Below are 72,089 nucleotides of genomic sequence, written 5' to 3'. Positions count from 1 at the left end.
TCTAATTTATTGGACGGTGTTTTCCGGTGGTTAAAAAGGCTCTTCTATCATATTGTTAGAATCAATCGTTAGTCATTGTAATATCTTCTTTCTATTGGGGTAATCCGTGGTGGTAGTGGTTGAACAAATTGTACCATGCGTGGCTTTCTTTTATTTTTTTCTCTTTTCTCTTTTCTTTAGTCAAAAATTGTTTGTCATTCTAAATTTTATGGTTGTCCTCTTCATTATTAACATTTCAATTTTGATCTTTATTTTTTTAATTTTTATTATTATTTTATAAAAAATTTATTTGTTATCAATTTCATCATTTAATTCTAATTTGTGATGTATTATTCTTTTTTAGTTTGATTCTTAGTTTCTTGATCTCTATTTTTTTCTTGATTTTTTTGTACACACACTAGTGCATGTCTAATGGGTGAAGTCTCGTGTACACTAAGAACCTATTTTATTTAGTGGAATGGTTTTATTTTTATAAAAAATAATGTTTTGCTTGTGTTTCAAATAAATTTTATATAATATTTTTAAATTATTTTAATGTATTAGTATAAAAAAATATTATTTTAATTTATTTTCAACAAAAAAAATACTTTAAAAACCGTAGCAACATGAATGCACTTCTGCTTCAAAGAAATATATAAATGCACTTATGACTTTGGTGCTTTTTAGGTGTAATAATTGTGCAAGAAAATGTAAGGTATCCTAATAATACGGAGGTATTCATTTCACAAAGCCATGCTTATAAAAATAGCAACAGCCACAGTAGGAAACAAGATGCACTTTATACACGGCTTTACATGCAGGCCAAAAAAAAAGAGAGTGAATTTTCTAGGCTGTTTGCACGAAACTTCTCTGTCATGATCCCTTGCAGTCACATGCTTTCACTCTCATGGCATCATCATCTCTCACTGTCTTCAACTCTCTCCACAAGTTTACTGGCTACCCTCCTAGGTTACTGTAGAGAAAATCCTGATAGTTTACTCCTCATGGCACGTCAAAGAAAATCCTTTTTTGTGTTTTAAGAAAGAAATTTGGTGATGAAAACCAGCTCAAATCTGTTAGGTATAAAGCTGTGCTCTGAGGAGTTGGGAATGGGCCCGAGAGGTTTAAATCCCTAGGGGTCATTTTTCCTTGTGAGATCTTGACATAAGATGCTAGCTATGGCTGAGCTATACCATGCAACTTTAATAATTCAAATTCAATTGGTCAGTTGTAGGATTGCTCCTGAAATTTTGATTCCTGCATGGTGAATAACTTAAAATTAGTTGAGATTTGACCCAAATATTTATATTAATAAATAATAATAATAATGATAATAATAATTTAATTTCTTGTAATTATAAGAGGTAGCTTAATAGATCAAGTCTTGGATTTACTCTTTAATAATCATGAGTGCAGGTCTTTTCAGGACTACTATAAGTTTACATGGTTATTAATTTCAGAATCCGTGAGATTAGTCGAGATATACGCAAACTGACTCAGACACTTATGTTAATATAATAATAATAATAATAATTCAATTTCTTATGGGATAAAAAAAATATATACATGTATTTTTACCTTTTCATATATATATATATATATATATATATATATATATATATATATATATATGTATGCTAGAAGGATTAGACCTAAAAACAAATCAACCACACTTCACCATGTCTCATTCCCAAGCACACTCAAGCCGTTGAAAATCTAGCCCATCTAGACTGTGATTCAATCTTTTCAACTTTTGGAACCATGGGTCCTAGCTTACCTTTGTTAATTAGACATTTTAACTAACCTGTGTTGAGTCTCGTTACTCACCCCTGTTTTCTTCTTTGACTTATTTGTAGAATTCACTATTTATAGGTTCATTAGTCTTAATAGATGTGAGGCTCAAGTCCTAATCACTTTGAAATCTACTTTTAAGGCTATAAATTATTACTACAAATATCTCACTCTTAATTTGGCAGAATCTGCTGTCTGGTAAATGGTCAAGTATATGTAAAGAATTAGGTGTAGAGTCTCCACCTGTCAATACAAGAATAGTCTGAAACCAAATAGAGCTTGTCAATTATTAAAGATTACTTTAAAAGTAGTGATTTTTTTTTTACTGTTTAAGGTTTCCATTACTTATCATTTAATGTATTATTCTAGATGGGCTGTATAAAATTTTATATTTTTTTAATTTAATTTTTAATTTTTTATGATTTAGTGAGATATTGATTTTTTTATGAAAATATAAGATTAAAAGAAGAGGGACCAAAATAAAAAAAAACACTAAATATGAGTGGCATGCTATAAGTTTTGTAAAAAAATGCACTTTGGTCCTTAAATTTTAAAATTCACGCAAATTATACAATTTCAGTACTTCAATATTTTTCTAATTCAGTTTTGGTATAAAAGTTTATTTTTAGTTCTTGGTTGATAGAGGAGAGAGAGAGGTCGTCAGATTCCGGCATTAGAGAAAGAAAAGTGTCGTTGACACTGATTTAGACTACCAAAACAAACTATATATGTGTTAAATGGTTCCATTTGATGAAAGGATTTCATATTAGGTGTTTTGTGCCTTTAAAGTTCATAAAAAAACAGATATGAACTCGTGATGATTTTTTAATTCAGGTTGATTTCGGTTTTTTGAAGTCGTAGATAGATTTATCACGGTTTCTACAGTGTTTTATAGGTATTTTGGGTAAAAATTATGTTGAAAACAAGTTTTATATATATATATATATAAACTTAAACCTTGATTTTTCGACTATCACAATGACTGAAATAAACAAATTTAGAAAACACTGCAGGGTAAATAACATATCTTTTGAGATTAAATATCTTGATTTATACTTGTCTCTTGATTTTTAAATGTTTTATTTTTAGGTATCATTAATAACTTTTTATTTATTTATTTGCACACATAATTTTTAATTTATTTGATTATGTATATGCATAAAGTGTTTTACTTGAACTTAGATTTTTTAAACTACAAAAATACGTTAAAAAAACTTACATATCTAATTTTTTTATAGTAAATAAAAATATTTGACCCATAACAAAGTACAAGTCACGTAACTTGTATATAGCAATCCGTGCACGTACACAAATTTATAGCACTTGACAAGAATAGCATATGAATTATCTAGGTTTATAATTGGCATCATAACATTGTTTGTCTTGTGGTCAGATTTTTGTGGGACTTTTCCCTAAATTTATCTTCCAACTGAGTTTTGGATAAAATTCTATTATTGGATCAATTATTGTAAAATCGGAGGATCATATTATTATTATTATGTTTTTAATGCAGACGAGGGTTGGTCCAATTCTTGGCAATGACGAATCATAATCTTTTTAATGGAAAAAGGTTCCTGCACTGGCCTTCATTTCATCACATCAAAGTTCATAAATAACGTCCCCCACACCCCACCATCATCTATCAGACATCGTTTTCTTGAACAAGCTTCCTTCCACTGACGTGGTTTCTTCCTTCATATCCACGATTTCTTCTTGTTTCTCTTTAAGGTGGTGGGGATGGACTTCAAAATTGAATGGATGGATCACCCAAAAATGCATAGTACTACCATCCTATGGCGGATATCCACACATGTCTTGTCGGCATATGGCCAATGGCCAGTTCTTGCTTGCGTTCATGGCCTGACTCTGAATTTTGATGTTACATTTGAATACGTCGGAGGGTTTTTTTTTTGAAAAAAAAAAATCTAGCATAGAAAAAAAAATGATAAAATAACATAACATAAAAAATACCAAGAAAATACACCCGTTTAGAGAATAGCAAGTGTTATCTATAACTCTTTTAAATTGCAAAATTATTAGACATGTGATTCAATAAAAAAAAAGGAGAAAGCAAAAAGATAAAATAAAATCAGAAGTACATCAAAACTTCGATGATGACACCGTCGATATCGTTGGAAAGATTTCAACGACATAAATCCGTTATTTTTCAAAACAACCCTTCAAAATTTTTAAAAACACTGCCATCACCTAGCTAAACATCTTTTTTTATGTTTTGAAAAAAATTGACATGACTAATAGTATAACGCATGTCACTTATCTAGTTATGCTCTATACTAAAAAAGTTGGGGTTCACCTCCCTTTTTTTCATTTTCACTTCGTTTTTTCTTTCATTAATTTTTGTCCTTATACTATTTTTACCAGTTATCTAGATTACCTTTAAATTGATCAAGTTGATTGAATCACATTTGAACAACTCCTACATGGTTTGGTTTTAAACCTTGGCTAAGCAAGAAGTTGGATCGATAGGTTTCAAGATTCACGGGTTAATCCGAGTTTAATAACAATATAAATAATTCTTTATGACCTAAATATTTTTTATTATGTTAAAAAAAAATTAATTTGAATTGCAGCGTAGCGTGGTTCTATAAACTAGTATTCTTTAAATGTATCAAATAAATATAAGATAACGTTTTTTAAATCATTAAAAAAATATATTCAATTATATAAAGTAATTATAAAATATCTCTTAAGTTAAAAAAAAATAGAGAAACTAGCATGAATTTTATGATTAACAAAAACATCATGGAGCACAACATCTTAAATTTCAAAATTAATTTGTTGTGATTCATTGCTTCTTTTTTTTTTTTAGTTTAACGTGGGTGTCCGGGCCAGCTTTCGCGCACCTCGACTAATCCCACGGGCCCTGAAGTTAACGATTATGTAAACCTCCAGTGGCCATCATATAAGCAACTACAGGGCTTGAACCTGAGACCACCAAGGTGTTTTATTTTATTATTTTATTATAAGCAATGAAGCACAACAAATTAACGATTTTCAAGTTTTGGGGCTTTCTCTATTGTGTTCTCCCGTGGCAGCCCCCTCTCTTTCTCAACCAAGTTTATTTATCTACCTCTGCTCTAACCTTCTCTAGTTTTATTTCCTAAAATAATTTGTAGGCTGTGTTCTACCCTTAGGGTTGGTGTAGTTTATCCCTTACTTTCTCTTCATCTTAATAGAAAAGTTTCTTGCTTAATGGAGTTTAATTAATTCAGGCTTCATTTGTTATTGTGTCCAAACCGCGTAGTTGGCCACAATAACAAACAGCTCAAGCTAGATTTTTGTCCCGGTCTACTTGATGAACAAATCAATCCCCTCGTGATTATGATATTTATGCCTAGATTAATGAAATATTTAAATATGTTTAGAAATGTAGTGAAAATTATATTCTCAAAAAATTCAATTTTTTTTTTAAAATTTAATATGTTTTATATGTTTTATATCGTTTTGATATGCTGATGTCAAAAAATAATTTTTAAAAAATAAAAAATATCATTAGCATGCATTTCAGCACGAAAAATTATTTTAAAAACAACCGCAACCATACTGTCAAATACTCTCTTAAAGCAGCACTTTCCACGGCTGCTAGAAAGAAGATGGATTTGAATCTCTTGATCGGAAATATTAATCGAGAAGTAGGCTTCTCCAAACTTTTTGAATTTTTACATAAAAATATATTAAATTTTTAAATATTTTTTTGTTTTCATATGAATACATCAAAATCATCAGAAAATACTAAAAAAATTAATTTAATACATTTTCAAATAAAAACACTCTTAAAAGTACTTAAAAACAAAAACTAAAGCTAAACCAAACACCCTAATTAAATAACAATATGATTTTACTGTCTATTAGAGTTGATGGTTTCAAAATTTGAATATCTTTTATGTTTTTTGTTTTTACTGCGTTTTTCTACGTGAGTTGTTATGCTTTAAATATTTTTGTATTGGGTTTTTACCCCACAACTAGATTCATTGACCCGTGACGTGATGTTGTTTTATGCTCAATGAAACCTATTTCTGTTCAAAAGAAAATGAATGTTTCTGGCCACCAATGGAGAAATAAAGGTGATGAAACGTAATGTTTATTTATTTATTATTATTATTATAAAGCATCACCTCGAGGAGTAAAGAAAACATGGAAGCATGCAAATGCAAATGCAAATGCAAATGCAATTAGAAGAAAGAGAAGGAGCTTATTGTGGTGCACAGCTGAGATTCTAGGCCCACATCATAAGACAAAAGCATGGCCATCTCACGACCGTACAATCAAAAATGGGTGGCGTGTGATGCCTTGACAAAAAGGAAAGGTGGCTATAATATATATATTGTTTTTGTTAGAATATTATAAGCGGGTGATCATAGTTTTAAGAGTAAATAAAAGCTGGGGATTTTTTTTTAAAAAAAAGATGAAATAAATCGCAATAAAAAAGACGAGAAAAAAGAAAAATAGTGAGAAGGACAAAAAGGGTTTTGGGGCCAAAGTATGGAAGAAGAAAAGTGGTCACTCTTAATTAAGCATATGATCACTAACATGTACACATGGGAGATGAACCAACTTCCACTACGAAACATGCATAATCATTCATCATTTTAAACCACAGCGCACCCTTTTTGTCACTTGCCACTTCGAAGGTCAACTTTCATCGAACCCTAGCTTGATGGGTCCTTTCTTTTCTCACAACGTACAAGGACTCTTTGGAGACATAGAACATGGATTACTATTAGTTCATAGTACCCTCGCTTTCTTAAACTAACGATAAATCTTGACACCTCGCCTGTAGTGATGCGTTGTTCGACCCTTTGCTGTATTGGTAGCTTATTTTTTTTGATAATTTGAGATTGATTCTTCACTTTGAACTAATTCCTCACTTTTGAGGACGCAAATTCCTCTTGGTTAAAAGGCCAGATTTGGCACTTCGTTTTCTTTTTCAAGACTTATCTTGGCCACAAACCTCCTGTAATGGTGTTGATGCGTTCACCTTGGAGATGGGAGTTTATTGATAGTGGTTATCAACGCTAAAATAACATGTGAGAGATCGATCGGGGATCAAAATCCAAGATATAAAAAGGTCTTGGGAGTTGTTTTGGTTCATCAAAACGAGTCTTAAGGTTGAAAACGAGTGTTTTAAAGATAGTTTATGTGAAAAAAATTTGGATCTTGATGGTCAAATCTAGTGACCACAACCAAATAGTCACCAAAAGTAGTAGAGGCAATTACTCGTTCACCCCCCTAAAAAATACTAAATTTTAATTTCTTTTCATCAAAATTATTTATTGTATAATTTTTTATTTTAAAAAGTATAATTTTAGGTGTTGAGAATCTCACATTCAGCGCATCAATCAAACTATTTTTTAATTTGGTTTGTTTTGATTTAGTGCATGAATCAAACTGGTTTTTTTTTAATTAGATATGTTTGAGAGATTTCATAGAATACCGTCCAAAAATGTGTGAATATATCAATTCTAGGTTGAATCTAATATGAATGACTTAGAAAATTGTTATATATATTCATCATTTATTATATATATTAGGTTATTTTCATCATCTATTTTTCTTTCTTGATTTATTTAGTATCAAACATAAAATATGCACGTATGAGCGATATTAAATGGTATCAAAAGAAAACCCACACAAAACCACATAAAAAAGAGCGAACGTCATTTCTTTTTCTCCCAAACAAAAGTACACACTACTCAGCTTTCAAAAAAGAAGTTCTTAGCAACCCATCTGTATAGTTTCTTGTTAAAAGAGAAGTGATGAAAAACCACTCATCAACTTTCGTTTTTTCCATAGAAAAGTGACAGTGACAGTGACAGTTACGATGACAGGCAATTGCATGTGCAGATGCCGATTTATTTCTCACCAAATCAATGGAAACTGCATCCACTGAGTTGAATCCTTGAGATATAGCCAGAGAGATGTATGCTTGAGCAGGAAGATGATTAATTAAAAGCATGTCGATTGTACCTTTCTTTTCCTCTTAAAATATTGGTTAGGCATGGGGAGAAACGAAGTGGAAACCCACTTGAAAAGATTCAGGGGAACAGTACACCGATTTCTTTTTCTTAACTAATTTAGAGAACTAGCTACACATATTGTTTTGGTGTTTGCTGCCGTCAAGGATACCTGTTTTGCAAAAGGAAAAGACTTGTATCTTGATACTCCCCATTTGGATTTCCACTACACCAGACTAACTAGGAATCGATAAAGCTGAATGCCCATAGAATAATCTCTACTTTTTAGATCAAAAGCCTAACAACAAGGAAGGAGGCGACGTACATTGCATTATTGGTTTAGCTGGACTTTAGTTTGCTTGTTTTTGCAACATGTACAAATCCACTCAGGGGATGAGCTAGCTTCAAAAGATTCGAACTTTAATTTGAGAAGTGTGGATCTGCAAATCCTGACTAACGGATCGAAATGAGTTGGTAATAATGTATGTGGAGCTTTTTGTTGAGGCTTTTTTTAACTCTAATTTGCATTATTTTTTATTTATTTTTTTTTTTATTTACGTAATGTGCGGGTGATGGATGCGAACGCGATAGAAGCACAGATCTTCCTGTTCTATATGTTAATATATTTTCATCGTGGGCTTGGGCAGATTCCTTTTGCTTGATTGCTTTCTTGGATGCCGAAGAATCAGATCCTTTTGGAAGCAACTGCAAACAAGAATTCTTTCTAGTAAATAATGAATAGTAGTGTACTAAAGTGACGAAGTTTCATGAAAATTCAAAAAAAATCAAGTTCTTTTTAATGTTGATGGATGAACTAGGAGATCTATACTATCCAACTTAGACTTCACGAGAACCTACTAAACAAGTCTTGTGTTGAGTTCAAAGGTATTAAATAATATTTATATAGTCTTATTTATTAAGGGTAGAATAGTACTTTCAGTTTGACCTATATATACTTTATAATTTAAGCATTCATAATATACAGATTATTTAGAATTATAGCCTCCTTTCTCTATTTGATCTCAATTAATTTAACAAAAGGAACCTTCTATGCTTAAATTAGCAATGTTATAGGAGGAATGAAGTCTTAAAGAAGGTGTTATGTGTTTGCAGGGAAGACATTAGAGATAGATAATCAAAGGTTGGAAAATATAACATTAACTCTGAGATTAGAACCCTCTCTGATGACTGATGAGTCATGCATGTTTATATATCAATGAGCCATACAAACTTACATGGAAATATAGTTGGCAGTTCAATGTTGAATGGAAAAAAAATGACATCACAAGGGTCATATCATGGATATGAACATGCCATAACACCATTTTGTTTGTTGGCTCTATTATAGTAGAAGGGTGTGTGAACATTTAATGTTAAGTGCTTTTTGTCTCTATAGTTGGTGGTGACTAAACCAAGTTTAACCAAAGATTGTACACTCAAGGTATAATAGTTGGGTTCATGGGTATAATTCTTATCCCAAAGGATGTTTAGCCAATCCATTAAGGGGGGACACAAAGTCAATCTAAGATGACACGTGGTCAGTTTGTCAAATGAGGGCGCAGAGTCATTCTAGGGAGACACGTGTCCAATCCAATAAGAAGGGATGCAAAATCAGTTTGAAAGGACATTTGAATAGTCTAGTAAAGGGGGTGCACGACCATTTCCTATTGAGAATGGTACATGGTTGATTCGCTAAGAAAGGGGATGTAAAGTCAATATAAAAAGACGTATGGTTAAACAACTAATAAAGGATGCAAATTCAGTCTAGGGGGAAGCATGATCATTCAATCTAAAGAGGGATGCAAAGTTAGTCCAGAGGACGCTTGGTCAGTCTATCAAAGAGGTATACAAAGTTAATCTAAAGGGAAGCATGGTCATTTGGTCTAAAAAGGGATGCAAAGTTAGTTGAGAAAACGCTTGGCTAGTCGATCAAAGAGGGATGCAAAGTCAATCCAATTGGACGCGTGGCTAGTCTAGATAGAGGGAACAAGTGCCCAGTCTACTAACAAGAGGAAACGAGTGATCAATCCACCGAAAGGGTATAAAAAGTCAATTAGAGGGGACGTGTAGCTAGTCCATTAAAAAGGGATGCAAAGTTCTTAGGGGAAGATGTGTGGTCAGTCCATTGAGTAAGGATGCAAAGTCAATTAAGGGGATTATGACTATTCCACCAATAAAGAATGCATAATTAAGTCCCGTTAAGGAAAGACGTGTAGCTAGTCCATAAAAAAAAGGACCTATGGTTTGTCCTATTTTGGAGGATGTGCAGTTTTATGGACAACTAGGTCTAATATAGTAGGCTTTGTAAAGGAATCCATATCTTATCCCTCATCAATTGCTCTTTATCTCAAATCGAGGTTCACTTACTTTACGATAAAATAATTTTCTTGTACATATGATTTGAGTGGACCAGGAATTTGAAGATGCGAGTCATCAAGTCTAAACTATTTTTCTATCTTGTTTGATCAACACTGATGTTTTTTTAAAGGGCTAATAAGCTATTCAGGATGAATCCAAAATTTTCTTGTGATATCCTTTGTACTAAGTGGTGTGATACCCTTATACCTGGGCATAGTTTAACCACACACTTATGAAGGATCATTACTTTTGTACTTGGACAAGGTGGATGCTTTTATACTTAAATAAGGTGGGTTTTTGTATTGGAGGGTAAAAGCCTTTAAACATGAATAAAATGGTTGATTTGAATAACTTATGAAAAACAATTCATGGAGAAGAATATATGAAGAAGCAGTCTTATATTCGAAGAGAAGAAAGTCTTTGTATTTGAGAAAAGTTATACCTTATACCTGGGTTGGAGAATGCCTTTATACTCATGCAAAGTTTGCATGTTGCACCAGGGCTCAATAGTGATTGTTTCTAGAATGTTTCCTACCTTCAACATCTTTTTATTAGATCTCTTTATATAGGTCTTGGTACCCTCATTTTTCCCTTGTTAGTGGTAAGAAGTTTTATGGAGCTTTACTTTATTGAGATACTAGTGTTATAGTGAGTAATGAGCTTTATAATAACAGATTTAAAAACCAAATAGAGATATCATATCTAGGTTAACCCATGAAATATGACCAGGAAAAATTTTACACATACCTTATCTATCTGGCATGATTAATTCTAGATTCTTATGCATATTTTGCATATTCTTTGTTAGGTTTGTAAGCTTATCATAGCTATCTAAACTCATTTTTATGGTGATTAAATCCCTTAGAAAAAGAGTGTTCAACATTTATATGGTCAATGAAGAGCCTCTCACCTAGTATGGGTTATACACATTCACATCAAAAACCCGTATAACCACATATCTAACTTGCTTTGAGGCTCATTTTCTCTTATGATTGTGACTACATACTAGTTTGTCTATTAGCTTTTCCTGGTAGCTCTTGGAGTGTCCACCTGGATAACATTTGTTATGATGGCAATAATAGCTTTTGCGTGGCTTTAAGAGTGGTGATGATCTCTCCTACTCTCTTACACTTAATTATGGCATGCCTTTTTTAAAAACTAAAATTGTCTGCATATAATAGAAGGTGTAAAATGTGGTTTTGATGAAGGATCCATTTATTATGGAATATTTAAGGCTCTTAATTGTTTGTATATAAACAAGAGTGCCTCTATGAGAATTATTACTTGTTAGGTTAGCTAGTAGAGATTTAAAGAAGTTGATAAAGCACTTGTGGTGTGAAGGTCTATAACCTTTTCATGTCTTAGAGTTTCTAGGTTATCAATCATGGAAAAAGATAGAAAATATATGAAAAGAAAAGAAATTAAACTTGTATTTTTCAGGATATCCCATAAACAATGCTATTAACGAGGTTTGATTAAAACATTAAAAGATTAAGGTCTTTTCAAGGCTAATAGATGAACTAGAGAATAAAAACTGACATACATGGATTTTATAAGCACCTATAAAACAAGTTTTTTATTAGGCTTAGAGGACCATATAATGCAAAAGTTAGCACTAATATAGGAGTAATGAAGCCTTAAAGACTGTGTTGTATATATTTTTAGAAAATATATAAGAGATGGTTAGAGGTTGAAAAAAAAGAATATAAGCTTCAAGATTGGAACCCTCTACTTAATGGCTCATGGTTGTTTATATGTCTATTATTCTTATCAATTTGTATGGAGATAAGGTTAGTAGTTCACTATTAAGTGTAAATAATGATATCATGAGGGTCTTCTCATAGGTACGGGGATGTTCTAATTCCATTTTATGGCTTTATTATTGTAAAAGGATGTGTGAACATTTAATATATGTACATACATTTTGTCAGTATAGTTTATAGCAAATAGATCAGGGTTGACTATGAGGAATTGCCTCTGAGGTGTAGCAGTTACATTAGTAGGTATAAGATCTTTCTAGAGGGACACATAACCAATCCATCAAGGAGAGACACACGACCAAGTCCTATTGATAAAGGATGTATGACCGATCTACCAAGAAGGGGGATGCAAGGTTTATTTAGGGAAACATGTGAGTATTTTCTATGAAGGGGCATAAAATCAATTCGAAATGACGTGTGGTCAGTCCACTAAAAAGGGATATAAATTCAGTTTAGAGAGACACATGGTTGGTCAACTAAGAAAGGACTCAAAGTTAATAAGAGAGGACATGTGGTCAATCCACCAAAGATGGACACGAAGTTAGTACAGGGTATGCTTGATCGGTCTATCAAGAAAGGAAACAAAGTCATTCTAAAAAGGTGCATGACTAGTTTGCAGAGGGGATATGCGTGCGTGACCAAGTCTTGTTGAGGGGGGATGCATTGTTATTTTATCAATGAGGTGGAATGTCAAGTTAATTCAGAGAAATGCATGGTCATTCGATTAAAAGGAGATGTAATGTTAGTTTTGGAGGATGGTTGGCCAAGCCCCGTAAAGGTCGGGTGTGTTGTTGGTCTACCAAGGAAAATGCATGACCAGGTTAGGGGTGGCACATGGTCGGTTCATCAAAGAGGGGGTGTGTGTATGGTCAATCAGTCCAAAACATTGTGTAGTCAATCCTGATGCGTGGGGATGCATGACTGGTTTCATTGAGGAGGGCATACAATCTTATAAATACTTTAAGTCCAATCTATGCTTTATAAAAATAAAATAAAAAACCCAAATCTTATCTCTCATTCGAAATTAGAAATTAGAAATTATTAAGCATTTTGTTGAAACATGAGTTTTTTTTTTTTACATAATAGAACCGAAAGTTGAATATGTAACTTAAAATACCAGTAACTGCAATAGTAACTTTGAAGAAATTGTATAGTTAATTTACTATTTGTGACACTGAAGGGGTTCAATTTCCAGTTTTTTTTTGTTGTATATATATGGCCATTGGATGTTAGTGGAAAAAAAAAGTTCCATGTTTGCCTTTATTTTCCCCCCTTGTTACCATTATCTTTGATGATCAGTAATACATTGTTTACCCTTTCACTTATTGTTTTCATATCAAATATATTTCAATAAATAAATAAATAAAATCAAAGAAAAATGAAAAAAAAAGAATAATTAGTGAAATGATAATCATGCAATGAAAGAGAGACCAAAATAAACATAAATTTTTGCCCCCCTTTCTAAGCAATTAAGCGATAAAGATATAAAAAAAGAATTAAAGAAAAAAAAACAAAGAGAGGAAAGTGGAAGGTGGGAAAAAAATTGAGAAGATAAAAAGAGAAAAATAAAGGGGAATATAAATAGAGAAGTCCCATAATAAAAGGAGGGGGTGCAAAAAAATGTATTGGGAGAGATTTTTAGAGAGAAAAAATGAAGAAAAATATAGAAAAAAAAGGTGAGAGAAATAAAAATGAGAGAAATTTTTTTTTTTTAGAAAATCAAGAGAGGAAAACTTATATGCAAGTACAAGGAAAGAAAGAGAGAAAGGTAAAGAGAAGAAAAATTAATGGAGAAATAAGATTTGTTTAGAAAAAAACAGAGAGAAAGAAGAAGAAAAATTGATAGCCTCTTTTTTTTTTCATCTCTCCACCATCAATGTCATTCATAACCACACGTTATAACCTCTGATAGCATCATGTCCATCGTTAGAAACTTTTTTTTTTCACGAAACAACTTGTCGTCGATCAGCCCTTCTCCCCTTCATTGAAACATCCCACATTTCCCCTAAAATTAGTTGTATCTACATCATCTCTCCTCCACATCAATGAGAAACCCATCACTACAAGCCTTCATAGCTATAACGACCAACAATAATAGCCACCCCCCAAATAAGAATGACAACAACCAAGCTTTTTTAAAGATAAAAGTCTAACAAGAAGGAGAATATAAAGGAATAAGAAAAGTCAAGCCTTTTTAAGGTTCAATCTCCTTCCTTGGGTGGAGATTTTTCTCACCTTCGACATGAAAATGAATTGGAGAGGGTGGTGTTGCCAATACAATAAAAGATGTGCAACAACAACAATGACAATGCATGGGTCCATACGCCAACCCAATAGTGACACGACAACAGTAACAATGCATAGGTCGACGCACCACCACTATTTTGAGCCATTCTCTAACAACTTTGTAACTATTCCAACGACTCTTGAAGGTCGATTTCAAACTTCAAACAAATATTTTATTGTTCTCAAATGACTTTGATGTATTATTGATTTATTATACATGTTTGTGTTAGGATATTTGAAGTATTGGGGTCCACATCAATGTGTGGTAACCCTAAAGGTATGTGTTTGGATTTATTCATGTGTTACTTTTTTGAAACACCTTTCTTTGATGGTGCAAGCAAATTTGGATTGGATCGGTGAGATTTCATATAGCCTCTTTGATAATGAATAGAGGCCTTCAAACTCATTTCAATCTTTGAGCATACTTATACTTATTATTAATTGTTCATATTTTTTTGTAGATCTAATACTTGTATTTTAAAAGTAAGGATCGGATCTTAATATTAGATCAAGGTCTTAAATCACATTATCTTAGATCATAGTGATATTTTATTTTTAATAACAAATATACATATACTAGTTTAAACAAACTCTAAATATATAATCACATTACATGTTTTTATCTTTAAAAACAAACACGAAGGAGATTATTTGAGGTATAATAGACAAGATGCTCTTTTACATAATCAGCCAAATCTTTTATCTATTAAATAATAAATAGAATATAAATATAGTAAAATCCATATCATGAATATCCCCTGCCATCGGTGTTGGCTTGTCATGCAAGATCATCCTCTTCGTTATCAGCGATACGCGAGTCCTGCCTGCTTCTCATTCTCCAACAAGATTATGCGGCAAAAGACGAATAGGCTGTAGAATAGGGACCATGACCATGAGCCTATGAAATTTGTGTGAGCCAAGAATTTTAGCCTCGTCACAGAGTGAGGGCATGTAGGGCACAATACTAGTTTTTAGTCTTTGTGTGTAGAAAGCTGCTCGTCATGCTTGGGATTTGATCATGGTGTAACAAAAAAAAAAGTGGACCCAAAGCCAATTTTTTATCTAACACTTTTTTTTTTTTTTACCTCGTTTTCTCGATCATATTTTAAGAGAAAAATGATAACGGTTTGACTTTTGGAGCACATGTCTAGCGAGTGCCCAACCCTATCTCTAATCATCCCTTGTTTTTGTTTATGTTCGTCGCTCGAGAGAAGGAAACTTCATGAGAACGACTTCTTTGATTTTATTTTTTTATTATAGTTTCATTGATTTATAAGGAAACGTGCTTCATTTTTTTAAAAAAAAAAACATTAGGGTAAGCTTGAAGATGAAGTAACAAGACTCATGGCAATTTTTGGATCTCAAAACGTGAGTTTCCCATGGAAAAAGTCTTGAATTGAAGGGTGAATGGGAAAATTTAAAGTTAAGGGACTAAAATGTAAGGTTTCTAAAATGAGTGTACCTTGGCTTCCTCGTGCTAAAGCATGGTTCTTTTCTTATCAGCAGACAATTCTTGGTTTGAAAGAGTAATTATTGAGCATAACGTGACGAGCTAATTAAAGAATTAAATAGATCAACAACACTAGGAAAATCCCAAATGCTCGAATTATATTTTTTATTTGCATCATTATGATGAATGTCATAAATGTGAAAGCATTTTTTTTTAATAAGGAATTACTGACATTTAAATATTTTACGAGAAATTATAATTGCTAGTGTGTTTTGGGAATATAATTACTAGTATTTTGAAACTGATACGGTTATATATATGCATGAGAAAGCTAATTTATTCTTTTTCAGAAGAAATGGTCGAAAATGTGGTTTTCTTTTTTAAAAAAAAATTATTTTTAATATTAATACATTAAAATAATTTAAAATCACAAAAATATATTTAAAAATATTTTTTAAACGCAAAAAAAAAACCCATCAGTACATAACCCTGGCTAACAATTAAGATTAACAGAAAAATAAGGCAACTTAGGCACAGTGAAGACAATGGAATGGCATAATGAGTGCCACATGCACCACTTTTAATGAGTAAATTGTTCGAGTGGGCATTTGAGTGTTTGTCATTTGATTAGGGTTTGTTTTTTTATATATATACTCTGTTGATTTGCCCCCTCAGCCCTCTCGTTGGAACAGAGAGTGAAGGTGGGACGAAAATGGACCACCAACTTTATAATAGCAATAATTACAGCCTCTCCACAGGGAAGAGAGGGAGGAGATTTCTCCCCCTCCTTTTGACTTCTTCAAGGCCACTCGCTCCATGGCAAATTACTTGCCTCCTAATATATGTATTCAATTCATTTCTTTAATGGAAGATCGACCACCGCCCCCTCCTAACTTTGCACCTAATGTCCAACGACCTTATTATTTACATGTTTAATTATAATTGATTTTTATTATTATTATTTCTGGATATCTCTTTTCTTTGTCCTCTTCTAATCCCAGTCCGAAGGAATCTTCACTTTATATACTAATGGGTCAAACTGTACTGTACAATCCTCGAGCTAGGATCCAATGGTTCATGCATGAGCAAGCAATCGTCACACTTTGTTAGGGACCATGACTTCTCCACTAGGTAGTTAAGAGTGTTTTTTTTTTGGTGTTTGAAAAAATAGTCTTGATTTTTTATATATTTTTTCTTACTTTTTTAAAAATAAAATCATCACCTGAAAAAAAAAGTTAAAAAAATTTGATATAACATGCTATGTAACGTGAACCACCTATTTAGTATTTTTTATGACATGTTGAGCATGAGAGTTTCCCTAATGATTATATATGTTTAGGTTAAATATCATATTTATCTATCTGTATTTTATTTTTACAAGAATAATTACCTTTTTGTTATAGAATTTGATTGATATTAACATCTTAGCGTAAACAATGTATTTATATTTCTTAGTTAAAAGAATCAAGATACATTTAAATGCACTTATAATATTGTCCTATTTCTCTACCACTTTAAAAAATAAATTGAGATCCTACATACGGTGTTGTGTTCATAACGTTTTTTGTATTATTAATGCATGTTATCCTCATTTTATTTTATTATATGTGAGTATCGAATTTTTGATTCATAATTATATTTTTTTTCTTGATATTAAAAATCATGTTAACAATACCTACAAATTCATCCTTTTGTTTTATAAAAAAAATTATTTGACCCGCGGCGAAGCAAATTGAATAGACTTTTTAACTTTGTATTTATTGGTACAAATAGTTCTTGATATATATAATTAAATGCATGTATAAGCTTTTTTTTTGTCAAAACAAATACGTTGAAAAAACCTGTATATTTATTTATTTATCCTTCTAAAAAACATTATTCAACTTGCAAAGTGAGTGTCAAATAGCTAGTTTATACAAAACCTTATGAGTCTTAGTTAGGGTGCAGCAAGGAAGCTGATTAGTAAGAGGCTAGTTTTTACCCATGCTAATGCATGAGTCAAATAAATATTTTTCAAACTTAAAATATAAAGGCATTATGAAATCAAAACTTTAATGCATAGTGGACAAAAAAAAACTTTTTAATATATTGAAATATTAACATATTGGATTGCATATTATTTTTAAAAAAATATTAAAATGATGACATATTAGATCAACTCAGACTAACCATGATTAAACTATAAAATCTGTAATTTAGGGCATGAGATTGTGACAACTCTATGAAACCTATACCAATACAAATCAATAAGGTCAATCATGATGAACCAAATATTGAAAGTCAAAAATGAAAAAAAAAAACTAAATCTAAAATAAGACCAAAAAAACAACTTAAGTAAATCTATATTGGTGGCTGGAGCCACATTGCAGGAAAAAAAAATTTTAAACATACATTAAAAAAATAGTTAAGGTGACGTAAGTGTTTTTAGAAAAGTAAAAAAAAATCCAAAACTCGAGTAATTGGTTCGCTTAGGTTTCATAAGATCATTTAATTTAATAATATGAGAAAAAAAAAACAACCCTAATTATATAATATGAAAAACCAAGCAAACCTTACAAGCATGAGTTAGACTTGAGTTCAATAAAGAAGCCCAACTCCCAACCAATGTAACATTAAAGGATGAAATAGAGAGAAAAATCTAGACTCGGGTCATTAAGTCAACATGTTTAATAAGCTCGGTTATTTTAATAATATGAAAAAAAAACAAATCTAATTCAATAATATAAAAATACAAGCGAATCCGAGTGAACCTTTTATACAGAGGTTAAAATTCTAAGTTTACAACTTGTGAAATCGCATATCGGGTTCAATAAAGAAGCCCAATTCCTAATAAATTTAATATTAAGGGATGAGATTGTAATATATATATATATATATATATATATATATATATATAAAATTTTCCAAACAAAAAACACAACAATCAAACAAATGAGGATCAAACTTGATAGGGAACAAAATTATGAAGGGTGAAATTGCAACAAAAAATCAATTTGGAAACCCATCTCAAACAAAAAGAAAAGAATATAAATAACAGGGACCAAATTTAAGAGATGAAAAAAATTGAAGGAGGGTGAGTTTGAAAACAATTTCCAATTTGAAATAATTAATTGATATAAAAGAAGAGCAATTAAAAATAAGGGGGGCTAAATCTCAAGAAAAGATAAATTGAATGATTGTTGTGATTTCTTTTTAAGTGCAACATGCCAATTGAGATGTGGAGAGAGGTGGGGAAATCAAATTGGTGTTAAACCAACAAGAATGACAATACATGTGCTGCCTAAACAAGTAATCATCGCTAAGAGAGATCGAAAAACACCCTGGAAGGTTATTTTTTGGCCACTATAAACTGTTACACATACCACTTGAATGTGGTGGAGCGGCTTACATGTTGAAGCACGCGCTAGTCATTTTTTTTTATTTGTAATTCAATAAAAATACCAAATATACCTTTAATACCATATTATAACCACACAAAAAATTAAGAGGAAAGTATCAATAAGCTCTAAGCTCTCAGAGAGAAGGCTATTTTAAAAAAAATAATTCTAAGAGCTATATAAATTAAAAACTAAAAAAAAATTCAATGAGCTTCTAAATTCAAGTTAATAAATTTTTTATTTTTAAAACATTTAAATAATTTTACTATGCCATCCAATCCAAGATACCCCAAGGTAAATCAATAATAACCTACAGACCTCGACAAAAGATATAATTACTCCTCATAAAAAGCCTTTTGTTTTTCGATCTGAAGAGAAAAATTATACCTTCACTATTCCAATAAATAATAATTTCTTTCTTGATTTACAAGACTTTTTACTTACAAAATTTAATTATAGTTAATGCCTCTTTCAATCAATAAGATTTTTATTAGTAATCACAATCTAATCCATAATACATATAACATTAATTTCATGTCAAAGTTCTTAAATCTTAAGAATCATCACATGCATTAATAGAAATTTTAATAGTAAATATCAATTATATTATTTTACCCTAATAAAATTTTACATGCTAAAACAAAAACAAAACAAAAAATTTATACTCGCCTAGACAGTAGAAGTTTCTCCGACACAACACATGGTACGTGACAAAACTATCATGTGTCGATACAAGTAATTACTTGGCGAACAAAATAGGTTGTCTGTCATGATTAGAAAAAACGAAAACTTTGTAATGAAAAGGAAAAAATAAATAAAGAAGGAAACATACATGATATTTAATTATTTTCTTAATAATGATATTTCTAACATCTTTTGTTGGAGAAACTCATGTTATCTTATTAAAAAAGACTTGTATTTTGTACAAGAGAAAGATATCATTTCAAATATCTTAGACTTATTTTTCCTCGTTTTAAATAAAATCATGATTTCTAACAAAACCACAATTAGTTTAAGTAAAATGACGAGAAAAATGATAAAAAAAATTAAATAATATTACCTCTCTATTGGAACAAGTTGCGGTACAAAAATTGTAGTTATATTGTTCAAAATAAAAAATAAATATTAGAGGATCTAAATGCGAAAGAATAACAATTAAACTAAAACCGATTTTAAATTATAAAAGCAGGCACCAATGATGCGTACTCTGATTTAAGAAATGATCGTTGCATCAATTGAACTTATTTTTATTTTTTTGGCAAAAATTAACTATTTTTTTATTCTTAGAAATCTCTCATTTGAAAATAAATGTTAGACTTTAGTTTTTTTTTGGCATAAAAACAACAGATGAAATAAAAAAAATAGAACTAAAATTAACTAAATAAAAAAATCGAGGACAAAATGAAGAAATGGGCTTGAAAAAAAGAAAAGAAAAATTGCATGGCAATTAAGTGATAAGCATAACGATGGTTGGGGAATAAACATAAACGTTTTAAATAAGCAAAGCAAGTACTTTGCACCTTGCAGGGTGCAGCAGCAGAGAATTGCCCTGGGTTGAGTTATTAATCCCAATTTAAGAGTTAACTTGAATTAATATCCGGTTATAAATTGAGCAGATTTATCTGAATTAATTAATTTTTTTAAAAAAATAAAATAATTTTGTTTTAATTTTTTTTTTAAAAAATTTATAAATTTAACTGGATATCGAGTTAACTCAGAGTGAAATTGAATTTAACTAAAACCCTATTTATTTACTGGAAAGTAGTTTCTTTATAAAAAGTGAATTTCAGAAAAATGAATTTTAGGAAAGTGAATTATTTTTTAATGTTTGGCAGTGTAATGAAAAATAAGTTGAAAAACATTTTCCAGTATTTGGTTATGTCATGAAAAATGAGCTGAAAAATAACTTATTAATGTTTTATTTTTCTCAAGTTTCTTAAAATAATGAGGAACAAATCTTACAAATTAAAAGGTTGAATGAGAATGAAATTGAAAAAAAATATAATTTCATAAATTATCTCAAATAAAATAAATAATAATCAAAATAATAGAGATCAAATCTAAAAAATAAAAAAATGAAAGATGAAGAAATTAAAATAATAATAATTAATATTTCATAAATTATTTCAAAAAAATAAGTAACAATAAAAAGAATGAGGATCAAATTTGATAAATAAAAAATTTCAATAAAAAAATGATAAGGAAGAAGAAAATAACAATTATAAAAATAAGGACCAAAGTTAATATAAAAATTAAATTTTAAGAGATGAAACTGAAAAATAAATATTTAAAATAAAATATATATTGCAATTAAAAGTTTGAAGACCAAATTTGATATAATCAGCAAATAATATAATATTTTTAAATTTTTTACAATTTTCAGAAAGTGTTTTCCGCCCAAATTTTTCAGGAAAACACTTTCTTAGAAACCAAGTTAAATTTTTTTTACTGAAAAGTATTTTTCATTAATCAATTTTTTTAATATCAAATAAATATAAAAAAATTTAAAAATTAATTTTCTAACAAATAATTCCAGAAAACAAACAAATTCTAAATGATTTTTTAGACATGATATAGGCTATGAGGGGAGTAGGATAGGTATTGCGTGGACCGTTGACCGGGTAGATTAGAGTGGGTGTAATAACAGTGTTTCAGAGCAAAGGATAGAGACCCTTTGGTCACCAAAGATGTCTTTGCAAAGCAAAAAAACAGAGTACAGTATGCCTGAAAGGAGAGAAAAACATCAAACCACTCTCTCTCGTTTCTCTTGACATTTCCCTTTCGTAACTCATAAATAAACTCAAATTTCCACAGTTTTTAGCTCAATCCCACCAAGAAGGAATAAAAAACGAAAAAAACTGTATTGCTTAAAGAAATCCACAGTGTCAGATATGGCAGTTACGTTTATTGTATTCTAAGTCTGAAAAAGAAAAAATAAAAAAGAAGAAGAGCTGAGTCACTGAGTTATAAAAACCACACAGGCATGAGTAGAGCAACATCTCTCACCCTGTTCTCTGAGAACAGGCTTATTTTAGTTCAGCTTTGACAGTGTGGAATAGTACTGTGACCTACAAAAAAATTCAGAGCATCTCAATTTTGAGAAGAGAAAATGGGTGCATATGGCTAATTTGCTGTCATGTTCACCATTAAATAAATAAATAAAACAATCAAATTCACAAAATCCAAAGATTTTTCCAAGATTTCCTGGCAATTTCTTGTTTCTTGAAGTGGTATCCGCTGCAACATATTTTTTTAATATTACTATTGAAAATCAGGTTTGTTTGTTAGTGAACTAGAGTATTAAAAAATAATTGATTTTTTGATTTTAAATTATTCTTTTAGTATTTTTATATTGTTTTGATGTAATAATATTAAAAATAAATTTTAATTAAAAAAATATTATTTTAATATATTTTTAAATAAAAAAATATTTTAAAAACCATCTACCATATAAACATTATATATATATATATATATATATAAGAAATACACTGCGCATAAGCAAACGCGCTCGAACTATTTAACACCTGTGCTAAGTTTGAAAGTTTCCAGGCCTAGAATGGTTGGTCTGACTGACACAATCATGAAATTAACGTTGGGATTTTATTTTATTTTTAATGCTGTAGGAAAAAAAAAAAAAAACCTAGATAGCTAGAGTTTGACTAGAGTTTACAGGGTCCATTTTTACCAAATTTCACAGATGGCATAAATACCTGCTTCTGTGTAATTAATGTTAAGTACAGTTTGCCGGAGTAAAGATTTTTTTATTTTGTGTAATAAAAGTATTTTTTAAAAAAATTTAAATATTATTTTTATTTTAAATTAATATTTATTTTTAATGTTTTAAAATTATTTTAAGATGTTGATATTAAAAATAATTTTTAAAAATTAAAAAAAATATTATTTTAATATATTTTTAAATAAAAATATCTTAAAAAACAACCCAATCACGCTTCTAGAAAATAATTTTTACAGGAGGGATTTACTGCTGAATTTTGTTTGTTTACCATGAAAAAAATTAAAAAAATAAATCGCCGCCCTTTGAAAAGCATTCGCGGCAGAACACTACTTTAATCCTACGAAACTGTTGCAAAAAATCGCTCAATCGAACAAACAAACGATTATACCTCCCTAACAAAATCTATTGCAGGGAACGTCTTATAAACCTCTGCAGATTGCAGGGAAGGACGCCGGATTTAAAGGCAAGAGACAAGACAGAGAGGTAAAGGGACGGCCAGAGAGAAGAAATTTTTTTATCTTTCACGCTTTACAGTCCTAACCTAACTTGCAGAAGAAGCCAAAATTAAAGAATTGAACAATCGGTTCTTCTGCATATTATTATACTAACAAACAAGGATAACACTAATAACGAAACTACATAAAGATTGGAGGAGTATAATAAATTTAGAGTGGAAGGTCTCTTGCTGGTTTTCCACCACGAGCGTAGTAAAAACTAAAAAACCCCATCTCCAGCTTTCACACAGTGTTGATTGTCGGGTGGGAAAGCCCTCTCTCTAATCTCAGCATCTGTCCCTTTCTGTGTGTTTTTTACACCAGAAGCAAAGCTTAAGGAAACCTCATGCTGTTTCCCTCTACTTCCTCTGTGGTTACACGGATGTACTTCCTTTATTTTCAGTATCAGATTGTCTCTCTCTAATTGGATTTGGAGGATGGATTTAGAATATGCTCGTACATGTTAATAATTGCAGCTTTTATTATTAAAAATGTTTAATTATATATTATATGCTGTTAAGATATTTCATATTACCATATATTAAAAAAAGAAGAAAATCTAAGTATCTTCATTTTATAGCTCCTTGTTTTTAACTCCTGAACAGTTTTGGAATTAGATTTCAAACTGTAGCATGAAAAAAAAGCAAAAAGCAAAAAGCAAAGAGTAGAAGAATGTCTTTGGCCATAAGACTGGAGAACGAGAAGAGAGAGAAAAGAACAGTGAGGATGAAGTAAGAAACATGAGACTTGACTAAAAGAGAGGGTAAAAGGATAAATATTAATTAAAAAAAAGGGGGAAAATAAAAGAACATAAGCACAAAAGCCAGATAAAGTGCGATAAGAAAGGAGAGAGGAGGAGGTGGGTTTGTTTGTTCAATAAAGCTAGGTAGCTACCAAGAGAGAATTTTTGCAAATGTCACAAGAGTCTCTAGAGATAAAGACGATTGAACAATGGAAATGGTCAGAAATGCAAGGCCTTGAACTCGTGTCCGAGCCTCCTCCTGATCCCTCCTCTCACTCCCATCCCTTTAAAACCACACCAACTCGAACATTAAACACAAACTCCACATACCAACAACAAGAAAGTGTAGTTGAGAGAAGAGAAATGGAAAGTACAGAGCCAAAGAAAGATGGGACTTCTAGTAACAGTGGTGGTGGAGGTAACGGAGAGAAGCCGGGTGATGTGGCTGTAGCTGGGTTTGGAGAGCTGTTTAGATTTGCTGATGGGTTAGATTATGTGTTGATGGGAATTGGGTCAATGGGTGCATTTGTACATGGATGTTCGTTACCTCTCTTTCTTCGGTTCTTTGCCGATCTTGTTAACTCTTTTGGTTCTAATGCCAATAACATGGATAAGATGATGCAAGAAGTTTTGAAGGTACTTAATTTAAACAAAAAGAAAATCATAAAAAGAAAAAGAAAGCAGTATCCTTTTTTTTATGTTAACATATTGACAAACAAGAATAATAATGTAACTTTGTGGTTTTGAATTTTGCAGTACGCATTTTACTTTCTTATTGTTGGTGCTGCAATTTGGGCATCATCATGGGCAGGTAGGTTCTGCTGCGGTTTCTTGGTTTGTTTCGATATGCATGCTAATGATAATAATGGAATTGAAAGAAAGCTTAAATTTTGGACACAGAAATATCATGTTGGATGTGGACTGGAGAGAGGCAATCAACAAGGATGAGGATCAAGTACCTAGAAGCGGCATTAAACCAGGACATTCAATACTTCGACACCGAAGTTCGGACATCAGACGTTGTTTTTGCCATCAACACTGATGCAGTGATGGTCCAAGATGCTATCAGTGAGAAGGTAAAAACAGAACAAGAAAAACCCTGTTTCATCATTCCTAATTAGGCCTCTTTTTGACTAAAAATGCCTTCTTCTTTTTGGTTTTTGTGCAGTTGGGTAATTTTATTCACTACATGGCAACATTTGTTTCTGGATTTGTGGTGGGTTTTACTGCTGTGTGGCAATTAGCACTGGTCACTCTGGCAGTGGTTCCACTCATAGCTGTAATTGGAGCCATCCACACCACCACATTAGCCAAGCTCTCTGGCAAAAGCCAAGAAGCTTTATCACAGGCTGGAAACATTGTTGAGCAGGTAACAAAAAATGACGAGTTTACTTTGTGATTCACTTACTTTCAATTTGTAGAAGATGGGAGCTAAATTCACTTAGTGAGACCCTCTCTCTCTTTTGTATTTGGGCATTTGCTAATTGGAAGCAAAATTGCAGACGATTGTCCAAATCCGGGTTGTTTTGGCATTTGTTGGGGAATCAAGAGCATTACAAGCCTACTCGTCAGCTTTGAAGGTTTCTCAAAGGATTGGTTACAAGAGTGGATTTTCAAAGGGAATGGGATTAGGTGCAACTTACTTTGTTGTTTTCTGTTGCTATGCTCTTCTTCTCTGGTATGGAGGTTATCTTGTTAGACACCATTATACCAATGGAGGTCTAGCCATAGCTACCATGTTTGCTGTTATGATTGGAGGATTGTAAGTGCTTGATTTTACCTCATGTGATCAGGAATTATAATTTGATACGTTTATCAAATCAAATTTGATTTGGCTAAAGTTTTGTTTTATTGGCAGAGGTATAGGACAAGCTATCCCTAGCATGGGTGCATTTGCCAAAGCAAAAGTTGCAGCTGCAAAAATTTTCCGAATAATCGATCATAAGCCGGCTATTGACCGAAACAGTGAATCTGGGCTGGAATTAGAATCAGTTACTGGGCTTGTAGCGCTCAAAAATATAGATTTTGCGTACCCTTCAAGACCAGATGCTCGAATTCTGAACAATTTTTCGCTTAATGTCCCAGCTGGAAAGACCATAGCTTTGGTTGGCAGCAGTGGCTCTGGTAAAAGCACTGTAGTCTCGCTCATTGAGAGATTCTATGATCCCAACTCAGGTAAATTGTGCCACAGTTTCATTCTTAGTAAACAAAACAAGAGTGGACAACAACTTGTGAAAAATGTCAATGTTTTGATTGGCAGAATTGATGTATAACTGCCAACTGAAGTAAATTTGTTTCTTGAGTTCAACTAGTCCATGTGGATCTGAAAGTTTTAGCACAAGTGTTCTGTTAATAAAATTAATTTTTTGCAGGACAAGTACTGCTAGATGGGCATGACATTAAGACATTAAAGCTGAGATGGCTGAGACAACAAATAGGGCTAGTTAGCCAAGAGCCTGCCTTGTTTGCAACAACCATCAAGGAAAATATACTATTGGGAAGGCCTGATGCAGATCAAGTTGAAATAGAAGAAGCTGCCAGGGTTGCAAATGCCCATTCGTTCATTATCAAGCTACCCGATGGCTTTGACACTCAGGCAAGTTAGTTTTAAAGATGCAGTAACCTGTGAATACTGGGTAAGAAATTGACAATGGCAGCTAACCAACTACTTGTCAAACCTCGTTAGGAACCTATTGAACTAGCTCTCATAATTATCTGTTCCCTTTAAAAAATTTGGAAGATCTGAATTTAAATCCCTTAATTAATTTGAATAGAGCAGGTAGTTAATTCCTTAAAAAATATATATATATATAATAAGTACACAAGTGAAGAGCTCTCCTACGCAAGGTAAAATATTAGATTTTGTGGCTGTTGGGGGAGGTGGGGTAGACGTGGTCATTCCATAATGTGAAATGAAAGGATAGATCTTGACCAGTAGCCAGTGCGAATCACAGTTAGATTATGTTTTTTTTTATGCCATATAACTTGCCACCACAATACAGTAAAGTATTCAGAGATTGAATGGTTTATTTGGTCAAAAACTTAACCTAACCTTGTCCATTTTCTTATTAGAAGTCAATGTGAGAATGCGTTGTGGTCAGGCATGCATTTGAAAGAAGGTAACATGTTATAGTCAACACTGCATGTGCATGTGTAAGGTTTTATATGTTTATGCAGAAATAAGGACGAAATAAACCTAGAAAGAGGATATGTCAAGAAGAAGACAATATTTAAAGAATGGAGGGCATGATGTCATCATTAAATATGCCAATCTAATCCCATGGAAAATAAATAATTCTCAAGTTTATATAAAACTCAAAATCATTAGAAGGCCAATAAGGAATCTCTATGATGTTGACATTGGGGGTCGATGATTACTTGAAGACAACAAGTGGGAACGAGAAGCTTAAAGAAGAATGCATTAATGTTCATGAAGAAATTCCTCATTTGGATATTAGTTAATCAGCTAGATTATAAGCTAAATAATATCTTTCAAGGAAAAACAAAATGAATTAACAATAACATATAACCGGGAAGAAAGTCTAAATTTACCATGGACCTAGAGGAAAATTTGAAGAAATAAACTTCAAGAAAATTCTGCTTATGTCTCTGTGATAATACAATTAGCCTGAAAAAGTAATCATGTTACGCTTTGACCAGTAGCTGAGTAATTGAAAAGGAATGATGATCAAAATATTTTTCTTCAATCCGTACCAATTTTGGAGTACAATTTCTCAGTTTTTGTTTCTTTTTTATACTTATATTGGAAATTGATAAAACTGATGTTGAAATTCAAAAGAGCATATGGCACATGTATAAAATGATTTGAAATTGCAGGTGGGTGAGAGAGGACTGCAGCTTTCTGGAGGACAGAAGCAGAGAGTAGCTATAGCAAGGGCTATGCTGAAAAACCCAGCAATTTTGCTCTTAGATGAGGCAACGAGTGCTTTAGATTCCGAGTCAGAAAAGCTAGTGCAAGAAGCCCTTGACAGGTTTATGATTGGCAGGACTACTCTTGTCATTGCCCATCGGCTCTCCACCATACGCAAGGCTGACCTTGTAGCTGTACTCCAGCAAGGTAGTGTTAGTGAAGTAGGAACACATGATGAGCTCATTGCAAAAGGAGAAAATGGTGTGTATGCCAAGCTCATTAGAATGCAGGAGGCAGCACATGAAACAGCTCTAAACAATGCCAGAAAGAGTAGTGCAAGGTAAGTTCCATAAACTTTTGTCTCCGATTCCTCTTTTGAATTCTTGCTCCTTTTATTTTGGTATTTCTTTGGCTCCTAAAATGTGAGAATGTTGTTATGGACTAAGCCATGAGTTTTCCGTTTAACATGGTTCTTTATTACAGGCCTTCTAGTGCAAGGAACTCAGTAAGCTCACCAATAATTGCCCGTAATTCATCATATGGCCGATCACCATACTCACGCAGGCTATCTGACTTTTCTACCTCCGATTTTAGTCTCTCCCTTGATGCCCCATTCCCCAATTACCGACTTGAAAAACTTGCTTTCAAGGAGCAAGCTAGTTCCTTTTGGCGCCTTGCAAAGATGAATTCTCCTGAATGGGTCTATGCCTTGGTTGGTTCTATTGGGTCTGTTATTTGTGGTTCCCTTAGCGCCTTTTTTGCATATGTTCTCAGTGCTGTACTTAGCGTCTACTATAATCCAAACCATGATTATATGAGCAGAGAAATTGCAAAATACTGCTATTTGCTAATCGGGCTCTCATCAGCTGCACTGATATTCAATACACTACAGCATTCCTTCTGGGATATTGTGGGAGAAAACCTTACAAAACGAGTGAGGGAGAAAATGCTGACAGCAGTGCTAAAAAATGAAATGGCATGGTTTGATCAGGAGGAAAATGAGAGTGCTAGGATTGCAGCAAGATTGGCTCTTGATGCAAACAACGTCAGATCAGCCATTGGGGACAGAATTTCAGTGATTGTACAGAATACAGCACTCATGCTAGTTGCTTGCACTGCAGGGTTTGTTTTGCAGTGGCGCCTTGCCCTTGTTCTCATTGCTGTCTTCCCTTTGGTTGTTGCAGCCACTGTTCTACAGGTTTGTTTCTCTGACCAGTTCCTGAGTAATTCACTTGTAATCTGGTTATAGGGAAGTTACTGTAAACACAAACTGGTCACTCAATCGAGGCTTTTGCAACAATACTGAAAGAATTATGTAGGAGGAACGTGATAAGTTATAGCAAGGGAAATGGTACTCATATTTAATCATTTTATGATCCATCTGAAGAGTACCATACATTCACAGACAAATCCAAATGGTTTTATGATGTTTCATGCAATAAAATTAGTTCCTATTTCCTGTAAAAACCAGATATGATCTGAAATTTTCAGCTCTTTTGTTAGGTATGAAAAATAATTCAACTTAATGAACTTTTTTTGGTCTGCCCCTAATTGTTAACAGAAAATGTTCATGAATGGTTTCTCGGGAGACCTAGAAGCTGCCCATTCCAAGGCCACACAACTGGCAGGAGAGGCCATAGCCAATATGAGGACTGTTGCTGCCTTCAATTCTGAGGCAAAAATAGTGGGTCTTTTCTCTACCAATCTCGAAACTCCTTTACGGAGATGCTTTTGGAAGGGACAGATTGCAGGAAGTGGATTTGGGATTGCACAGTTTTCTCTTTATGCTTCTTATGCTCTGGGTCTTTGGTATGCATCCTGGCTAGTGAAGCATGGAATCTCCAATTTCTCAAACACAATCCGAGTTTTTATGGTCCTCATGGTCTCTGCCAATGGTGCAGCTGAAACATTAACCTTGGCTCCTGACTTCATTAAGGGTGGTCGAGCCATGCGCTCAGTCTTTGACCTGCTTGACCGCAAAACTGAAATTGAACCTGATGATCCTGATGCCACCCCTGTTCCTGATCGTCTTCGTGGAGAAGTTGAGCTAAAGCATGTAGACTTTTCTTATCCCACTCGCCCTGACATTCCAGTTTTCCGCGACCTCAATCTTCGTGCACGAGCTGGCAAAATTCTTGCCCTTGTGGGTCCTAGTGGATGTGGTAAGAGCTCTGTCATTGCTCTCATACAGAGATTCTATGAGCCATCATCTGGGCGGGTGATGATTGATGGAAAGGACATTAGGAAATACAATCTCAAGTCCCTGAGAAAGCACATTGCAATAGTCCCCCAGGAGCCATGCCTCTTTGGTACTACCATTTATGAAAATATTGCATACGGGAATGAGTCAGCAACAGAGGCTGAAATAATTGAAGCCGCTACTTTGGCCAATGCCCATAAGTTCGTATCTGCATTACCAGATGGGTACAAAACATTTGTAGGGGAGAGGGGAGTTCAGTTATCTGGTGGACAGAAGCAGAGAATTGCCATTGCTCGAGCTTTAATAAGGAAGGCTGGGCTTATGCTACTCGATGAGGCAACAAGTGCACTAGATGCTGAGTCTGAGAGGTCTGTCCAGGAAGCCCTGGATCGTGCCTGCTCAGGAAAGACCACAATTGTTGTTGCACACCGGCTATCAACCATAAGAAATGCTCATGTCATTGCTGTAATTGATGATGGTAAAGTAGCAGAGCAAGGATCCCACTCGCATCTTTTGAAAAATTATCCTGATGGGAGCTATGCCCGCATGATACAGTTACAAAGGTTCACACATAGCGAAGTCATTGGAATGACCTCAGGTTCAAGTTCCTCAACTAGACCTAAAGATGATGATGAGAGGGAAGGCTAGTATTGATTAAATGAAAACACCAGTAAGAGGAGTATATCCCATGCATCCCCTAGTGATTTTCTGGGTTTTTTTGTTTCGATGTTAATGCTATGGTATAGTAGTATAGTATGTTTATTATCTTCTTTTTTCTTACCACAAATTTTATAATCTTATGAATCTTTCCGAGTAAATGATAATGATGAATACTTCCACGAGATTGAAATTCATGGAAGCATCCCTTGTGCATGTGGTTTGTCGCACCTGCTTTCACAAAAAGATGCCCAATGTTGGAAAATAATTGAGAGAAAGGTGTCAAGGCATTCCCTGCATTTTTTCTGTACGATTAGGAAATGTGCTCCCATCACAAAAAGTGTCTGCTTTCAAATGTCAATCAATTCATGCAAGGAATCCTGATCATATTTGCAACAATGATCAAGGGTTTGTGCAATTAGGCTACAAGGGCTATCATGCATGCCATGATTCCATTACTTTCCGACTTACTGACGGAACACGAATGGACCCAGTGGCAACGGATGTAGACCTGAATACTAATGACGTGCTGGACAATTATGCATCACAATCCAAACTTTGAGGCGATCATATTCCTGGCGATTGGAAATCATCCAATCTTGAGCTTAATAGGATGCGTATCCATTTATGATTTGGTTTGTGGGGAAGGAAATTATCGAGTGTCAAAGTTCACATGGCGGTTGGTTGCACATGTGTGTCATTTGAGTTTTCAAGGACAAGATAGCTCCATGCGAAACAAGGACAAGTACTACCCCAAAGAGGGGACCTCGTTGAAATCAATACACCACGCTCCTTCGAACATTAGTAGAAGCTGGGGGTGGTGGTGGTGGACAAGCGTGAGACAAAAGTTTAGGATATGGCATTTGGAAAATGACAGCAAGGGAGATGATAAGAGAGTTAGATCATGGCCTCATGGGATGCTCTGTCCTTGCGTTCTTTGCGCGGGCCATACCCAATCTCTTTCCATTAAAGAAATACAAGGACGCTAGCGTGCACAGATGGGCTTTAATGGCGCTCTTGTTTTCAAGTGCTCGAGAGCATTATGCTTTTGGAGGGACACTGGATGATGACTCTCTGTTAATATGTAACGACTTCAACAGCTGTTTCTTGTCTGAATTGGAAGTTGCAAGTACTTGAAAACAATGGGAGAGACAAGAGTATCAGGAAGAAATGATAGTAATCTTCACGTTTCTGCAACAATGAACTGCTCATAAAGAGGTCAAAATGTTTTGGCATTCAGGAATCAGGTGATACCTATGGTTACAGCATGCGCTGGTCTCTGAAAAGATGTTTTTTTTTTCTTTTACTGTTAAGTCTCCATTGGTCTTACAATTATTACTAAGGTCTTCTAATTGTGACCGTGGATGCAGCTGACACCCTCAGCCCACCTCGCATTTGAATACAAAAGCAACCCGCCAAAAGCCACAACCAGAATGCCAGTATATATGATAAGGAGAAAGGGCCAGAACAAACAGATATACGATAAGAAGGGCCCAGAATTTAAATCCCAAAACCAAGACAGAAAGATGAAAAAAAACAAAACTACTGTAATCAAAACTTTTGATTATATACTGGCAAGTCTGGCATTCTGGGAGCATGCTTTGCTAATAAAAATGAGGGGTCTGTCATATCTTCAGGGACAAACCCATATCTTATATCTTAAACTACTGTTTCTACTTCACAAACATCAACAGGAACCAATCATCAACCATACTGGGACCTTCCACCTTTCCCAGACAAAAAAATTCGAGCAAGCTAATTATTGATTGAAAGAAAATGAAACAAACCCAAACAACATAAGATATTCATGTAGTTTCATGCAATTGCGAGAGGTTTGCTGTCAAACTACAAACTCAAGGGCTAATACCTAATCTGCTATATAGCATATAGATGCCATTTAATTTTCTTGCTTGCTCACCTTACAAAACGTACTGCGAAATTATAAAAGCTGCAATTCTCCAATAACATTCTCTAATCCTGAGAATGCTCTAGATTCCTTTCCTGTTTCTCATGTTCCGCAAATTTTTTTTTAAAAAAAGAAAAATCCTAAAACTAGAGTTGGATATATGGATAGGGCAGACGTGCAGCTTGATAATCAGAGAAGGGTCTGCACTTTCTAAAATTTCACTTGCTTCTTCTGCCTTTTCTACTGGGGAAAGACTCAATGAAACACGATTTCCCATTTCACTTGAATCTCTTGCGATCTCTTTTTTAATGATAGATCATCAAGGCAATTAAAGGACACGTCTCATAATCCCCATTGATAAATACATAAATCACTCTAATGGATTCAAAGAACTGGTACCCGGCACAGCCACAAAATGTCGCACAACAGGTATTTTCAGACCTGGAGATGAATGGAAAAAATACTTCCGCTGATGCAGTTAATACCGTTTGTTTGAAAATTCAATGGTGAAAAAATTTCTCATCACATTTTTTTTTATATAGAATTCCCTGTAAAGTTATGATCACATGACCAATCAATATGCCCGGATGTAAAATCCACATAACATCAATTGGCCAAGGTATCAGGCCTTCCCTTCGGATATAAGGTTTCAAGATTAAATCCCGATTCTCCCTAAACTATCAGATATATATAGTAGCAGAGCAGACCCTGAAGAAAGCTAGTCGCCATTACTTTGGCAGCAATACAGGGAAATACCACTGCAGAGACCTTTGTTACAAAACAAAATAACCTCCAGCTAAAGAAGGCCTGTTTGAATTTACTTGTCATCTAAACTAGTGTATCAGCAAAGAAACCAAAAACAGGATGCTCACATGGACATAAGCTTAAGACCATTATCCGGGGCACCCATTCCAGCAGCCCACTCAGCATCGAGTTGAGTATGTGGTGCAGGTCCCATCATTTGCTTCACACTGCATTCAGCAAAATCAATATCAGACTAAGTACCCTGTCCTCTATTTTTAAGATATGTATGGGCAAGCATTAGGTTTAGTAGTTAAAATTAGCAGGTGAAAAAGGTCTTGGACTCAATTCAACATTGTGGGGAATGAAAATCAGATATGTGGATTGTGGTAAAAAAATGGACTTGACCAGTTGAGTTGTGCAGATAAATTAAGGAGACCAGTCTCGGTTTCAACCAGCTAATATCTGGGAGGAAAACATGGTCTAGTTAACCAGGATATGAAGATCAAAGTATTCATAATAAGCACCCAATGGGAAAAATTAATCCAATCCTTTATGTGGCTAGTATTGATTAAGAAAGCTCTATTAACTCATGCGCCCAAAGACCGCAGAAGATTACTAGATCCTCACATTAGACCATTTAGGGATTTGCTCTGCGTTAGCATTAACAAACTTGAAGTGCATAACACAGTAGCTTTCTAATTTTAATAGCAGAAAGGACAAACAACAACAACAAAATTAGAGAAACGGGAAAACTGACCGCTTCTTGTGACGTTTGGTCTTGAAGTGCTCATCCCTCACAGTCACATTAGCAAAGTAGCGGCTGCCCCAAATTAATTGATAAAAGGTAAGGAAAAAATAAAAACCCAACTGAATTTACAATATAAATAAATAAAATTACATACTCGCAGTGGAGACAGTAATATTGGCCCATGCCAGGTAAATCCTCGTCGAGAGGCAAAATTGACTTCATCTCTCCATCAGGTTTTTGCAGCTCCTCATATACCGCATCGTCGGGTGAATCAAAATTATCAAGTCAAGGAAACAGTAGACACACAAAATTAAATATACAAAAAACCTTAAGAACAGTGATTATTACTCAGAAAGAGGATATCTTTGAGGAGGAATTTGGAGCGACGAGCCGTCTTGTGAGAGTATCTTCTCTTCTTCACCTTCCTGCTTGGACATTTGCCTCCCATTTTTTTAGGGTTTTGATTTCTCAGGGAACAGAATTGAATTGCTCTAGCTTTTCCTTTTTTCCTTTATAGCAAACACTGCAACCGACGTCGTTTTTGTCGGTTATTATAAAAAAGAAGAAGCTTAAAGCTAATCAGGATTTTACTGTGGACATATTTACATTTAAGTGATTTTCATTGTTTTAGGGGCATGAAGGTTTTTTTCATTAAATTCATTAGTCATTATAAAAATAAACAGGGTTAAATAGGTTTTATATATTTTTATTATACAGTATAATTACTTTGTTTCCATTGAAAGCGAAAAAAATATTAAGCTTTGCTCAAAGGACATTTTAGTCTTTGATTTAATTTTAAAACAATTAAATTACTTCATTGTTATTAGAATTTTAAAAGCTTTGGCTTTGATTTAAGGGTTCTTTTGTGTTTTACTTATGTTTTTTTTTTAGTTATTAGATATCATTAAAGGGAGGATATTAATTTTGTAAATGAGTAAATTAAAAAAAACTAGAAGCACGTAGATATTATTTGCTAAGTTCAAGTAGGGTTTTGATAGCCAAAATCTTGCTTTTATAGCGGAATTGAAAGAGTGCCAGCATTCCTTTCACGTAACAATTGGTGTGTGTGCGACATAATTCATGTTGGTTTTTAAAAAATTAAATTAGTTCATAAACTTTGTTATTCTTAAGATTTTATTTTTATTTAATTTTATTTTATATAGAATAATTTATGAAATTAAAGATTTTTTCTAATTTCATCTCCAATAGATTTGAAAAAAGGTTTTGAAATTAATTTGTGATTTTTTTTGGAATTTGAAAAAACAAAATCAAGAACGAGAATAATTTATTTAAAACTAGTAACCTAAGCGAATCATGCTAAAATTAGAAAACAAATTGATTATACATTAAAGATTAGATTTTGATTTTTGTGAGGTTATGTGTTCTTAGAGAAGAAGAAATAAATCAAATTCTGTTTGTTTATGATATATTATTTATAAGGATAAATTTATTCCTTTTATCCAAATTTAAAAATTGAATTGACTCAAAATGGTAACGTTTTTTTTTAAATAAAGGTAAATCACTATAGGGTTACTGTAATTTTCCATTTTCGTGATTCGAAAAAACACGTGGCCCTTGAATTGAAAGGTCCATTGTAACAAAATAAAAAAAACCAACTTCAATGACAGCACTGTCCATGTTTATTAGCAATGCAACTCTTTCGCTAAATTTTGAAAAACATTTTGTTTTAAATTAGATTTTTTTAGTGTTTTAAATAATATATATATATATATATATAAATATTATTTTAATATCCTTTTAAATAAAAAATATTTTAAAAAACAATATTTAACATTTACCTAAACAGGGAGAAGGTTAGGAAAGGGAAGAAAGCAGGGGCCAGGGAGTAAGATAAGCGACTGACACAAACAGAACATGGCAAGCTTAAACTGTGGCTGTCCACTCAAAAATGTTTGAAGCTGAGAGAACAAAGAAACAATGCGCGATTCTCTAGAACCGTTGCAAACATGAGATTTTAGGGTTTGCGTTTCTACCAACGGATAAAAATAGAAGAAAAGAGATCACTTACATGTTCCATTGAATATGAACTATTGTTTTATTTTTTTTGGTATAAATTTGCCATTGAATTAAAAAAAAAATGAAAAGAACTGGATGACAGAATGATAGTAACAGGCAAGAAATAAATGCAATGCAACACATAAGGAAACATCAAATTCTTGAAGATTGAATTAATTCATTCTATCATTCTGAGTAAGGCTGGACAATCCTATGTAGCCTAATACAATCTAAACTTAATTTTTGCTACAATGGGAAAAAATAACTGGAAAAAAAAATGGTTAAACAGTTACAGAAGCGAACAATGGATCTAAAGCTGAGAACCAGATAGAACCAAGTGTTTCCATGGAAGTCTCAAAGCAAATGGGCCGATCTGCTTGTTATCTCAGTTCCTCCTAAAACTGTGAATGGGGATAATTATAGGGAGGCACCATCTACAGCAAACTACTTTACACAATATACAGACACAGCTGACATGATTGCCCATGGTTCAGATGATCCTGCATGACTCAATGCTCATTCTTAACACGTGCTTTTATGATTCCAGGAAGAGGCGGCGAAGTAGGATGCCTAACTGGGGTGTTTGTACTTGGGGAAGCAAGGATTTGTGGTTGATACATGCTGGACATGCTAGAACCTTCACCTCCATCAGCAGGTGGATTGGGTGCCATATCATCGCTCTGGGGTCTCTCACAAAATTTCATTGCCTTGAGAACATAATTATCATCATGGAGCTCGAAAGGAGTGCTGTAAATACAGTACAATTAAAAAAATGTGTTACCAATGGCAGAACTCTAAATTTTTACTTATGGGGAAAAGGTGAAAACCATGGTCCAAAAGTGCTCAGTTGCAAATTGAAAGTGGCATTTATTTTTAAGCATGAATAATGAAAAGCACTTATCCAGAGCCCCTTCACATCTCTTATATATAATTTGATGCCTCCTTTGCAGATTTCAAATCCAGTCTGCCACAATGCTGTACTTCGACTAAATTATTCCAAAAGTCATATGGTGTAGCAAACTCAACACTCTCATTATGTCATGCCAAAGCAGATACTGTGTATGCAAGTTACAAGCTTTGTGAGTGAGAAAGTAGAGGAGCTGACGGGTATTCTTACCTATTAAAATCAAAGTGAACCAGCTGCATATCTTCTGATATCTCCACTTCAACAGTTGCATGAGGGCGTGTCTACAGGTCCCAATTGCCAAAAAAGAATAAGGCATTAAAAAAAAAAACAAACAAACAAACGTGACTTCATATTCAGAAGTAAAAATAACAAGATATAGCAATTTCTATGGTCTATTCATTTACAATTCAAGTACATATTTGCAACCATAAGCATACTTCCAGATAATATTTCCAACTAAGAAAAATGCTATAGATCTGTTTATGCTATGCTGACTACAATTTCCAAGAGTTCAACTGCAGCTCAAGCTCATCTCAGAGCCTGCTTGGTCAGCTTGCCTTAAAAACTCAAATTATGACTTTCAGCCACATTAGGTAAATATAGCTCCTACTTACAGATATTATATTTTTTAGTAAACTTAATTGTGAACTTGTACATATGCAGATAATTATTGTTTTTACTCGTGAGGTTAATTGTAACAATAAGATCTCTCTTTTTTCTTTTTTTGCTACCAAACAAAATTTCTCTATTGCTTGAAACTCTAGTTCACCACATTCATCCAGCTATTAATGCAGAACAAGAAAAGACTTGAGACCATACCCTAAAATCTACTAGGGAATCTTCAAAGCAACAAGATAAAGGAAAGGACCTAGAAGGTGATGGGACATGAATTTTCAAGTGCTCAATAACAATTCTGAACCATCAAAGCAATGACTATCAGTCGTTAGGCTTTGCTTTTCTTAAATTTCTTAAGCAAAACGTGTAATTTACACCACAAAATGTGCATGCACTAACACATGCTCTACCTCAACAAAGTTCCATCACCAACTATTTGCAGCTACCCAGTAAAAAATGGATCATTTTCTACACCTTCTCTCCACTTGAGACTAGAATTACAGCACAAATCTTCATAATTGTCAAACCATAAATCCGTAAAAACCTTCCATACTCTAAAACCTTTAAATGCCAGTTATTCATAGATTGCAGAGGTTACCTCCCTCTTCCTATTCAATGTGGGAGTGGCATTTCACAATCTTCTCAACATACAAATTTAAAGTCTCTTCCTTCCACCATCCTCCTCCACATCCAGTCAGTTACTATATTCAGAGTGGATTTCTCAAATAATTATAGCATGTTTCTATGCGTGTGCTCTTATGACATGCAAGCATGCAAATAAATACCCTGCCTCTATCAAGCCTAGTCTGATCTATTTGCACCCACCTAAAAGTAAATGTCAATTTAATCCTATAAAGCTTCTATCCAGCTACAGAAAACTTGTGTCCTCTCATTATCCCAACCTATCCTATCTATCAGATCTGTATGCACATGAAACATAAGAAATAGAAGGTAAGCACAAGTGCAGCAACAAATGCATTCTCAAACTCAATGATGTCTCTCCCCTATAGATCTCCCAAACAAGAGTGCAAAAACAGGAACCTATTGATCTCACAAATGAATACTGAATACACGAAGTAAACTAGATAATGTACTTTTGATTGAAGAGTGGATTTGTAAAACATTGGAAATTTTGGAAATATGACTTATGTTGTCCATAATATCCTGTGAATTCATTATCACACCAATGAATCAGGACATTAAATACTTGGTTGCAAGACTAAAGATCAAGGATCTTTTCATAACACCATTTTGCATGGCAGAGATGTGGAAAGTATCAGTTAGGGAAGTACATTTTTGTTCTCCAGGTGAAAATAAAAGCATGTTGGGGTTCATGCCAATAGACACACCTAATAATCAAAATCTTAGCTAAATGATGAGGGTAAACAATTGCTGAGTACTTGTCTGCTGACTGCAATATGCAATGCATAAACTAAAATTCTTAAGTGAAACAAAGCAAATGGTGACTGCAGTGCAAACAAATCAGATTAACAGAATAACAGCTGACAAAGAAACCATTCACGGATTTGACAAACTCATCAAAAGTAAATGTTAGTAAATCCTTTAACTAAGAAATCCAAAAAACTATTGCTTAATTATGGTCTCACCAAACTAGAGAATTTTGAGAATCCTACAGCAATTTTGCACAGGGCAGCTGCTCTAAGACCGTGAAACTACATCCTTTTGGTTGCAAGTCCAAGACTTTTAACATAAAACTAGTTTATGGCCATACATGCAAAATAAATTGAGGAGAAGTTTTACCTGCACCAGAATAAAAGGCAACGACACACCACCACTAGGAGCATTTCCTGAGCTGTACAGTTGTTCGTTTCGCTGTATCAGGTTCTGAAGACCTACAAACTTGATTGGACAAGATAACAAGTGAGTAACAAGGACCAATGAGTTACATCTATAGGAAACATGAAACTTCCTAAGTGCATGTATCTAGCTTCAAATTCAAACCATGAGTGTTTAAATAGCCATTCTCACTTGTTCCTCCAGCTCTTGCAAATAGGCAGCTTTCTTTTCGATCCTATTTCTCAATCCAAGACGCTCAACCTGGTCATATTCAAGTTGGAAAAGATTATGTTAGATCAAAAAAGTCAAAAGTCATTTCTCTTGATACACAAGGCAAGCACATACCTTCAATTCTTCAATATCACTTAGGCTAGTTCGGGGAAGACCTTTCCACTGTATTTCCTTTTTATCCTTAGATATGATATCTAATGCCATGAGTACATTCAGAGCATCATATACCCTCCGCCGAATGTTTTTCTCATCATATTGTTGCTGCAAAATGAAATTAATAAGATAAAAGAAAATACAAAAAAAAAGATAAAAGATAGATACAAAAAAAAAGAGACTAATTTCAGTTGACAAAATAGATAACCTGATCTGGGGTAGAAACACTATTGCTAGGGTCAGCAAACTCTGCAACAAGTTCATCTGCTACCTGAGAATTACTTCAAACTCTAAGAAATAGGTACAGAAAATTATGATAATTATATAAATATAAAAACGAAGACAAGAAAAAGCATTAGTTCTGGTACACAAAGCATTAGAACTTAAAGATGTCCCAGAAACTTTAATGGGGCAAGCAAATGAAATCAAAGGAGATAAAAACAAATTCCTAATCAAAAAAATGTTTGCTTGTTCACGCGACAGATCACCTAGAAAGCATCCAACTGTTGCATAAAGATCTACAAGAATAGTGCCAAGATATAACTGTTCCTGACTGATCATCTGGATGGTCAATTCATTACCATCCAATTTGTCTACATGGAAGATTATCAAAACATTTTAACAGCTTAAAGGTATGAAATTCAACATGGAAGTGAAAACAAGAAACAATCTTTCAGTGTCTCCAGATATTCCTTTATGGCCTGCTAAATTGAAACGCACACCCATCTATCTTTCCATCCCTCCTATCAACAACCAATGAAAAGTGGTGGAGTGCCTAGCCGTGCCCAAAAACTATGCAATCATCAACCCCTGAAATGGTGTTTGATATAGATTGCCGTGTATTGCCAACAAATCTGACAAAAAAAAATCAACTTCTCTCTGCTACATCTTGTTCAATAGACCAAGCAAACCTTATAAGCACTTGATTACTATTAAATGCCACTAACATTAAGTATCAATTGAGTAGTTTAAATATTTATCCTCAGTCAAAAATCAAGTAAGGCCTGATCTGACAGCTCCAATACAAAACAAATATGTTTCTGGGGATCTGAGATCAATGAGCTGAGACCCTACCGCCATCTAGTGGTATTGCCTCTGATTTTAAAACCTAAGCTCCCAACTAACCTTGACAGAGAGATGTCTTTACCTGATAACCATAAAAGGATGTATGAAAGCACCAGAGTATCTAGAGAAAGCAACATACTAAAACTTCAATAGAACAGCATATAGGATAATGCGGAAGCACCAAAATACTTCAAATGATATCTAGCTAATGCTATTAAATGGTAAGATTAACCTCTGGATGGTCGCTTTTATATAAATAAATCAGGCATTCAGTAACAATAGTTAAGAATGATGAAGTTCTCATCCCATTTTATATGCTAAGAACAACCTACTTCTGATCTACTGGGAACCGGGCAGCATATGCATGCTAATCATTTCTCGCAATACTATAAGAAGAACAATCGCCAACACCATGTGAAACATTTTCACAGCTTGATGTAAGGGAATTAACAGTGCTACAAGTAGGTCATCTATATATAAGAATAAGCAAAAAGAAAAGAAACAGACCTCGTTGTAAGTAGTTGTTCCTTTGGATTCCACCTTTTCACAAACTGGACACAAGTGAAACAGTGTAGAACCATGAAGTCAGTCAGGTAGAGAAAACTCGTGTATCGCTAGGAAAACAAGAGTAGACAAGTACTACTTTGCAAATGATTTCTCAAGATGGGAAAAGAGATGAATGAAATACCTTTGATGCTAAATTGACGAAGTCCTCTACCACTCTTATCAGCTCCAACAGCCCGTTGACCTCTCTTTTTCTTCTTATTACTGTTCATGCACACACGAGCTTCAATAAACTCAATGATGGACGATTAAAAAACATCCAAGCATGTTAGCTAGCTAGCTAGCTACCAACTCAAATTCACATCACGATTCGAGACTATCCTAAATTGAGGCACAAAATTAATTATGCAATGGCATACAATAGCAACAACAGATACCAAATTCACAACATCTCACATAATAAGAATTCCAACAGGATACATGAACCCTCAAGCGAAAAACCCCTCTCGTGAATTTATATCTCCATGAATGAATGAAACATCAGCATGATTAATCAAACAGAATTAATAGTAATAAGGAGGAGGAGGAGGAGACTGACGCGGCGGCATCTTGAGTGGCGGCATCATCGGCGTGAATGTCGAGATGGTTCAACCTTAAGAAAGTGCTGTCACTAGCGGGAGTGGCCATGGCATGCTCGCTCCTGCTGGATGGAGACCCCACGCTGCCGCTAGTTGACACCGATTGGCCCGACACCCAGGAGCCCGTGGTGGCTCCTCCTCCTCCTCCTCCTCCTCTTCTAGAGGCCGACGAAGGGTGCCTGTCTCCATCTTCCAGGTGGGCCCCACCAGCGACCATTAAGATATAATAGATGGGAAATTATACCAAATTAATAAACGAAAAGGAAAAGAGAGAGTGATGAGAACGGTCAGTTATACAAGAGAAGAGGAGTGGCGGTTTGGGTTAGGTTGATGATAAAGCAACAGAAGAGAGACGTGTGTTGTTTGGATTTGATCTTGGAGAGATAGGAGGGCGGAAGGCAAGGCAGGGATGGTTTTTTATTTAAAGAGTAGACGGGGAAATCTTGAGGGGTTTTTTTCTTTTTCTTTTTCTTTTTTCTTTTTTCTTTTTTCTTTTTCTTTTCAAGGGAGGGAGGGAAAATTAAAATGTGCGATTTGTTTTCTGACCGGTGAGTCTTAAAATATGTAGGTGTTAGGATATTAATTAGGGCCAATAAAATATGAGTAAAATCCAACTAATTTTGTTCAGCAACCAACCACTTATCCCCCTCATGGCTTGCTAGTCAAATACTATTGACTTCCGAGTCTCCTGTATACACATTTGGGTTCAAACTTCAGCAGCACATCCATAGTCTCTGGCTGGATCTCCAAATTTAGCTCGTCAGGAAATATGGCATCAAATAAACATATGGTAAAAAAAAATTGACATGATCAGCTCACTAATCTATATAGTGTAATTAGAAGGCATTATTGATTTGCTGGTTGTGAAAAAAAGAAGGATTAATTTGATTTAGGGTATGTCTAGTATTGCGGCCGAAATAGAAATTGATCAAAATTTTTATATATATATTTAAATTATTTTGATTTACTGATATTAATTATTAAAAAATATAAAAGTATTATTTTTAAATAAAAAATATTTTAAAAAATAATAACCAGCATACTCTTAAATACCCACCAACAAATAATTATAGATGGTTATCCGCATGGCATGGATCATCAGAACTACTAGTTCTCTGCAATGTAGAGTCAGCCGTGCCAGATCCGTGGATAGTGGCACCTTCATTGAAAAACCGATGGCCGCCGGCAGGCAACTTCACCTCCATCTCTTAAATTTCATGGATGCTGCCCTGCTGGCACCTTCACTGGAAAAAAGATGTTGCTCGAATCAAAAACCATCTAGGTAGGGATTGGACTTCCGGCATTCGCCTAATCACATGTTCTGCACCAAAACTTTTGCCACTGCTACAATTAATTAATAATATATTCATCACTTTGCTTTACCAGTGCATGAGTGGAGGGAGGGAGGGACCCAGTGTGGTCTAGCTGGAGGAGTGGAATACATTATATTATATATTCTATATACGCAGCCCTTGCCTAATGCCCAAACAACCACTTAAAAAAAAAAAAAGTGTAGTGTTGACCAAGTCCATTCACATCACATGACCAGACCAGAGTTTCTCTTCTTTTTTAATCGTTGCTGAAGGCATGGTGAAGGCATCAAAGTGGGAACATGATCGACCATGGTACGAAGTGAAAGTTTTGGATAGATAATTTCTTCAAAATAATATAAATTATATTTCATAATTTTATATAATAATTTAAATTATAAGATTAAGATAATTTTTTAATATGGTATTAAAGTTTTGATGATTAAATGATCACGAGTTTGAATCTTATCATTTTTATTTATTTAATAAAAATTAAATATAAAATAATGTAGGCATATGCAAGTTTTAAGCCCAAATAACTTTCAATTAAGGAAGAGGATGTGTTAGAAAATAATATAAATCATATCTTGAAACCTAACCTAACAGCTTAACCTTTTAAGCTGAGATGATTTTTGTACACTGCTTAGTCTGTGTTTGAAAGTGTAGTAGCGTTTGTTTTTCAAAATATTTTTCACTAAGAAATTTATCAAGATAGTATTTTTTTATTTTAAAAAAATTTATTTTTATATTAGCACATCAAAACTATGCTAAAAAAATAAATTTAAAGTAAGATAAATTTAAAAATAAATCAAATTTTTTTAAAAAAAATAATTTTAAAATGTACTCTATATTTTTCAAGAACGCAACAAATAAAGAAGAAAAGGAAAGGAAAAGGGTGTTTAGTTTTGGATCTCAAGTATTGATTATGAATTGTTCATGTAAAGACAGAAGAAGATCATGATCCCATTCAAGCAATTCGATCGTCTAGTAGGAAGCTTCAGCTTCACGAAAAGAGTAAAGTACAAAAGGGCACTCCTCCTTTTCAAAGTTGGTGCCTTTCTTTTTTCACCCCCTCGAGAAACCATAATTGAAAGTAGGACACGAGGATTTTAATTCAATTTTTTTATATAATAAATTGATGAGAGTAGGGTAGGGATTGATTTTTAAAATATTTTTTATTTAAAAATATTTTTTTTATTTTAAAAAAATTATTTTTAATATTAAAATATTAAAATACTCTAAAAACATTAAAAATAATTATTTTTAAACAAAAAACATGAATTTTACCTGATTTTTATTTGAACCGCACTCCCTAGCAAGATCCAAATGAGGAAATCTAGGCTTGGAATGTGAATCAAGAGTTCTCCTTGGACCTTTTTTTTTAAACCTTGTAATGTTGGAGATGGGATCCACCTTAATGTTTGCATCCCATGCTAGCATCAATTGCAGCTAACTATAGTGATGGGTGTTGAAGCATTGGGTTTTAACTTATTTTAAATTAATTATTTAAATATTTTTGAATTATTTCAATGTACTGGTATCAAAAATAAAATAAAAAAATATTATTTTGATATATTTTTAAATAGAAAATACTTTACTATTAATAAACACTCTAGAAACCCGAAGGTAAAAAAAAAAGAAAGAAGAAGGTGCCCGTGGAATGGAGCTCTGCTGTTCACAAGTCTAGTCTTGTCTTGTATGCCACAATTTCGTCGTCAAAATCTGGTGTGGTAAAGAGATGACAATTCAACGATGGAAACTATTATACCTGCCAATATTATTTGGTTAAATTTAAATATATAGCACAGTTTTTCAAATTCACTCTGTGGCCCCACTTGAGAGCCAGCTGACCCGCCACTCGATCCTGATCTGATGTAAGCCAAATAACTAACGCCGACTTCACTCCGATTAGTACGGTTGGCTCGGAAAGTTAATTCATAACTAAATTAATATTTGATTTGATTTTTTAAAAGAAAAATATAAAACAATGTTATTTTAATTTTTTAAAAATAGAATGATATTATGTTAATTAACTTATCTAAACCGTGATTCAAACCTTCAATGGGATGGTCTAGAAATCAAGGGTTTGTTCATTAATAGATTTTTTTTCCTTTTTTAGTTTTAGTTTTTCCTTTTACAATAAGAAATTGAATAGAATTTTTATTTTGTTTTGTTTTATTCAAGTTAAAGATTATTATAAGAAATCATATTGTTAGCTCAAAAAATAGATTCATGATAAAAATAAAATTCTGCGCTAATTAAATATGAAAATGTAAGAAAACTAATATTTTATTTGGTAAAAAAGTGCTCTTATAAAAAACAAAAGAATTTATTATCCATGTTTTTTTTAATTTAGAAAACAATAGGAACCTGGAAGGAAAACTATATAAAACTGCTAAAATATGTTTTTTCAAACTCATTATAAGTTTGAAAAACTTAAAAACTATTTTTTTTTTTTGGATATAGAAATATTATATTTAAGCAAAGCTTTCTAATTTTTCTTTTCTGACTTTAGTTTTCTAAAGAATTGAAGTATTATTTTGTTTTAAAACAATCTCTGTCAAATTTTATTAATGAAAATAGAATTAGAAAATAAAAAGCCAAGACGAGAAAGAAATAATTTTCCACTGGGTGAACGATGAACGTTAGTGAAGAAGCTAATGAAAAAGGATCATCAATCAACACAATTTAAATGCATTTAACTTTGAAATGGAATTGGTCTAGCCGGAACAATAAAGAATGTTTCCACTATTTACATGAATAGTAAAAATACTCTCTACTGTTCACTTCGTAAACAGCAGTGAAGAGTGAATTAATTCACTCTTTATTGTGTTGGAGAGAGGCTGTGTTACAGGAACGCAATGAATAGCATGCAATTTCTGCTTCAACAATACAGAGTTTTCAACGCAAATAATGGTAGGGTCCATGCATAAAAATTAATACTGATTTTATTATCAAACAATATATTAACCCATGTTTAAAACTAACATGCATGAGAGATGCTCCTATATGATCCAGTAACCTTGGTGGGTCCAAAGACAAATTGGATGATCAGTTAAAGTGGGGTTTATTTTTTAAGAAAAATTAGGATGACATCTTTTTCTTTAATATTAAGATCAAAATATATTAAATCGATTCAAGCTTTGTAACTTAACTTGCCAGACGTGAAACCTGAATTATGGACTCCACTAGGTTTAAAAATTTTATTTTTTAAACTATTTTTTATTTAATAATATAATAACAAAAATAAATACTTATAAAATTCAGTACTAACCAAACCAAATATCTGGACTTTTGTTTGAGATTATGATAATTTCATATAAAACAAAGCGAAACAAATTATGACAACCAATTCAAAATAAAAAATATTATTAAAGTATAAAATTAAAAGAAAATGCTAAAATACATTCATTCAAAAGAAAAAAAAATGAAAGATTTCACTTTCATTTACTATTTATATAAATAATGAAGAAGGTGAGGAATCCCAGCTTTTTTAGTATAGTAGTTAATCGAGCTTTATTGATTTGAAGAATAAAAATATATTGTAATTATAATTAAATATTATTTTATGCAATTATGCGTTAAAATACACTCTATCTCAATCTTAACCTCTCAAATTATGATATTGAAATTTTAAATCTTTTTAAAAATTATTCTCTTATTAACGACATGTTTAGTTGGTTTTGAAATTTTAATGCAAAAAATAATCATAAATCCATAGCTAGTTTTGAAAACTTGTTTAAGACACATGAATAGAAAAGGCAGCTTTATATTTAATATTAGTATTGTGAAGATTTTAATCATCTTATTTTTTATGAGATAAATGTGGATTATTAGTATCCTCCATCAATTTATGATTTTTATTTTGATAATAAAAATATTAATAATAATATCATAAATAATAACAGTAATGATAATAAACATAGTGTTTATATTGATAAGATAAAGGTAAAGTTCAAGAAAACAAAAAAAAAAATTATTAACTGGTTCACGGCGATCCAGGCCATAAATGATGCAGGTGGATGGAAATATCGAACCACAGTGGAAGACATGACCTAGCAGTCAGGGCTAGCCTTAATTAAGGGCTGGAAATTTGTCTTTGTGGGGAACTTGACAGTGAGGTCTCTATCGCAGAGATAACTACAGTAATTGTATTCGAGATTCTCAAGTTTCAAGGAACTGAAAACTGCCAACCCGATCTTCCATTTTCTGTTTTACCTTTGCAGGTGAGAAATGAACTTCCTAGTACACTGAGGGCATATCGTTACCAGCAACCCCGGCTAATCTGTTCCGGAAGATGACCAAAGAGATAATCCTATGTGTAGTGAGGTTAAACGTCCCACCCTAATCCTCCTGCGGGGTTAATTACAATGAATTATTCTTTCCAAGAGAAATTTCCATAATATTTTGTTCCACGCAAGAGGGTGTCAATCTTCAAGAGAATTCATGGCATCTATGCTTTCTTCTTTGTGAGGAAGATAGTAGCACACTGAGTCACTTCTTTTACTGCGTGGTTATACCTGCAAGTGTCTTGGTTCCAGAAATAAAACTCACAATGCCTATAGCTATTTACATTCCAGCCACCATTACCATTCTAAACGCAGCCTGCACTCCAAGGTAACCTAATTACAGCAATCAAAAGTTTTCACCTTCATTTTTCTTCTTCTTTTTATTGACATTGACGGGTAGTCTACAGCTACAATCTCTACAATGGAGCAGGTCACTTCATCTGCTCGTCTTCTGGATCCTGTTTGAAAATGTAATGTCCCTACGTCGAACTAAAGCAGCAATTATAGGACTCCTATAAGCAATCTGTGTCCATGAATGGGTTGTGACTGAGAAGCTTGGGAACACCGTGAGGCAAAAGAACACTTTTAAAGCATCCAAGCAAGTTCGATCTAGCATAGGAAACAGGTAATTTTACTTGGTCCTTGTTTTTTTTTTCATGGAGCACAGAAAAAGGTATTCATTAAACACTTCACCAAAACCAGCATATCACCATAGACCAAAGCATTACAATAAACCCCAACCATGTAGATAGAACAGCAAATACGGAACAACGCGTTAGACAAAGCAAACTGTTTATTTCATTACGCTTCAAAACTCATTTCAGCAAACAGGTGACAAATAGAATTGCTAAATTAGAAAGTACGGAACATGAACTACAACTACCTAATGGAACATGAACTACAACTACCTAATGTCAAATGAATTTCACATTTCCGTTTCATCTTTTCATGCTACACAGGATTCGTGTCTTTGAGCTGATAATGGGGATGTTTATAATGTACTATGCAATCTACGACCACATTTTGGGAAAGATCATTTCTTCATATATCTATTACTTCAAGCAGGAGCTTTCTTCATAATGGGATTTGGTATGTGGGGACATTCGTAACAAATTAGAGCTTGAAGACAGCAGGCCACAACCAGAGATACATACATGTAGAATAGGCCTTTCAGCACCATGGCTGAATAGGCACCATCAATGTACATAAATTTAGTTGCCACTAGATCAGTTGTAACAAAGTAAAAGGAAGCGTCCAAGTTCAGGGTAATGCAGTAAAAGAAAGTGTATGTGCGCGCGTGCACGGTAATGCAGTGGAATGCACTTGTTTAGCGTGATAATCCCAGTAACCCTCATGCTGCTCAAGTAGAGAGACCTTTCATCTGTTTTATTTGTGTTTATAAACATTATCAACTCAAAAGTACTTGCATTCCCCTTTTTTCCTGTCAGTCAAAAAGGGGAAGATATATTCTAATCTGATTGATGCATGGATACAACTTTGTCAGCCAGAACAAGATAACTAATCTGCGTACTGGTGTAGAGGCATGCAAGGCAGATTAAAAACTACAGAATCCACATGTCATTATAATGTTCCAAAGGGAAAATGACAGTGACCAGCAAGAAAATAGTTTTATGAAGATGTGAAGCGAAGAATTTTTTATCAAACTATACCTAAAAAACCTAGACAAGTAAACAAGTTGGTAAAAGGAAAAAAATCATATAAATAGTAAATAGAAACCATCAAAAAACCCATTCTTCTTTTTGTCACTCTAGCTCATCGATTTTAATCTCAGATTGTTCCCCAGAAGAGAGGATTTTTACACTAACCATACCCTTTTTCCATTCTGTATTCCCCACCAATATAAGCCTTTGTGCATTTATCCGTGCTGCCCGCTTGAAAACCCTGAAAATCAATAGAATCTATTACCAAATAACACATAGAAAGCTAGAAGAGATATCCCCTAAGAAATAGAATTTGATACCATTTAAGAGGTTTGCTTTCCAAGACTAAATCAACGCTTTGGCCTTTCTCTCTGAGCATGGTAGCAACTGTGGCAGCTGCTCCTTGGAGATCATGATCAAGAGCGCACACAATGTTCTCTACTTGGGGGATCAATTCTGGTAAGATACCCTTCTCCTTGAGTAGCTGTGAACCATCACCATCCAAAAAAAGTAGATACTTGTGTAAGCATTGCTAGAATAAATAAAAGCAAGGAAAACAATCAACGATACAAAACAAAAGGACATATAAAATGATATAAAATAAAATGACACATCATTTGAAAAAGAAGAAGAAAGAAAGAGTTCATTTCTTCATAAATCATAATGATTGCATACTAGTCAAGTTTAAACTATCATGAAGGAAAGTGGGAACTGATGGATAAACTGAGGAATGAATTTCACATGGCCATGTTTCGAGAACCTTGGTAAGTGAACATTCATTAGAGGTTCTGATGGTTGTTATTTTGTTTCCTCTCTAGATAGCCCTAAGAACAAAGATACAAATAGATCATATAACTTTTAGGTGGTCCCACAATTAAAAGTACAAGTTCATTTACTTGATTCCATAACAAACAAAGAAATCTAAGCAGTTTCATGCATACAGAAGATGAAAACATCCTTTCAGTTCTCCATAAATCCTTGGACATTAGCTTACAAATACAGATAAAGCCAACTGACCATGGTAGAAGCTATTTTACGAGTTACTGGTTTATCCCAAAAATAGAAATCTTTGGTTAGGTAAAAAATTTTTGGATGATGGGAAGCACATCATGCTTAAATTAAACACATGAAGCTATATAGAATTTAACAAGGCCTAATTCATTTCATCAATATTCTTAACATGGCCAAAAAAAGGGGACAGAACTACCAACTTACTTCAATTATTACAGCATCCCCAAAGCCAAAGCCACAAGCTGGAAGGTCATCACCACCAAAAGTAGAGAGTAACCGATCATATCGCCCACCACCACAAATGGCTCTCAACTTTCCTGCTCTATCAAAACCCTAAGAAAAGAACTTTTCATTTTAGATATCTGTGTAAAACAACATGGAAAAATGGGTATACTTTGTGGTCAAGTTGCCCAGTATCCACTAAAAGGAACAGTATCAATCATTGAATATCTGTGCAAAGTTTTTTGGCATGTTGCCAAGACTCTATTGGCCACATTGTCATTTTCCAAAGATATGGGATTTACTAAGTTTTCATTGGATATAGGATGAGCAGGACACATTAACTTGTATAGTATGCAGTGTTTCATCAATTGCAGCTCATTAAATTTTTTTATACCATGCAAGTCTTGGTCTGCTACCATATATTGTAAAGCCAAAAAGGGAAAGATATCACAATTCTAACCTCGAACACAATTCCAGTGTAGTAGGCAAGGCCACGGACCACTGATGCATCAAACTGAATCCACTCAGAATAACCAAACTTTTCAGCAAGTGAGAACAGCTGTTTAAGATCTGCAATTGCTTCCCCTGCACCTCCAAGTATCTCTATACTCCCACAATAATTAAAGTACATAATCAGAAGCTAAGAAAGATTCATTACCTGAATTTATCTTGAGAGATCACTTCAGTCTCAAGAACTAAACATCAACCAATTCAGAATAAACTTTTCAACTAGTAAATCTAAAAGATACATATGATTTTCATTTAACATTGTTTAAAAAGCAATACAGTGCAGCCTAACATGCTACTTGGGCACACCATGTCTTGCAGCCACTTTCTGCCCCTTGAAAATAATTATTGTGAAATCTTTGAATCTATATTTCCAGGGAAATTTTAAGGAAAAAAGCAAACCATGGGACAAAGATCTAAATAAAGAGGATATGATGAATGGTGCAAAGTATCCCAGCATCCTTATCATATCTGAACTCTAAAAACAATGACTTTTTGTATCTGGCTTCTGTTTTTACCATTTTTTTACAGGGTGTTTAAGGCTATAATTAGGAATTTTCATCAACATCCTTAAGAAAATATTTTTGGTTATCATTTGTCCTAGTTAAGCATTCAACAGTTACCATATGCCAGAGGATAACCTAAGAATGTTTAGCAAAAAACCTAAATAAAGAGTAGCTTCTCCAGCAACATGTTGAAACTGACCTTCCAACTCGGACAATGACTTTATGGAAAGGACTTCAAGTAGCTTGTTAACACCCTCTTGCGGCATCCCAACAGAGTTCAATTCTTTCTTAATTTCATCAATTGGAATCTTCTCGATCTGTATCAATATTATCAGAACCATTAACATGGTCCAATAGGAGAAAAACTGATGCATCACATTGAAAAAGTGCACATCTAACTGCATAAAGGCATCAATATTCAAAACCAATACAAATTTAATTTGTAAAATGCAATCAATGACTGCTACGAGTTCAAATTATGACAATATATCAGCCATGATGACTAACAATGCAGTGAAAGGGGATAAATCACACCACATAATATGAAACCTCAAGCAATCAACCTTTATGCATATAAATCCAAGCAAAAAGAAAAGAAGGTAACCAACCTTGTCTATGATAACGCAGACCTTGGCAAACAAATTTTCTGATAAGGAATAGGATCTTAATATTTCCTGCAAAACCTGCAATGAAGAAAACTCTCAAAATATTAACAATGGTGCTACAAATTGCATGCAGATAATGATATTGGAAGTCAAATAATGACATTCATATACCTGTTATGCAGGATAAACAATCACATTGAAGCATCATGAAAAAATTATTCCTTTCAAGATATGCACAATGTAATGATTAATTATATACTCCCCGAGTTGCTGGAATGAATGTGGCATACAATGACTTTCTGTCTAAATTAACAACAAAAGGACAAACTGTCATTGTCATTAAGCAATATCATTAGTTGCTTATTATGTCTCTAGATATTTTCTCATTTAGTATCAAGGATTAACAGACTCTGAATTTGTCTAATTCACGGATTAATAACACCATTAAACACACTGATGCATGTGTCCTTCCATGCAGTTGAATGAATCAGTCATAACTTTCAGAACAATTCCTAAAGCAGCCAGCAAAAAAAATCAATTAATGAAAGAAATGCGCAGAATTATTGGATTAAAAGCACTCGATAAGAATAATTCCTAGAGCAGAAAGTGAAGATCTCAACTAATGAACACTTGCAGAATTAAAAGCACTCAATAAGTGCAATTCATAAAGCACAAAATTACTGTATCATTTGTTAATCACAAAAGAACTCCAGTGGTAGTCCATGTTCACCCAAAAAAAGTAATAATGAGTAACTACCTTTCGACTATTAACCTTGAATCCCACATCTGATGCTGAGATTCCAATTTGCTTAAAAAATGTAACAATGGAGGAAATAAGCTCTGCTTCAGCCTACACGATACACAGATAAAAATAGAACAATTGAGCACAAAATTAACTTGACTTGAAGACTAATTGAAAACAACTGTTTGAAGTAAACCTTATCACTAAAGATACAGCAGACTATAAAGCTTATACCTCGTGTCATCCATCTTTTGAAAGCTTTATAAAAGCTGTGTCTCAACAATAATAGATGAGGATGTTTCAAAACCATGTGTCTATGTGCTTAAACATGTATACATTTGTTTGAGATAGAGGGGGGGAGGAAAGGATTCAGAACTACAAAAACTCTAAATTCTGGAAACACTCTTTGGATGTAAAGCTAATTCAGAAGCACTTACTGTGACTTCAGGGACGCCAATGATATCCATATTCCATTGATAGTGCTCACGACGCCGCCCTCTAGTCATTCTCTCATATCGCCAGCATTGTCCAATGGCAAACCATTTCAATGGGAGGGATAGCGATTTTCTGGACCAAAAAAAACATGGAGATCAAATCTGCATCCGTACCTGGATACAAAATCATAAGAAAATAAATAAATGAACCTGCAGGTTTTTGTCAAGGACAATCAAATTGGGATAAAGAAACGCATAAAAAGGGATATGCGCTATTCAAATGCAAAAACAGCAGGACTCTGCTGCATCAGAAATTTCAAGTACCCTTTCTGTATTACTAGCCTTGCCAAAGAGGGAGTAAGCTCGGGCCTTAGAGCAACACGACGATTTCCACGATCTTCAAAACAATATAACTGCACAAAGAAAGTGAAAAAAAAGTGATGGGATTTAAATATAAAACCGTTGCAAGATGTTTCAGGTGGAGTTGCATTACTCGTTGTCAAATAAGAAAGAACAATCCCACACCAGAAAATAAACATATGCCACCACAAAAAATGTATGGCATATTCCTGCTGAGAGACTTGTGAGTTTTAATTTTGGCACAAAGAGAAACTCTAGAAGACCCACAGTTAAGCACTCAAAAAAAAAGGCAATGTAGTGCAAGAATGACAGGATTGAAATCTGTACATATTCATCATTAATGATCTTCTTTTTTGGCCAGTCCACTGTATTGCATTAGATGCGCTTCAAGAACCCCTACCCCCATTTCCAAATTAAGTTAATGCCTAACGATGAAAACATTTATTGATTGCATTTGACAAGGAATCCATAAATTTAATAAAAGTTAATAACTTTGGAACAAAATTTGACAGCATTATCATTACGCCAAGTACTACAATTTAAAATACCAGAACCTGCCACTTAATTAAGCACTTGATAGCTTCTTTAAGTTAAGTTGCAGTATATTAAACAACACAATTGTTAAAAAGAAACGAAATACAAACACACACACACCTGGTCTCTGATTTCCTCTCCAGCTTTCCTTATAAACAGTGCCTCCGATTCTAACACCGGATAATCAACCTCCTCGAACCCAAACAGTCGCGACACCTAAAAACCAACAAAAGCACGTTAAATTAGAAAGTATTACATGGAGATAGATATGTTTTATTTATAATATAGACAGAGGTCTGACCTCTCTGAAATTGTGAAAGAGCCAGCTGCGGAGGCGCATTTCTTCTGGAGGGAAATCTCTGGTACCTTTAGGAGGATTGACGTCAATTTTCTGCACTGAATTTTCGAGTACCGGCGGACCAGCCAGCGCGGCCGACCTTTCTCCTCCGCCGCCACTGCCATTTTCCGATGGGGAAAGTGCAGTTGCTACAGAAGAGATAGTTCTAGGGTTAAACGGAATCAACTGGCTGGAGAGAGGAAATTTAGGGGCTGAAATAGAGAAGTAACTGAGAGAAAAGAAGTTGGGTTTTAGGTAATGGTTCAGGCTTGGGTGGAATATATGAAGAGAAGATGGAAATGGAGGCATGGCGAAAACAAGGGAAGGGAAGGGAACACTTTGCTTGGCCACTCTACTCTGCTTGTTTTACTTTGCCGGAGCCTGGAGGGGAAGAAGATAGTGTTTTTCTTTTTCTTTTTCTTTTTAAATGGGCCGGTCCTTAAAGGAATAGGCTAAGTAACTTAGAATAGTTGATGGGCTGGAGTTATCGAGATTGTCATGGACTGGCTGCATCCTGAGGAGCAGGCCTCCAATCCTACATCACATATGCTCATGGGCCCATTTGATATTTTCTTCATCTTTTCATAATTTTGAAAACAGCTTTTTTTATATATAAAAAAAGACAGAAAATAGTTGGAGAACAAAAGGTTCCAGGGACATGAAGAAAATTATAAAAAACTTGGTATGAATGGAGAAAGTTTAGAATACACCAGATAATTAGTTCATGGGTCGGGTCATTTTTAACGTATAAAAAATATTTTTATGTTAATTTTTTTTTAATAAAAAAAATTAAATCATGTGAAAATTGATTTGATACGACTCGATCACTATAACTAGTTAAAAAGTAATCCGGATAACCAGTAAAAACATAGTTTGACTCAAAATAAATATTTTAATGAGTTTTTTAATAAATACTAAGACAACAATATATTAAATTGATTTGGGTCAACTTAAGTTAATTTGTTAATTTGTATATTAAGTCATGAGTTCAAGATAACCCAATGGAAAGAAACTGAAAATAAATTGTGAAGCTCAATTTTTAATAAACTCAAAGTTGAAGGATGAGGCTGAAAAAAAATTCAATTAAAAAAAGACCCCGAAAATAACTTGAGTCAACCTACTAAATTCGCAATCAACTTATGTTCAAAGATGAAATTGAGAAAATTGAATAAAAGGTACATAAAAAATAATCTGCTAATGTTGTGATCCAAGTCATGACATGTAAATAAATTCATAAAAAATAGACCGAATATATCATGAAATGTAATTCCTAATAAATATGAAGTTGAAGGATGTTGAGAGAGAAAAAAAGTCAATTGGGAAAATGAAGAAAAACTCGAGCGAACTCATTAAACCCAGAATCCAAGTTATGAGTGCACTTATTAGGTATGGACACACATTATCATTAACGTTAAATGTGAAAACATCAACCATGTGTGATTACCGAAGCTCCTTACCTGAGAGTTATAATAATATCACTATCTCATATCGATTAGACGACGAGAATCTTAGTTGTTTATAAACATAAAAGACATTTTTCTCAAATAAGTGTTTTTTAATAAAACAAAACTCACAATGTAATTCCAATAAAACAATATATTTTGAATAAATTATCACATGCGAGTGTGAACATATATAATCACATATATGAGGTCTTTGTATTTTCAAGATTGTTTGTTACGCGGCTTGGCATAAATGAAGGCTAAAAAATACCATTATTAAACAAGTCATGTAAATACGTTAACTGAAAAATTTATTTTCAGTGCAAATTACCAATTATCATGATTTGTTATAATTAATGACTAGCATATTGTGTCGTGATCAGTAGCAGATCAATAATAATTTTTTAAAAATATAAAAAAATATGAAGAGTATAAAAAATTTATTAAACGTCTTGGATCTAATGTTAATGTAGGCCTAAAGTTATTGGGTTCTAGTGGCAGCAGGGCCCATCTTTTAAAAAAATCAAACCAACCTAACTTCAAATTAAAAAAACACGAGATGACATGCCCGCGCGTTGCCACGGGTTTATAAAACAAATGCATTTGATAGTGTTATAATTATGAACCAGCGCTAAATAAGTAATAGAAATTAAAGGTATGATGGAGCAAATATTTCATGATAAAAAAAAAGTTTTACTTTGCTGCAGCCTGGAGGGGAAGAAGATAGTGTTTTTCTTTTTCTTTTTCTTTTTAAATGGGCCGGTCCTTAAAGGAATAGGCTAAGTAACTTAGAATAGTTGATGGGCTGGAGTTATCGAGATTGTCATGGACTGGCTGCATCCTGAGGAGCAGGCCTCCAATCCTACATCACATATGCTAATGGGCCCATTTGGTATTTTCTTCATCTTTTCATAATTTTGAAAACAGCTTTTTTTATATATAAAAAAGGACAGAAAATAGTGGTAGAACAAAAGGTTCCAGGAACATGAAGAAAATTATAAAAAACTTGGTATGAATGGAGAAAGTTTAGAATACACCAGATAATTAGTTCATGGGTCGGGTCATTTTTACGCATAAAAAATATTTTGATGTTTTTAATTTTTTTTCTAATAGAAAAGAAATTAAACCACATGGAAATTCATTTGATACGACTCGATCGTTTTGGCTGGTTAAAAAGTAATTTGGATAACGAGTAAAAAATATAGTTTGACTCGAAATAAATATTTTAGGTGAGAGTTTTTTAATAAACATTAAGACAACAATATATTAAATTGATTAGGGTCAACCTAAGTTAATTTGTCAATTTATATACTAAGTTATGAGATCATGATAACCCTATGAAAAGAAACTGAAAATAAATTATGAACCTCAATTTTTAATAAACTCAATGTTGAAGGATGAGACTAAAAAAAAAATTAAATTAAAAAAAACCCCAGAAATGACTTGAGTCAACTTGTTAAATTCGCAACCCTAACCATGAGATCAGGATAACTCAATAAAAAAAATCAAAATAAATTATGAAACTTAATTCTCAATCAACTTAGTGTTAAAAGATGAAATTAAAAAAATTGAATAAAAAGTACATAAAAACAATATGTCAATCCTATGATCTAAGTCATGACATGTAAATAAATTCATAAAAAATGAATCGAAATATATCATGAAATGTAATTCATAATAAACATGAAGTTGAAGGATGTTGAGAGGAAAAAAAATCAATTGGGAAAATGATGAAAAACTCGAACGAAGTCGTTAAACCCAGAGTCCAAGTTATGGGTTTGGGATAACCTCATAAAAAATAATTTAAAAAAAAATAAAGTTTGATCCGACAATACCTCTCAAGAGGTGTACCATGTGCAGGTATGGACACACATTATCATTAACGTTATATGTGAAAATGTCAGCCATGTATGATTGCCTAAGCTCCTTGCCTGAGAGTTATAATAATATTACTATCTCATATCAATTAGATGACGAGAGTCTTAGTTGTTTATAGGCAAAAAAAAAAAAAACACATTTTCTCCCATAATTGTCTTTTAAAAAACCAAAACTCACCATATCATTCCAATAAAACAATATATCTTGAATAACTTATTATATGCGAGTGTCAACATATATAATCACATATACGATGTCTTTGTATTTTCAATATTTTTTGTTAGACGGCTTGGCATAAATGAAGGCTAAAAAATGCCAATATTAAGCAAAGTCATGTAAATACGTTAATTGAAAATTTTATTTTCAATGCAAATTATTAATTATCTTGATTTGTTATAATTAATGACCTAATATATTGTGTTGTGGTCCGCAGCAAGGTAATAATAATTTTTTTAAAATATAAAAAGTATATGAAGATAATAGAAATTTTATTAAATGTTTTGGATGCAGTGTTAATGTTAAGCCCAATGTTATTAGGTTCCGGTGACAGCAAAACTCATCTTAAAAAAAACAATCCAACCAACCTAATCTCAAACAAAAAAAAAATTATTATTTATTTTCTACTCACCGTATGAATATTGTAGCAGGACTTTCAAATATGTCCAAGAGGGGAGCAAGAGATGCAACGCAGAAGTAAACAGTCTCGAGAAATTTGATGGAAGGTTCTTGAAAGATTGTCACGTTTAAAGATAGAAACAGTAGCAAGCAGCCTGGCATTCTCTCATGCCTTGTGGCCCGCATCGTTAGGTCCTCACAAAGATGATGGCTTTTATTGACTCGTGGGCCCCCCAGTGGTTACACGACAGTTCCTGCCCTGCCCATTGGAAAAAAAATCCCGAAAATGCGATGTAAATCTGGTCACATGCAGCGTCGTTCTCGCTGGTGAATGGTATGCTCCACGCCATGATTTAGATTGGTGCGTAGAAGATGGGGGGAGTGGGAGCAAAGAAGGTGGAAAAAAAGGAATTAAGTTGGAATTCCAAAACATTTAAAATGAAAATACTTTTCCTTACAGACATGCAAAATTTCCAGCATAAATATCTCCTTGCAAAAATAAAGATACGAGAGAGATTCAATAAGAGAAAAGCTAGAGAAAATTCACTAAGATACCAAAGAAAAAAAAACCAAAAAACAACAAAATATCTTTTTAATTTGCTTGATATGATTTATGTTCAACTAAAGGGTTGTATGATCTTTAAATGAGGTTCTATTCTTTGAAAGTAGAAAAACAAAATCGATAGCCTTTTAAAAACTACATATATATATATATATATATATATATATATATCTTAAGAGCTTGTTTGAGATTATGGTAGTGATGGTGCTTCAAAATGTTTTTTATTTGGAAATGTATTGAAATGAAATTTTTTTATTTTTAAAAATTTATTTTTAATATCAGCACATCAAAATGATCTAAAAATATAAAAAAATTAATTAATTTTTTTTTTAAAAAAATACGAGTTGCACCGTGTTCTAAAACATGATTTAAGTCCTAACATGCACGTTTCAAACACACAAGTGTGTGTGTAATTTTCAAAGACTCACAAGTGCATTGTATGCATGGTGTTTGGAATTTATTAGTCAGCCCACGATATTTCTTGGAAATTTCTTCCCCCGACATGTAAATTGATATCTGGGCATGAGATCCTCGTTCCTTCTTTATTTTTCCTCATAATCCATGAGATCCTCATTCTTGTTTTTTATTTGATAGCATAAAGTACTAAATATCCATCGTGCAATTGAAAATGTCATTTTTATGTAAATAAAAATATATTTTTTATTTAAAAATATATTAATTTTTTTTCAAAAAAATATTTTTAACATAACATATTAAACAATCTAAAATTATTAAAAATAAAAAAATAAAATTTCAATCAAGTTTCGAGTTGCGAAGCTAAAAAAGAGTCCGAGGAAGGCATCGCACTGCACTAGGATTGATGTTGACTCGTCTACAGTGGCCTAGGATTTATCCTCCGTGTATATTTCTTGCAATGGAATCAAAGGTCTAAAACCGTGGGAGACCATTTCGATCTACCCAAGGTAGATTGATTACGTCATTGATGCTGTAAGCTTCCCTTAGCAAAGTCAAATGCAATGCCCTTGAAGATTTGACAGTGGCTCCATAAAGGGCTTGAAATTGAAAGCCACTTTGGATAAGAAAGAGTGTCCGCCTTTCTCTCGTCGATGTAATAATAATTTTGGCATTCTAGTTTGTGTCCTCAAACAATTATTGTTGCCTCGAGGCTCGCTGCCAGCACTGCCATCATGCATGCCTTGCGGCATGGCCTCGAACATGCTGATGCCGCCACTGTCATCTACGAGAGCCCTTTTTAATGCATTTCTATCTTCATGCTAGGTCTAGGGCAAAAATCAAAAGCTCCACGCCTTTTCCAAGCTTTGCTTGCACTTTAACAACTCAGTTGGATCTCGTGCCCATTAAAATTAGACTTGATCACTTAGATTAAGAGACGTGTAGTCTTCTGATAGCATTATTTTTAGAGTATTTTTTTATTAAAAATAATATATTTTTTTAAAAAATATTCTTAATATCATCACATAGAAACATCACATTAAAATTCCGGTTCAATCACCGGTTGAACTCTCCCCTGAGCAGGAAGGAAAGATAATTAGGAGAAGGTCAAGTTTTTAACAGGGAGGGACATGACATTTGTACCAAATCCAACTTATTTGAAGAAAAGAAAAATTTTAAAGTTTGACGATATAAAATTACCTACCTGGTACTAGTTTTTTAATCATATAATTATTATTATTTAAACCAAGGAAGAATTTCAAGACTTGTACTTAGTATTCGTATTTGACTGTTATTAGGGGTGGGAATATGTAGAGCAACACACTTAAATAAGATGCCAATCCACTAAAATTAAACAGACAGCTCAGGTAATACAAATTCCACAACAAGGTGACTTGGAATTCTCAACATCAAGAAAAATTAAAAATAAAAAACAACAAGAAAATAGAAAAAAAACCCAAATAGGACAACAGCAAGCAAATACCAAATAAAATTATTATATTATAATTGATGCGGTTTTACTTTCCTATGAACGGGTCTTTTATGGTTTTTTTTATTTTTATATTTTAAAAAAGTTTTATTTTTGTTTTATTTTTTTCTTTACTTTAAATTATCTTTTTTTATGTTTTTAGATTATTTTGATGTGCTAATATCAAAAATAATTTTTAAAAAATAAAAAAAAAATATTATTTTAACATATTTCCAAACAAAAAATATTTTAAAAAACAACTATTACCTTCTCAAACACCTTTTTTAAAATTAACAGCATCAATCACGACAAACGCATAACTTTTCTGGCACTGTAACAACCAACAATTCTTATTTTTATATTTTAGAAGTGTTTTTTTAATTTATTTTTTAATTTTAAATTAATTTTAGATTATTTAAATATACTGATATCAAAAATAATTTTTTAAAAATTAAAAATATATTATTTTAATATATTTTCAAAATAAAAAACATTTAACCATTCCTTTAAAATTTGACTGTGCCAACCACAGCAAACGCATAACTTTTCTGGCACTGTAACAACCAGCAATTCCCTCTCACACCACCGCCTGTCTGATGACAATCGAGTCCGTTTTTAAATGACCCGTCATGGTCAGGTAAAAAGCCAGATGATTTGTCACGAATGCCGTCGTTTCTAGACAATTGTTTTGTCCACCAAGGCGGCACAAACCATAAAACTCATTTCTCTCTCTCCTCGCCCACCAGTGCTGACCTCATTCTAAAAGTCTCCATCATCATCCATCATTCATCAAAATACCATCATCACCATCCATAAATATACATAACCCATCCTCCTGTTTCGCATACGTTCCACCAACCTACCCCTTTTCTCCTCTCTATATATTCGCCTTGTTTGCCTCCAATTTACATCTTCAAAAACAATTCCAATAACCAACAACGAGTTGCCAGTGAAAAAGAAAAAAAAACCTTGATGGGTGCCGAGGTTAGTTAAAACCCACTAAGCTCACTCACTTTCCGTTCTTCAATTTTAATTTATTCCTTGCTTAATTTGGCTTAATTTGTTGTTTCGAGCAGAAAGAAGGTGCGAAGGTTGAAGCCGAGAAGAAGCCCGCCGCTGATGCTGGTGAAAAGAAAGATGAGGCCAAAGTTATTTCCGTTTACAAGCTGGACATGCATTGTGAAGGCTGTGCCAAGAAAATTAGACACGCCGTTAAACATTTAGAAGGTGATTTTTATTTATTTATAGCAACTAACATTTAGCAATCTAAGAATTAATTTATCTGAGTTTGATTTTCCGGTTGCTAAGACTGATGTTTTTGTGGGTTTATTCAGGCGTGGAAAGTTTGAAGACAGATTGTGCCGGCAACAAATTAACGGTGACGGGGAAAGTGGACCCAGCAAAAATCAAAGCCAGGCTTGAAGAGAAGACCAAGAGGAAAGTGGAGATTATCTCTCCCCAACCTAAGAAAGACGATGGTGCCGCTGCTGGTGGCGGCGATAAAAAGGCCGATGAGAAACCCGAAAAGAAACCGGAGGAGAAGAAGGAAGAAGCGAAAAAACCACCTCCAGAGGTAAATAAATAAATTACTGCCTCCTAAGATTTAATCGTGAATATAGACGTTGATTATCCTTTTGTTTTCTATTGTCAGTACTTTTTAACTAATTTTTAATAACTCTTGGTGGTTGCAGAGTGCCGTCGTTTTGAAAATCAGGCTACACTGTGAAGGTTGCATTTCAAAAATAAAGAAAATCATCTCCAAAATCAAAGGTAATTAGTTAATTATACATTTGATTATTAGATCTAACTAACATATTAAATCTGAATATTCAAAGTCGGTGGCAAAATAGTAAAGAATAGATGGCTGACGTGGCTAATTAAAAACAGGTGTAGGCAGCGTGACTGTGGACGCGGCGAAGGATCTGGTCACGGTGAAGGGAACAATGGACGTGAAGGACTTGGCACCGTACCTAAAAGAGAAACTAAGGAGAGCAGTGGAGGTGGTTCCTCCGAAAAAGGAGGAAGAGAAGAAAGACAAAGCAGGCGGCGGAGACGGTGGGGATAAAAAGGAGAACAAAGCGGCCCCCGCTGATGGTGGCGGCGAGAAGAAAGAGAAAGGGGGGGAAGCGAAAGGTGAAGAGAAGAAGAAAGAAGGGGATGGAGGGAAGAAGGAGGAGGCTGCTGGTGCTAAGGTGGAGGTGAGCAAGATGGAGTATTCTGGATATCCAGGTCCGGCACCTACTTTCTGGTTTGATGGGGTGTACGGTCAAAATCATGTGGTGGAGAGTTACAATAATCATTATGATAATCAGTACAACTACAATCAACAAGGTTACTATGCGGTGAATCAACCAGGGATGGGAGGAATTCAACCAGGGATGGGAGGAAACCACGGTTTTCTGCTGGACCATCATCATCCCCATGCACCTCAGATATTCAGTGACGAGAATCCCAATGCTTGTTCTATCATGTGATTGGTTGATCGGTCGGGGGGGTGGATGCAACATATGCCATAAGAGAAGTACGAAAATGTACATGAACTTTAGGAAGGGAAAAGTAAATACAAGAAATACTAATAGAGGATTAGTACAGTTAATTTTGGAACTATCCATGTGGCTGGCTTAGTTTAGGAGAAACTAATTAGAGATGATGAACATGAGGCCGGCTGGCCCTGTAAAGCCGGTTAAGTTGCTGGTTTTTTTGTCTTTTTAATTGTTATTTCCTTTATCCGTTCAATCAATGTAAGCATTTGTTATTGCAACCCCTAAATAAATATTATGTGCAATAAGCATTTTGGCTTTCTTTCCTTCTTGCAAAGACTCGTGACTTGTCGGGAGTCATGAGTGTCAATTAAGATGCAAATTAATTTAATGGCAACTGTTAATTAAGATGTGATTGTTTTAATTAAGGGTACGTTGGCGGGTCGTCCACTCCTCCTCGCCTCAATAAAATTCACCTCAACAAAAGACGATATACAGCCTCGCTGAGGATAAACGTCATGCAGTACATACGCCTTCGTTTTTGCGATAGTACGAACAAAATTCGAACAAGTACAGTGCGTGGCAGTTGTAGTATGGTCACCTGAGATGGCCAGTCCAAATGGGACTCTTCTCCTATTAAAGGGAAGAGGTGGTGGGATGTCAATTTCTTATATCTAGGTCAGGTCAGGTAACAAGAATTTTATTAAAAAAAAATAAAAAAAAATTAAAGGATGACCCACGGTACCTTTTAGATCGAGCGAAAAAAAATTTTCAACTAAAAATAATATCAAACAAAGAAATCAATGACGAAGGAAAAAAAATAGCCAGAACATGTGTCTTTTTATTTCTATAATATTTTTATTATTTTTCAAACAGAAAAAAAATAAAATCTCTACCACAATTCTCTTTCTAAGTCCTAAGTTTTTTAATTAATAATGAAAGTTAATTGAGTAAAAGTAACCTTTTTTCTCACCCTCTAAATTATTTTGTTTTAAAATCTGCATCTTTAATGAGATAGTATATAAAAAAACGAGCATATCAATTTAATTAATTAAATTCAAATCCAGTAACTAATACTACATTAAAAAAGTAATTAATGATAAATATTTTATTAGAGGCAAGGAGCGGCCGGTCATATTTATGGTACAATTAAAATTATATTATTATTTATTGAATAAACATGTTTTAAGTAGGAATTGTTTTTTAAAAAAAACACTAAGATTCCAATTAATAAAGGAAAAACCAATTATAGTAAGGAAAAATAAATTTCCTAACCAATTCCTTAACTAAAGGATCCCTTTTCTCTTATATATAGAAAAACAAATTAAACCATGAAAAAAATAAAATTGGCTCAATATTGAAAGCATGAATTGAATCAACGCTTTTGTCAAAATTTAAAGTCCGCTTTAACCACTCAACACAACAATAAGAAAAAAAAGGTTGTTATAAAAAAAATAAGATAATTAAAAAAATATAGGATTAAAAAACCTATAAACAATATTTAAAAAAAGAGAATTAAACCATAAAGAAAAAAAGAGGCAAAATCTATTTTTCCAGACATGATAAATGTCAAATAACATTTCAATTGAAGTTTCCTCATTGAAAGGAATTCATTGACATGAAAATAGACATTTTTAATCAAAATCCTCTCTTTTCAATGAATATAGTCACATTCTCTCTTCCCCCTCCTACAAAGACTAAAAAAAAAAAATTATTAGGATCATAATGGACTTTGTTTATGAAAATCATAGTGAACATTAAATATCTTTGTTTTTTTTTAATCTTTGGTTCCTTATGATTTAATTTTTGTATAAAGATGTAATTTTAAAAACAAAAATTAAGTATGAAAAAATATTGCTACAATAAATACCTAGATGTTTTGGTATATGTTACTAGATATGGGACCGCTCAAAGTGTATAGCGTCTCCCACATGGTTGTTCACGGCATGAGCCAACACCTTTTTCAATTAAAAAAATAAAACAAAGTCAAGCATATGGGCCTAACCTTTAGTCTCGAGCGAGCCCATCCTGCTACAAAGAGGCAAGAGCTGGGCTTGACCCTTTACCATTTTTTTTTTTTACCTTTTTTTTCCAATTAGAAATTTTTTTTTACTAGATTCACTTGCTCTCTAGTTTTTACATGGTTCTTATGTACTATTATAAATTTTTTATTTGAATATTAAAAATTTTATTTTGAATTATTATGTATTTGATATAAAAATAATGATACTATTAATAAATTATTGATGAGAATCTAATTCAAATCGTTTTTTTATTCTTAAAATTTTTAAATAGATTTTGAACACGGTTTATTATATTTATGATTTTTTTTGTTTTCAATCGCACATAAAATACAAACATACTATTTTAATATTTTTTATTATTTTTCTTTGATAATAATAAAATATATTTTTAAATGATAACTTCAGTTAAAAATACCGTGTTTTCTAATATTAACAATAGATACTTTAATAGAAAGAAAAAATGATGTTTGTTTATGGTTAATATTTTTTTAAATAACTATATTTGAAGTTTAATACAAATTGTAAGTAATTCTCTAGGTTTTTTAAAATATTGGTCCCTACGTTGTAGCGAAAGCACAAACTACTAGATGACCACATTGCATGGAGTTAATGAGCTTCATAATCTTCAACTGCTCAATTATTTCACGCAAGTAGACGTTTATGTCATCCAATAGGCGATAAGGCTAGCATGCCTTTTCCACCGCGATAAAGGCTATACCACCATCCAATAGGCGTAGTTATTTGCTTTTTAATGTCTTCAACTTCAATTTATCTACCAAACTACATTATCTTGAGAGAGAGAGATTATGTGGATCTCGTTTTCAATGTTTTTGGCAGCCTATATTTATAGTTTTATAACATTCTTATGAAACCTTTTTACACCATGGGAGAAAAAAAAAGTTTAGCGGTTATTTTTAAAATATTTTTTTATTTTTAAAAAATTATTTTTGATATCAACATATTAAAATAATTTAAAAATATATAAAAAATATTTTTAAACAAAAAAACTCCAAATCTATTAAAACATCATTAGAAATGTAGTTCTAAATAGTCAGGTCTATTTATAAGTATGGTTATGATTACTTTTTAAAGTGCTTTTTACTTAGAAATGCATCAAAATAATATATTTTTTATTTTTAAAAAATTACTTTTGATACCATCGTATCAAAATGATCTGAAAAGACTAAAAAAATATTAATTTGAAGTAAATAAAAATAATTTAAATATTAATTTTTTTTTAAAGTACTTTTAAAATGCATAAGAGGTAAATATTTTTGCACTTGCATATGTAAGTGGAATCTGTTATGCATATTTTTTTTATCCACTTGCATATTAATTGAGGTTTAATTCTCTTTTTTAATTGCTTTATTATTTTTTAGAAGATTTGTTCAATGGAAAGAAGTAAGAATATATATTAATACCCTTTCTTTAGTATTAATGAAATCATATTTTCGATGGATAAAAAAAGAAGAAGAAGGAAAACGTTTTCAGCTAACGTACTCCCTCCTCCTCTTTTCAGAGACTATATATTAAAAAATAAACCGTCCCTCGTGTCACAAGCGTGCAAGTCTCTGATTCTTTGCATCTCTTCACATGGTGCACGTATCTAGCTAGCTATAGGTACACCTGAACACAAGAGATTAATCATTTACTCTGCATTGCTATATTGTTCGGCAGACACATTCGTGCAAGTTCTGTAAGCATGGGAGAGATACGAAAAGGCCCAAAGCAACCGAGGCATAAAAAAAAGGAGAGATTTTAGGGCATTTATTCATGAGAAAAAGAAAACTCCTGCCATGTAATATTTTTTAAAATTTTTTTATTTTTTTTGTTTTAAATTAATATTTTTTAATGTTTTTAGATCATTTTAATGCTCTGATTTTAAAAATAATTTTTTTAAAATAAAAAAAATTATTTTAATACATTTCTAAATAAAAAACACTTTAAAAAACAATCACAACCACACACATTTAAAAGCAATCATGGTTAGAGTTTGCTTCAGGAGCGGTGCTGCTAGAGTTTCATTAAATTTTAAATTTTTTAATGTTTTTGATCATATTGATGTGTTAACATTAAAAATAAAATTTTAAAAATTAAAAAAATATTATTTTATTATATTTAAATAAAAAAACAACCATTAACATTCTCCATCCAACTCTAGAAGATAATACATGACTTCACGGGTGTTCTTTTTTATTGATTTGACAGGAACATATACGATTGACAGATTACAGCCACTAATTAAATAATTGGAGGGGAAAAATTCTTAATAAATACGTATGTCTTTCACATTTTTAAATGATTATAGTTGAAATAAGGCAATGAATAAGCCAATGGTTGGGACGACAAGAAAGGAGAGGGGCCAATAAAAAGCTGGATGTGATTGGAGAGGGGCCGGGGGGGCTCTCACAAAATGGCTGCATTAGCACTCAAATAAATTATGCACGTACATGATCATTTGCCTGTTCAAATTATCTAATTCAATTTAATCATATATAAAAAAATACAATTGATAGTGTAAAGTACGTATAAAAATCACCAAAGGTTAAGACACCTTCTGGTAGAGCTCACTGCTAAAAAGACATCATTAGACGTTGAAAACAAATTTAATATATAGTCGCCCTCAAGAAACTTTTGGACCTAAAACCATATATTATGATAAAATATCTTATTCAATTAGGCTATATTACGTTTTAAGGATAAGAGTGATTAAATAATAATTAAATAGTTTAATGACACATACACAATGACAAATTAAGCCAACGACAGTTAAATAATTAATTTAAAAATTGAAGTTATTTGGCAAGATGTTAAAATAATTAATTTTATATTGTTACCTAACACATTCTCTTAATTAAATGAAACCATTTCAACTTACTTTATGCTTAATTTCTAGTTTAATTAAAACGAATATATATATTCAAAATTGTACTGTACTTTAAGGGTAAAATGTAATATTAAGCAAAATCCGAATTAAAGATAAATAATGCAATCCCATAATCTTAATCATATCTTGAAAAATCAACAGGATATCTTAATATATAATTTTAGAATAAACTCATTATTTTCTATGAGATCTCCTCCAAAATGCTTTTATATTTCTACAAAGCCAACATTTAACCACACCTTTTTATATATGAGCCCAATAACATGCTATTTATTTCTTGAACATTTCGTCTGATATATAAAATGAAATACATCAAATATGAATCCTTATTACTAAATAAACTAAAAATCCTAGGTCTTAAGTTGAAAACAAGGAGAAAAAATTAATAATCTAAAAAACTTGGAAAACATTCTTTTCGGTTCTCACAATATCATCTTTTTTTCTTTACCGTTCCTGTTTTTTTGTAATTCTAATTTTGATGAAAGTTTATTTTTGTTGCATTTTACTCTTTAAGTTGGAGAGAAGAGAGAGCAATTCACTAAATTTCAACGATAAAAAAGAAAGTGATTGTTTGACATATATTTAGGTAAAAATAATTTCTTAAAAAATATATATTAAACTAAATAGAGTCTATAATGTAGATTGCATTTTTAGTCGGTTAATCAAGATTAACCTAGGTTAATTTAATATATTAATTGAGTTATTTTTTGGTTCATCTAGGTTTTGTGTTTTAATATTATTTTTTATGTTAAAAAATTACTTTAGCATGTTGCAACACCTAGTGCATCCTAGAGCGAATGAATCACTAGAAAAAAGTCCACTTCTTGAGGGCTAAAATCACCTAGTGCATACTAGTTTATTCTTTCATAGTACTTTTTCTTCTAAAGAAATGCTTCGACTTCCCAAAGAAGACAAAAACCAGGATCGAAAAAATACATAATAAATACTGTATAATTCGAATGCATGCACATCATTGCATAAGAAGCTTATATTTTCTTGTGGAGACATGACTAGATGATACTTCCACAATGCAAATCCACCAGTCGTGTAAATTAAATGTACAATAAATTAATTATACATGGTTTTCTTTGCCGTCCATGACAATATTGCATGAACTGTAATGAAGCCCCGACCACCTCCAGGTACGTTTGAAACCAAGACTGAGCTCTGTTATAATTGGATTCCACGTCAGGGCTTTTGTCAGTGGTCACGAGTGGGAGGGACAATTGGAAAGTATCTAGAAGGCCGACAGACGCGGGCTTCTTGTCGCATTGCAAAATGAGGTTACACTTCGGTCCAAATATTACACGAATACTACGCTGCTACAAAACTGGGAAGGAAAATGCGGCCATCGGAACAGATAATTAATGTTACGGGCTATTCTTGACCGGCAGCATTTCTTAATAACGTTAATAAAAAATAGATTAAAAGCCTCTATATTCATCTCTCTCTCTCTCTCTCTCTCTCTCTCTCTCTCTCTCACAAACACACATACACCCACACACACACACACTTCTCTTACTTGCGGGCCAACGGGGGTGAGGTGAAAGCTCTCCAACCGTGAGCCACCACTAATTTGATCATTGATCTTTTATTGACAATCTCTACCATGGGCTCCGTAGTGCTTCTTGACTACTATTAATATAACATAATTAATTATAAAACAACAGAGCCACCACTAGCCTTGGATCATATATATAAAAGAGTGCGAACCGAAGCCATGAGAATATATTATCTTATACTCTAAATCATTATCTTATACTCTAGGAAAAAACTGTTTTGACACTGTGGGCTTGCTAGATTTAGCTTCACGGCTGTTCGTCTCTGAGCCTCAGGGATGCTTTGGTCTTGGCCGCCTTCTCATGGCTTCGGTTCGCACTCTTTTATATATATATATATATATATATATATATATATATATATATATATATATATATAAACAAGGGGCAAGGGGCAACCGCCGCATGAATAGATCAGGGGAATATTCGAGAATCCTCGAACAAATCATGGTGCAATAAATTAAGGATTAATTTGTAATAGTAACTTGCTGGTAATGGAAGCTACTATCACTGCAGGTAAACCAGTGTTCTATCGCACCGACGGAAAATAATTACAATACCCTTGTGTGACAAGTAACTTTGCGTCTGCTCATAATTAATAAATCAACCAACGGACAGAGATTGAAAGACAGCATATATTATTTTTTATCATCAAAGCTTTTATCCAGCATTCCGATTTTTATATATCGGCCTGCAAAATGCGATCATCCGTGAACAAATTACGTGTGATGATCACTACTTTGGACAACCCGGGTTTTTTTTAATTTCTCATTATCAAACTGGGTTTTTTTTTTAAAAAGCATTGAATTGCAAAGAATGGAGGAAACACAAATCTGTAAAAGATGCTGCTTTGCGGATACACACTAATAAATATAAATATAAATAGAAATAGAAATATCGATCAAATATTTTTATCAGTAAATTATAGTGAATTTTATTAATGAATATATTTCCTCAATATATATAAGGGAATTACAATGAAAAATAAAAGGAATTAAAACAAGGCTAAAAAATATTATGGCATGTTATTTATACCAACAGAATTAATTATATCGGTAAAATTATTGGTAAATTACTCACTTCTCCTTGACACTGTTCATCATATCAATTAAAAAGGGAATTACCAACGAAACATTCCGTTGGTATTTTCCAAATAGCAAAAGAACTGTTCACTTTTCAATTGCATTGTTAGTTGTTCTTTATAGTCGAAATCACCGACGGATTGAAAAGTTCTCGGTGTTATTTGGCAGGTTTCTAAAAATTTTCGAGTAAATTGAAAATTTAAATTACATATTACAGACAGAATCATCGACGGATTAAAAAGTCGTCGGTGATATTTAGCGATTTTTAAAATTTTTTTATTAAATTAAAAATTTAAATTAAATATTATTGACAAAATCAGCGATGGAATGGTTAAAAATATTAATATTTAATTATCCATCTGTAAAACCATCGGTAAAATGCCCCAATAAATAGAATCATTCATTTCACAAGAGACGTGCCTGTTCTTCTTCTTCTTTCCCTTATGTTAAAAACATCAACATCCCTTTTTTTTTTCCCTTCTCTTCTCTCCTTCACTATCGGGTATGTCTTCTTCTTGTTTTTTCTTTTCTCTTCTCAGATTTTTTTTAATTAACATACTTTATATAATTATTTATTTCTTTTCTTAACTTTACTCGCAACTATATTAAGATAAGATTTTTTTTCTTCTTTTTTTGTGTTTTTTTCATTATATTTGTTTATTTATTATATTTTTAAAATTTTCTATTCTTAATAATTGTATGAATGTTGTTGTAGGATTTTTTTTCATATATGAGATCAATGTTGTTGTTTTATTTTTTTTATGTTATTTATTTGTTGCAAATTTTTTGAGTTTATTTTTTTTCTTTTTTTTCCAAGCAATTCAATTCTGAGTAGTATGGAGTGTTGATTTATATTATTTATATTACTTTCTAGTTTTGTTAAATAGATTTTTTAAAAATATATTTTTAAATAATCACTGACGGAATTGTATATATACAATATTTGTTTTGTTATATGATAATTTTCCCTAGAGAAATATCGACGAAATAAAGTGAAATTTTTTATGCATATTTTCTATCATAAAATCATTGGTTTTTATTTTTTTTATTGACAAAATTAGTGGTAAATAATAAAATCACTGAAAAATATTATTCTGATGGACATATTCTATCAGTGAATTAACCAGTAAAACTTTCACCGACAGAATAATAATCTC

General features: G+C 32.9%; 5 protein-coding genes across 5 annotated transcripts; 2 read left to right on the top strand and 3 right to left on the bottom strand.

Annotated features, from left to right (window-relative positions):
* The first annotated feature begins 23,856 nt into the window (after nt 1-23,856).
* Nucleotides 23,857-30,895, top strand: LOC133689805 (ABC transporter B family member 1-like). The gene is made up of 10 exons (XM_062109857.1): nt 23,857-24,587; nt 24,708-24,762; nt 24,852-25,027; nt 25,120-25,320; nt 25,454-25,713; nt 25,810-26,126; nt 26,324-26,547; nt 27,789-28,162; nt 28,306-29,020; nt 29,384-30,895. Exons 1-10 carry the CDS (start codon nt 24,123-24,125, stop codon nt 30,668-30,670), a joined length of 4,074 nt encoding a protein of 1,357 aa, XP_061965841.1. The 5' UTR covers nt 23,857-24,122; the 3' UTR covers nt 30,671-30,895.
* Nucleotides 30,896-32,456: 1,561 nt separating this feature from the next.
* Nucleotides 32,457-34,589, bottom strand: LOC133688775 (uncharacterized). The gene is made up of 4 exons (XM_062108386.1): nt 34,232-34,589; nt 34,087-34,149; nt 33,458-33,556; nt 32,457-32,883 (listed from the first exon to the last, which is right to left on the bottom strand). The coding sequence occupies exons 1-4, from the start codon at nt 34,297-34,299 to the stop codon at nt 32,841-32,843; spliced, it is 273 nt and encodes a 90-aa protein (XP_061964370.1). The 5' UTR covers nt 34,300-34,589; the 3' UTR covers nt 32,457-32,840.
* Nucleotides 34,590-36,236: 1,647 nt separating this feature from the next.
* Nucleotides 36,237-42,535, bottom strand: LOC133689966 (transcription factor-like protein DPB). Its single transcript, XM_062110086.1, has 9 exons — nt 41,964-42,535; nt 41,550-41,629; nt 41,369-41,412; nt 40,005-40,067; nt 39,758-39,904; nt 39,605-39,673; nt 39,377-39,475; nt 37,211-37,281; nt 36,237-36,840 (listed from the first exon to the last, which is right to left on the bottom strand). The coding sequence occupies exons 1-9, from the start codon at nt 42,218-42,220 to the stop codon at nt 36,603-36,605; spliced, it is 1,068 nt and encodes a 355-aa protein (XP_061966070.1). The 5' UTR covers nt 42,221-42,535; the 3' UTR covers nt 36,237-36,602.
* Nucleotides 42,536-49,157: 6,622 nt separating this feature from the next.
* LOC133688410 (histidine--tRNA ligase, chloroplastic/mitochondrial-like) lies at nt 49,158-54,929 on the bottom strand. Its single transcript, XM_062107888.1, has 11 exons — nt 54,486-54,929; nt 54,305-54,400; nt 53,615-53,703; nt 53,294-53,423; nt 52,872-52,964; nt 52,118-52,192; nt 51,709-51,826; nt 50,957-51,099; nt 50,479-50,607; nt 49,584-49,747; nt 49,158-49,504 (listed from the first exon to the last, which is right to left on the bottom strand). The coding sequence occupies exons 1-11, from the start codon at nt 54,828-54,830 to the stop codon at nt 49,366-49,368; spliced, it is 1,521 nt and encodes a 506-aa protein (XP_061963872.1). The 5' UTR covers nt 54,831-54,929; the 3' UTR covers nt 49,158-49,365.
* Nucleotides 54,930-61,725: 6,796 nt separating this feature from the next.
* LOC133689782 (heavy metal-associated isoprenylated plant protein 5-like) lies at nt 61,726-63,702 on the top strand. The gene is made up of 5 exons (XM_062109819.1): nt 61,726-61,884; nt 61,977-62,127; nt 62,235-62,473; nt 62,592-62,670; nt 62,788-63,702. The coding sequence occupies exons 1-5, from the start codon at nt 61,873-61,875 to the stop codon at nt 63,372-63,374; spliced, it is 1,068 nt and encodes a 355-aa protein (XP_061965803.1). The 5' UTR covers nt 61,726-61,872; the 3' UTR covers nt 63,375-63,702.
* Nucleotides 63,703-72,089: the final 8,387 nt, after the last annotated feature.

This window comes from Populus nigra, chromosome 3, assembly GCF_951802175.1.
Source record: "Populus nigra chromosome 3, ddPopNigr1.1, whole genome shotgun sequence".
In the NCBI taxonomy this organism is placed as follows: domain Eukaryota; kingdom Viridiplantae; phylum Streptophyta; class Magnoliopsida; order Malpighiales; family Salicaceae; genus Populus; species Populus nigra.
This window is presented reverse-complemented; position numbering and strand designations above follow the sequence as displayed.

Coding starts and splice junctions, on each gene's coding strand:
- LOC133689805 (XM_062109857.1), top strand. CDS start 24,123: ATGTCACAAGAGTCTCTAGAGATAAAGACGATTGAACAATGGAAATGG. Junction 25,028..25,119: donor AAGATGCTATCAGTGAGAAG/GTAAAAACAGAA, acceptor GTTTTTGTGCAG/TTGGGTAATTTTATTCACTA. Junction 29,021..29,383: donor TTGCAGCCACTGTTCTACAG/GTTTGTTTCTCT, acceptor AATTGTTAACAG/AAAATGTTCATGAATGGTTT.
- LOC133688775 (XM_062108386.1), bottom strand. CDS start 34,299: ATGAAGTCAATTTTGCCTCTCGACGAGGATTTACCTGGCATGGGCCAA. Junction 34,150..34,231: donor TATTACTGTCTCCACTGCGA/GTATGTAATTTT, acceptor AATTTGGGGCAG/CCGCTACTTTGCTAATGTGA. Junction 32,884..33,457: donor GGTCTTAAGCTTATGTCCAT/GTGAGCATCCTG, acceptor ATTAAAAAAGAG/ATCGCAAGAGATTCAAGTGA.
- LOC133689966 (XM_062110086.1), bottom strand. CDS start 42,220: ATGGTCGCTGGTGGGGCCCACCTGGAAGATGGAGACAGGCACCCTTCG. Junction 40,068..41,368: donor GAACAACTACTTACAACGAG/GTCTGTTTCTTT, acceptor AGTAATTCTCAG/GTAGCAGATGAACTTGTTGC. Junction 39,905..40,004: donor GTGTTTCTACCCCAGATCAG/GTTATCTATTTT, acceptor TTCATTTTGCAG/CAACAATATGATGAGAAAAA.
- LOC133688410 (XM_062107888.1), bottom strand. CDS start 54,830: ATGCCTCCATTTCCATCTTCTCTTCATATATTCCACCCAAGCCTGAAC. Junction 51,100..51,708: donor GTCATTGTCCGAGTTGGAAG/GTCAGTTTCAAC, acceptor GTGGGAGTATAG/AGATACTTGGAGGTGCAGGG. Junction 49,505..49,583: donor GAAAGCAAACCTCTTAAATG/GTATCAAATTCT, acceptor ATTGATTTTCAG/GGTTTTCAAGCGGGCAGCAC.
- LOC133689782 (XM_062109819.1), top strand. Junction 62,128..62,234: donor CGCCGTTAAACATTTAGAAG/GTGATTTTTATT, acceptor GGGTTTATTCAG/GCGTGGAAAGTTTGAAGACA. Junction 62,474..62,591: donor CGAAAAAACCACCTCCAGAG/GTAAATAAATAA, acceptor TGGTGGTTGCAG/AGTGCCGTCGTTTTGAAAAT.